We start from the raw sequence: 72,089 nt of genomic DNA on the forward strand, positions 1-72,089 counted from the left end.
GCATGGATGGTGTGGATGCTGACGTCCACACACACAGCTATAAAGCTGGTGGAAACATACACCAATCCAAGCATCCAGCAGGTGGGTCCCACATGGGGACCACCACATACATATCATGTGTATAAAAGTATAAATTATATTATTTATATTATTATTACTATTTTAATCAAGTAAAGCCCGCGTCCAAACCCTGGACACTGGACAGTGTGGATATTAATACATACATCAAGGTGTACCCTACCGTCCCACCCACTGGACGGTGGTGGAGACACAACACATACATCAATGTGGGTCCCATGGTGCATCCAGCACATGTCAGACCTGTCCAAATGGACAGTCAGGTAGGCCGTCTAGACGGTCTAGATGAAACACATAAAGTCAAGGTGGGTCCACATTCCATGTCCAGCACCATCCAAACATTGGCCATGTAAATCAACACCGTCCATCAAGGTGGACCATTAGACAAGGAAAAAGAGAGAGAGAGAGAGAGAGAGAGAGATGGAGAGATCAGAGAGAGAGAGAGGGACCCCACCACTATGGGCCCTCCCTATACGATGCATACATCAAGTGGGTCCCAAATCATGTGGACCCTACATCAAAATCAAATGAAATAAACACCCACCGTTAGATCTTACTCTTCTTTCCCCCGCCAATGCATGCTAGAGCTCCAATGGATGGACTTCAACGGTTGAGATCGATCATGGAGGGTGGGATTAGATAGTAGGGAGGTGGGCCACACAAGCTCTCTCCCACGGAGCTAACTTGGACGTTAGATTGCTCTCATAGAGCTTGGGAGAAAATGAGAGAGATGAGAGAGAGAGAGGTGATGTGAGTGATAAGGGATGGATGAAATGGTTATTGTAAGGAAGGGAATGGAAAGGTATGGGTTTAGTTGAATTTTGGGTAAAAGAGGAATGGGTGGGGAGAGAGAGAGTTGACTTCTGTGGGGTGAAGTGGCATGGGGCATGGGTAGTGTACTTGACTTGTGAAATGATGTGTACTTGATTGATTGATGTGAGGGGTCGTAGAGATTCTCTTGAAATTCACAACGCGCGGCGTTTCTTCGGAATGAATGCCGGCCCACATCTCTTGGTCCGAATATCAGATCGATGTGTGAGTTGCGGCAACGACGCGATCGTTAGGGTACAAGTTTCGAGTTGAGTCGACTTTGATATGCAGGACTCGTCTTATGATCACGCGCAAATGGCGGATACAGGTCGAGGGTCATCGGAATTCAACTAGGAGGACCGCGGAAGCCTACGGAATGGTACGGTCTAGGATACGAGCCTTACAGCTCTCCCCACCTAATAAAAATTTCATCCTCAAAATTTACAGAACAGACAAGAAAAGAGAAAACATCATCAAGTATATATAACAAGGCACAATTAATCTGCAAAAGGATAAAGATAGAGCTCTCTAATCTCAACCTCGCCCTCCCAAGATGCATCATCAACACTACGATGATCCAACTGAACCTCAAATCCTAGATTAGAAATGATCAAAACTGGAATACTATGTAGCCTCACAATATCAATGGTAGGGAGTTATGTCAGAAAATCTCTAAGTTATTCGAACTCGGGGATCTAACCATGCTAAATTCTCAACAATCATAGAGTGTAGGGTAGCTATCAGTAGATATGTGATGTTATCTTCAGGTATTCCCAAGTTATGCTCTTATACCATCTTCTGTCACGCCCCAAACTTAGAAACCGGGCTCACAAAATTTCTGATCACCGAATCTGGTGTCGACAGCCTTCGTAGTATCCCATTCTCGACTCCTAACGTCCAACACCAGATTCTGATCTTGGGATCCTACAAGAAGGATTTTCCAATGTACATTTACTTGTAATAAGCATAACCACAAGTTTACCCAAATCACAAAGGCAACATCATCATCATATATCCATTAATATAATCATTTAAAGACAATGCTGAAAGGGAAATACATATGACAAAATTTAAGCTCCAGAGTCAGCTACATGCTCTAAGCTCCACGCTGCTGCAACCTAACATTACCTACACGCATCTATTGTGCATAAGCTTATAGAAAGCTTAGAGGGTGGTGTAAGTGTGTGCACAAGGTAAGTGCCAAGTATTCAATACAATTTCATAATCATACAATATCAGAAAATACTGGTAAGATCATGAATCATACAATATCAGAATAAGCGGAAATACTAACAAGTCCATGAGGCAATCAGTGTCAGAATACGCAATACAGATCAGCTATGTAAATGAGGAGTCAGATGCCGATGATGCAATGCAATATACAATTCCTGATGAGTTCACGAATAGCGTCAGTCGTAGATGTAATGTAATATACGGTGCGAATGGAATGAGCATGCTAGAGTGTGAAGTCGGGATGATAGTACGCAGTATCGCAGGCTATAGGGTCCATCACAAAAGACTTCTATCCAAACCAGTCTCATACCTAATTTGGAGAGTCAGACTCAATGTGGTAAACTCCTAATCTCATGTTAGTCGCATGCCCTAACTGAAATTCTGGCCATTGCAAAGGTGCACGTAACAAATAGTTATGCATCACCAGCCCGAATGGATAGTGAATGAATGAATGAATGAGTATGCAACTCCTACTCCATAAATCAATATTGTACATCTTTGGGACTATCACCGGGATCTAGTACACTCTACATGCAAATCACTGCCCACTAACGCGCGACCATGCAAGTGGAAGAGACCTCACTATCCGCCTGGCCAATAATCAGCCAATATCTACCCGGGACGTCGATAGCGGACCCATTCACGAGCTAGTCAAACTCAGCCTAGCTATGCCCCCTACTCTCAGGTGGATAAGGCCATACCCCCTCCCTACCGAACACGACACAGTGGGAAACGTGGCCTCCTGGTATTCGGCACTCGGGCGCTCATGTATCCACTCGGTCTCGACGTTAGGGCATCTCCTAGCCTCGGAAGTTTAGGAATTTTCACCCAAGGCCATCTATGGCATCCAGATGCTAATAGCAGATTTTCGGTGTCCCATCTGGCCATCCACGATATGCCTGTGGAGGCTACGACCCTGATGTCGCAGGGCATACAGTAATCACAATGCACAATGAAAGATGCATGAGTCATATAATTCAGTCATGCATCAATCCTGCGCATACCATGTGCTCATGTGACATAACCTCCGCCTATCAGGGAGTCTCATAACAACCTACCTAATGACATATGCAATGGTCAACCACACCTCATAACAAACATGCAGATAATGCATATGGGCATGTATCATGATGTTATGCTGTCACATACTCATAATCGGTATCAATAACCGGCATCGACAATCGACCTCGACAATGTGGACATTTAACAACATTGCCCCCAAGGAATGGCCCACATAGAGCCTAACCTATAGTGGACCCATGGCCTCACACAAGGGCCAAATATACAACACCATGGGCCTTACTTAAGAGCTTAATACACATTATGATGGACCACTCGCATGGGCCAAATATACATCACAATGGGCTCCATCGTCTGGCCCTCAAATGCATCACAATAGGCCTCATCACATATGCCTTATATACATCACATTGGGCCTTAAACACAGGTTGAATATACATCACAACGGGCCTCAAATACGGCTGCATATACATCACATTGGGCCTCAAACACAGGCCGAATGTACATCACAATGGGTCTCAAATATGGGCCGCATATACATCATATTGGGCCTCGATAATCGGCCTCGATAATTGGAATCAGCAATCGGCCACAACAATCGGAATTGATCAATCATCGGCCTCAATGATCGGAATCAGCAATCGGCCACAACAATCGGAATTGATCGATAATTGGCCTCGATGATTAGAATCGATCGATAATCGTAATCGGCAATCGGTCACGATAATCGGCCTCGATTACTAATCAGCAATCGGCCCAATAATCAGAATTGATCGAAAATCGGAATCGGCAAATCGGTCACGATAATCAGAATCGGCAATCGGTCGCAACAATCAGAATTGGCGATCGGTCACGACAATCGGAATCGGCAAATCGGTCACGTCAATCGAAATCGGCCTTGATAATCAAAATTAGCCTTGGCAATTGGAATCAGAATCGGCCTCAATAATCGGCCTTGATAATTGGAATCGGCCTCAACAATCAGAATCAGCCTCGATAATCAACCTCAACAATCAGAATTGGAGTCGTCCTCCACAAATGGCATCAACAATCAGAATTGGAATCGGCCTCAACAATCGGCCTCGACAATCGAAATCAGCCTCAACAATCGGTATCGGCCTTGATAATCAAAATCGGCCTCAACAATCAGAATCGGCCTCGACAATCGGAATCGGCCTCGACAATCGAAATTGACCTCAACAATCGAAATCGGTATCGACAATCAGAATCGGAATCGGAATCGGCCTCAATAATCGGCCTCGACTGTCACGCGCCGAACTCGGAAATCGGGCTCACAAAATTTCCGATTGTCGAATCCGGCACCAACAGCCTCCTTAAAACCCCATTCTCGGCTCTCGGCACCCATTTACCAGGTTCCGATCCTGGGATACTATAAGGAGGATTTATAATCATCAGTTTGATTCATAATGAGCATAACCAAAAGCATAACCCATGAATAATAGCCACAAGAACACCACCATAAAATCCACTATGATAAAAAAAACTTTTTAGTACAAGGCGTATGTAAGGGAAATACAATATACTGAAAGTAACAAAAACTCCAGAAGCTTGACTGCACACTCCAACGGCGGCGAAGCTACTGCTGCATCCTGGTGCCACCTGCACGCATCAATCATGCATAAGCTTATAGAAAGCTTAGAGGGTGGTGTAAGTGTGTGCACAATATAAGCGTGCTCAGGATGCAAGGTCAGAGAAATGCGGAATCATGCTGATGAACACATGTATGTAATCAACCGTACCAAGGCCATACGGTGCAAAACATGAATGCGATCGGCCACATCAAGGCCATGCGATGCAGAATGCAAGTCAAGCATGTCAATCCTCATCCACATATCAATGCAGCTCCTCACTAGAGCATCAAATCAGTGCGGTTCTCAGTCTGGATAATCACCAGGGTCAAGTACACTCTACGCCAGCTTGCCGCCCCTATCCGGACGCACAACTGGGAGGGTGGAAGAGACCTCACTATCTGCCTGCCAATATCGGGTCTGGCTCGTCGATAGCGGACCAATTCCTCAAGCTGGTCAAACTCAACCTAGAAATTGCCCCCTCACTCAGGCGGGTAAGGTCACACCCCTTTCCAACCGACCATGACACAGTGGGAGACGCGGCCTACTGGTATACGGCCCTCGCGCGCTCGTGTATCCACTCGGTCTCGACGTTGGAGTCATCCTCTGGTACCATCGGGTTTAGAAATTTTCACCCAGGGACATTTATGGCGCCCGTATGCTAGAACCAAATATTTTCGGTATCTAATTCTACCATCCACGATGTGTCTGTGGAGGCTATGGCCCTGATGTCACTAGGGCATACAGTAACTACAATCACACAAATGCAAGTGCATGAGTCACACTACCAGTCATGCAACAGTCCTGCGTGTACCATGCACTTATATGGGGCAACTCCGCCTATCAGGGAGCCCATAAACAGTCTGCCCGAAGGCATATGCTATGATCGGTCACTCCTCATATCAGGCATACATATGATGCGTATGATCATGGATCTATACTAAACATGTATAAAGAGATGGGCTCTGTGTATAACGGAGATGGGCCTAGACGGCCTACTTACTACAAGTATGGGCCTATCAGTGGGCCTTAGGGAGAGTGATGATGCGGACATCTAACCAACATCATCCTTACAATGTGGACGTCAAACCAACATTGTTCCCAAGGCATAGCCCACTACAATAGTCAACACACGAACCATGGTAGAATCATGTTGTAATGGGCCTCATTTACATCCCATTGGGCCTCAACCCATGGGCCTTCAATACATCAAATGGGCCTCAAACCATGGTCTCATATATATCAAAATGGGCCTTAGTGAGCGACCATGAACACATTAAGATGGGCCTCAACTAATGGCTTTATACAAATCAAAGTGGGCCTTAATGGACGGCCCATAAATACACCAAAATAGGCCTAGTCCCATGGGCCTCATATGGTAGCCCATGATTGGCAAAATTAGAAGGACAGAGGGTCCGACACACTCATCACGGTGGGCTTGCCTAGGGTGGCCCATATTTAGGGCACATAAATAGGGTGGACTCCACAAAATAAATGAACAGTGTGGATACAAAACATACATTAGTGGGTCCCGTGTGGGCCCACCATAAACGTTTATTTTTCCATCCAATATGTCGATAAGGTCATACAGACCCTGGGGCCACTGTAATGTTTATTCCCATTCAACCAGTTGATAAGGTCACATGGACCGGGGCCCACTGGAACGTTTATTGCCATCCACACGGCTCATAAGGTCACATGGTTAGGGAGGGGCCCACCATAACATTTATTTTTTACCCAATTTGTTGACTGGGTCACGTGGCCAGGGAGCCCACCGTGATATTTATCTGCCGTCCAACCTGTTTATAAGGTCACTTGGACCTAGGGGTGGGCGTGGGGCCCACCAAAATGTGGTTCACAAATCCAGTCCACCCATTATGTGTGTCCCACTTGGCTGACGGTCCAGACCAAGTTTCAGCAACATCCAAAACTCAGGTAGGCCCCACCAAATGATTTTATATGTTTAGGCATGTCTTCACATGATTTTAGATGGTATGGCCCACCTGAGTTCCGTTTACGGCTGATTTTTGGGGACGTCCCATGGACAAAGGGGACCCATCAAATGCAAGGTGTTGATGTTCGAAACGCATCACGTGGGGCCCACAGCTGGAGCCGTGAGGCCCAGCCGGTCCGTCCGTCAGGCAGCCAGCGCAGGCGCTGCCTGCGCCTTCTGTCAGCGGCAGCAGTTGCTGCGTTTCACTGGTAACACCGCTATTTCCCATGGTATGGCCCGCCAAAATCAATCGCTTCATTTTTCAGCTCAACGCCTAAAATGAGCTGAAGAATGGAATGGACGGCGTGGATCGACCCCATACATCAAGGTGGAGCCTACATAGATAGCCTATCCCAAAAGCAACTCTTTTTTTTTTAGCTTTATTAGTACCCACCCATGTCAGTACATACACTCCATGTTAGCCAACCCATGTCCAGCGTCCAGGGACGCTGGATGGTGCAAACACAGGCGTCATGGTGGGGCTCCACATGCATGTGGCCCGCCTACACCTATATACATATATAATATTTATATATCTTATATTATATATAATATATTATATTATATATCATATACATATTATATAAAATATAACATATAACAAGAAGGGCATTAGATCCATTTCAACAGTGGATGGTGTGGATCTTCACCTATAATAGGGTGGGCCACACTGTCTGATGTTGATGGATGGAGTAGATATAACACATTTTGGTGGGATTCACACCATCATAATGGAAAGAGAGAGAGAAGGAGAGAGGAAGAGACAAGAGAGACAGTGATAGAGAGGAGGGACCCCGCCACTATGGGCCCTCCATTGATACAACACATACATAAAGTAGGTCCCACAACAAGAGGACCCTAAAATTTAAAATTAACGATGGATCACCCACCTCTAGGCCTCCTCCTTGCTCCCTTAGCCTCCTAAGCTCCTTGCCTTCGCCTTGGACGGTGGATGATGGGGTTTGGATGGTGGAGATGAGAGATGAGAGGGGTGGAGAAGTGGGCCACACTTGGCTTGGGAGAGAGAAGCTTGGACGTATGGAATTGTTGCTTGGGAGAGTGTTTGAGTAAATGAGGGAAAGAGAATATTAAGAGTGATGGATGAAGTGGTGGGTGTAATTAATGAAGTATGGGTTGGTTTGAAAAATGGGTAAAAGAGGGATAGTGAGGGAGAGAAAGGTTTGACTTATGGGAAAAGGAGGAGTGGGGTGGTTGTACTTGGATAAGGGATACATTTATGGTTGATTGATGAAACTTATTGTAGAGATTCCCTCGAGATTCGCAACACGTGGCATGTTGAGGGTCAAATATTGCATATCAGACCTAGTTATTGCCTGGATTTATGAACATGGTACAGTTTAATAGCCCATTTTAATCATGTTTGTGTTGCAAGATGGAATTGTAAGCTGGGACTGGATTGGGATGCTAAAAGCACAGATTTAACGTTCAGAATACACCAAAGCAAGGGACGGACTCCAGGGGACCAAGATCGATGGAATTACACACCAGGGATCCGCAAAAATCGAGAAACTGAAGCTCAAGCGGCCTGAAAGTCAGCCAGAATGCAAGATCACTAGGTTTCCATCATCTGTTTAGCTCGAAACTTTATACATGGCTTGAGGACTAAAAACTAACCGTACACATCAAATTTCAGCCATTGGATCCCTCTAGAAATGGCCCAACGGACAGATCAGCCCATAAATCAGTGATTTGGGGCCCGCCTGGTATTTGAAAATGCTTCAATTTTGTTCTCAACGCCTTAAATGAAGTGACACAGCAAATGGATGGAGCAGATATCTCACGAACATCACAGTGGACCCTACATGTATAGTGCGTGTACATAGTGTACACGCACCGGCAGTGCACCGGATGGTCAGCCCGGTCAAAAACGGGCTGACCCATCTTCTTCTTCCGCAACAACAGCGGACGGGCGCTGTCCATCCATTTTTCATCATTGGGCCCCACTCGCTCTCCAGATGATAAATCCGGACCATCCATCAGATTCCCACGGTCCATGTTACCAGGGCCTAGGTGACAGATTTCAAGAAGGAAGCGAGGAACGATTTCCAATCGTCCAAACAGAGGTTGGACGGTCGTATGATCAATCACGTGGGCCACACCGAATACAGACAAAAACTAGTCATTTCCTACTGATTTTTCGTCATGAATTCAATGGACGGAATGGATTTCTCAAACGATAAGGGAAGTGAGCCCCACCGAGAGTCCAGCGCCAGCCGTTTCGGGCTCTGTTTACGCAGTCCGCGCGCGCCCTGCCAATCCAGGCCATTCTGCGATCATAGCAATGGTCGGTCTGTCCATCTGGACCATCCAAAATGTTCTTAAGGTGGGACCGTCCATATCCAAGATGACTGAACGCCTCAGATCTCGTATGTGCAGTCGTGATGTTCATTCCAAAACGTAAGTCGATGCTGCGATTCTATTGCTGCGTATCACTCTGCGGAAGCCCACCAACAGCAGCAACGTCAGGCTCCTCCAGCCAACCCTATCAGCTATAAAATTGAGAAAGAGTGAGAGGGAAGAGGAAAAGAAAGGAAATTTTGTAGGGAGACGGCTGGACGTGAGCAGAGAGAGGGATTGGAGTTTTTTTGGGTTTTTCTTTTTCTTTTCTCCTTCCTTGTTGTTTATTTTTTATTTAGCCAATCATGGTCAGCTAAACCTCTTAGCTAGGGCTAAGAGGTGAAGCTTGTAGTCTGATGGGAGAGACTTTGCTTGTGCCTCTTATTTAGACTGACTGATGTTGATTTAGTTCAATTACAAGAAATACTTTCAGTTTTTTTTATGGTTTGTTGTGACTGAAATTACAATAGATCTGCGATGGCTTTGAGTATTTCTACCTCCTTTTGATGTTTATGATGTCAAGAAGCCCTATTGTTCACCATCATCTCATGGGCATGGTCAGATGACGGTACCCTTCCTAACCTTCATGCTTTGTTGATTGGTTGGTAATTAGTTTAATTCTGTTCTTTGCTTTGTCTCCTAGGCATAGTTTGGTGATGGAATCCATTCTAATTCATATACCTTTCATCTCGTGAAAACTAGATCAAGTAAGTTCAGTTTAATTTCCATGATTCTTGATGCAGGTTTAAGATCTTCCTGATCTCTACAAGTGGATCCTCTGAATCCCTAGTTTCCTTCTTCTGAATTCCTTAAGTTTTAGATTAGTATTTCATCATTATTCTTCAAATTCAATCAATTTAGATTTCATCTTGGTCTAGTTCTATTTAGTTTCAGATTACGTATAGGTTTCAGTCCTTTGGGATTCGACCTCGGTCTCACCGAGTTTATTACTACATCACAAACCTATACTTGGGGAGTGAACATGGCATTTCTTCAGAATAAACGCAGACCGACATCTTCTATCCTGGGAATCGAGTTGGTGCGTGAGTCACGGCGTAGGAACCGCGGCGACAACGCGGTCGCTAAGATACAGGTTTCGGTTTGAACCGACTTCGGTAAACGGGACCTGGTTTAGAATCACGCGCAAACGTCAAATACGGTGCGAAGGTTGCCGGAATTTGACCAGAAGAACCACGGAAGCTAACGGAACGGTACGGACTAGGACACGGGTCTTACATCGATAATCAGAATCGATATCGACAATCAGAATCGGCTTCGATAATCAGCCTCAACAATCGAAATCGGAATCAGAATCAGAATCGGCCTCAACAAACGGCCTCAACAATTGGAATCGACCTTGATAATCGGTGAGAATGGGCCTAATAAGGCCTAAGGGAAGGTCACAATGTGGACATCCAACCATCATTGCCCATTAATGTGGACATTCAACCAACATTGCTCCCAAGGAGTGGCCCACATAGGATCAAACATATAGTGGGCCTATGACCTCACACAAGGGTCTCATACATCAAGTGGGCTGCATCACATGGGCCTTATACACATCGCTATGGGCTGCATCACATGGGCCGAAAGTACATCTCAATGGGCCTCATCATATGTGCCATAATTAAATTACATCGGGCCTCGAATACATCACAATGGGCCACCACCCATGGGCTTCAAATACACAATAGGTGGGCCCTACACATGGGCCTAATATACATCACAGGTGGGCCCTGCACATGGGCCTCAAACACATCAAGTGGGTTGCATCAATGGGCCACACTAATGGGCCTCATTCACATCAAGTGGGCTACATCAATGGGCCGCACTAATGGGCTTCATAGATGGGCTACAATATATCAAGGCAGGCCTCACAGATGAGCCACAAGTATATCAAAGTGGGCCACATCCAATGGGCCACAAAATATATCAAAGTGAGTCTGACGAATGGGCCATAAAAATACATCAAGATGGTCCTCATAGATGGGAGCTTGGATTACATCTAAAATCATTTCAATAGTTGTAGGTGCAACATATGTATCACCATACACTATCATTCCATGAGGCACATGGCCCACTAATGATGATCAGCACTGTCCAAACATCGTCCAGGTGAATCAGCACCATCCAAACATTATCCATGCAAATCAGCATCATCCAAGTGTTGTCTCGCACCTTCTAAACATTGTGGATATGGAACATACATCGAGGTGGGGTCCACAGCACCATCCAAAACATGGTCCAGCACCGTCCAAATATTCTGGACGGTGTGGATATAATGCAAACATCAAAATGGGTCTCACACAAGTGGCCCACCAGAAATTTGGATCTGCTTCATTGCAGTCTCAAGCCTCAGGATGATCACACCAAATGAATGGATGGTTGGATACAATACATGCATCATCAGCCCCATAAAACTTGCCAACAACGGTACAACAGCTGAGCTGCTCGTGGGGGGTTTCTAGGTCATATCCAAATGATGGATGGTGGAATGCAATGCATGCATCATGTTGGGGTCCACATGCATGGCCCACCAAGTGCATGGACAATGTGGATGCTGACGTCCACGCACACAGCTATAAAGCTGGTGGAAATGTACACCAATCCAAGCATCCAGCATGTGGGTCCCACATGGGGCCCACCACATACATATCATGTGTATAAAAGTATAAATTATATTATTTATATTTATATTATTATTATTATTATTATTATTACTTTAATCAAGTAAAGCCAGCGTCCAGGGATCCAGCGTCCAGACCCTAGCTGATGGTCGGTGTGGATATTAATACATACATCAAGGTATACCCCACCGTCCCACCTGTTGGACGGTGGTGGGGACACAACACGTACATCAATGTGGGTCCCACGGTGCATCCAGCATGTGCCAGACCTATCCAAATGGACAATCAGGTGGGCCGTCTGGACGGTCTGGATGACACAATAAAGTGAAGGTGGGTCCACATTCCACGTCCAGCACCATCCAAACATCAGCCATGTAAATCAACACCGTCCATCAAGGTGGACCATCACACAAGGAGAGAGAGAGAGAGAGAGAGAGAGAGAGAGCTGGAGAGATCAAAGAGATAGAGGGAGGGACCCCGCCATTATGGGCCCTCCCTATACGATGCATACATCAAGTGGGTCCCAAATCATGTGGACCCTACATCAAAATCAAATGAAATGAACACCCACCGTTAGATCTTGGACTCTTCTTTCCCCCGCCAATGCATGCTAGAGCTCCAATGAATGGACTTCAATGGTTGAGATCGATCATGGAGGGTGGGATTAGATGGTGGGAAGGTGGGCCACACAAGCTCTCTCCCATGGAGCTAGCTTGGATTGCTCGGAGAAAATGAGAGAGATGAGAGAGAGAGATGATGTGAGTGATAAGGGATGGATGAAATGGTTGTTGTAAGGAAGGGAATGGAAAGGTATAGGTTTAGTTGAATTTTGGGTAAAAGAGGAATGGGTGAGAGAGAGAGTTGACTTGTGAGGGGTGAGGTGGCATGGGGCATGGGTGGTGTACTTGACTTGTGAAAAGATGTGTACTTGATTGATTGATTGATGTGACGGGTCGTAGAGATTCTCTCAAAATTTGCAACGTGCGACGTTTCTTCGGAATGAACGCAGGCCCACATCTCTTGGCCCAGGTAGCGGATCAATGCGTGAATCACGGCGTTGGAACCGCGGCGACGGCGTGGTCACTAGGGTTCAAGTTTCAAGTCGAGTCAACTCTGATATGTAGGATTCATCTTAGGATCGCAGGCAAACACCGGATACAGGTCGAGGGTCACCGAAATTCGACCGGGAGGACCGTGGAAGCCTACGGAATTGTGCGGTCTAGGATATGGGTCTTACATATGCTCAAGCCTTAAAGTTAAATAGCACAAGACTAGTAAGCTAAGGAGGAGAGTAGTAATGGCTAACTCACAAAGGAGAGAGTGGCAATGGCCAACTCAACAAGAAGAGAGTAGTAATGACTAATTCAACAAATAAGAGAGTGGTAATGACCAACACAATAATGAGAGCGGCAATGGCCAATTCAATAAAGAGAAGAGTAGTAAGGGCTAACTTAATAAAATTGGTAAAGGCAAAGGCAAGGCTTGTATCCATTACTCCATATAAATTCATAAAGATCACGCATAATTAAAGTTATAATATAATTCTTAAAGGATAAATAATTGATGGTAATAAATTATACAATTATAGGAAGAGAATCGTAGTAACATAAAAACATGTAAAAAGGCAATTAAATCATACCAACTTAAATTAAGGTAAGCCTAAAGGAAAAACCCTCGCCTTAAAATTTGATCACCTTCTCTTATCCTTAGAATTTTGTGTGCGCACTTTAGGATTGAATTCTAAACATGATTACATGGATTGTATAGTTCGATCGCAACCCTATATAGGATATATGATTAAGACCAAACTTAGGCTAGAGTTATTATAAGATCTAATCTTACTATTATCCTTACTTAAGAAGTCTTAAATTTAGATGGAGCACAGACAACGGCTTACCTTATTCAGTGATTGTTCTTGGCTCAACCAATCCTCTGTTTCATAAATTCTCTTTCTAATTCAGCATGGTTTGATTCGTTCAAGAAAGAAGTAGTGTTGGACGATTTAATTCAAATGGATAGAATTTAACCTTACAGAGGACTGCAAAGTACAACATGATAGTTTGATTCATCTTGACCTAGCGGGACTCGAGATGTAGTGTTGCGACCCAAATGCCGAATTTAGCAGTTACACGTACAACAGATTGGCTTGGCAGTAAGGAAGCTCTCCTTCTCTCCCTCGTTTCTCTTTCTTTCTCCCTCGTCTCTCTTTCTTGCTGGTACATCCTCCAGCCTGATTGCATGCCTCTTTGATGTCAGGAAAAATAGGATTTATAAGTTGGAAGTCTGCTGCCTGCACGTTGAAGGTGCCCTGCGAGGTGGTACTTACGCAGACGTTGTTTGCATCCTACTCGGTTTCCCTAACTCCTCTAGGATTCTAGATTTGAGTCGGAACTCCTTATGATGGGGATTAAACGATCCAGATCTGATGGATCTGTCGTGGCCAAAAACCTTGGATGGAAGAAACTTCCTGCGCGAACTTCTTTCGGTTGCTGTAACAACATTCATCTTTGCATGTTCTGGGGGTGGAGTGCGGAATGACAACGCACCTGCTGCGTTCTTTCGGTTTCGATTCTCTTCATTTCTCTTAATTATCTTAAAGTTCTTTCTTTCCTTTTATGGTCTTATGATGGCCCATCAGGCAGTGATTTTGATCGGATCATCAGATGGTGTTTTATCTTGATCGTTAGGATACTGCCCACCATCCAGGCCTGCTCGGTAAAATGGTCTTTGTTTTAATGGCAACTCCCGCTGCAGCCATTCTCTGTTCCGATCGATCTTTTAGACATTCCGGATTTGTTATCCGGTGACCTCTGGCCCTTGGAATCAAATGTATAATGGGTTTTATTGGGAGACTTCGAGCACCATCTTTCCACAAGCAGGAGTGTTGGAGAGAAAGGCGGAAACACCTGTTCTTACACAACAAAGAAAATGGAACGTATATTTCCTTTCTTGCTTTCTTAGTGTTTTAGGTTGGAAACGAATTCCCTCGTGGTGTAGATTTAATGGTGTAAATGGGCTTCATCCAGAGTGTGGATGGCCAGTGAGAACAATCGGGTCGTTCTTTGTTTTCTGGTTAATCTTCTATGCACAGTCCAGCTATGACCAGACTTGTGTCTTCGCGTGATCTCGCCTCTATGGGAAACAAGCTAGGGTTCGTTCAATTTTGACCCAGCTTGAAGGTGGGTGGTTTGGATTGAATAGATGGACGGTCCTGAAGGACCATAACGTTCCTAAATGGACGCTAACCTTTCGTCTGGTGCAGGCGGGAGATGAATTTGAAAGAAGGTCGGGTCAAACACGGTTCGACCGTGTGGCAATTTCAGTGCACCTTGGTTGTGCACAGTATGTACACATGCATCGCCTCAAGTGGGATCCACCGTGATGAGTCTAATAAATCCATTCCATTCAGCTATTTTGTCAGCTTGAATTAACACCTAACTTAAAAGATGAGGTAGATCCTAAACTTAGGTGGCTAGTCAAATATCTTTAATTATCAGTGGATAGTTGGCTGGACGGTTGGTTATGATAGACAAGGAAAATACTTGGGTGTAAGCTGATCCTATTTTGGAATAAATGGTCAGATGGTTTGATCTATGAATGGAGATCATTCTCAATGGTTAGATTCGTATCAAGGAATAGATGTAAGGTTATGATAGTTAGATTGGTATCATACACATGTATATATTTTGTTAAATTTCATGGTAACACTCGAGAACTTTTAATACTCGGGTATTGAAAAGTTGGGGGTATTACAACTGTGGAATTAGAATTTGCATTTCTGTATATGCAGCGCATAATATAACGTATGCTTAGTTGCCTATTGAAAAAGATTGGATCAAAGTAAAAGAAGTTCACAAGTTTTTAAAAGTTTTTTAATGACTGCACAAAGATATTTTCTGAAAATAAGTTTCCCACAACAAATATGTTTCTTCCAATTGTGTGGAAGATCAAGAAAGCCTTAAGGAAAAGTGTTGATGAAGGTCCAGATTTTGTGCAACTTATGACACTTGGTATGCAAATGAAGTTCGATAAGTATTGGGATAAATGACATTTGTTAATGTCCTTAGCGGTTGTTCTTGATCCTTGGTGCAAGATGAATATGTTAAATTCAACTTTATGAAGATTTATTCTAATGAAAAGACAGTAATTGAAACCTTGAAAGTTCGTGACGCAATCGAAGCATTGTATAATACATAGACAACCACAGGATCCACACGAAGTGTTAAAGAAGTTAGATCGCATGCCGTTACAAGCTCTGACACTATTCTCAGCAATGAATACATGTCTTTCTTAGCAAAAGAAAATACAAACACTACAATGAAATAATCAGAGTTAGACTTGTATCTCAAAGAGTCAGTCGTAATGTGGGAAGATTCGGACTTCGATGTTTTGGAGTGGTGAAAAATGAGAGTTAGTGAAGGAAAATACTTTACACTATCGGCGGTAGCACGAGATATATTGTTAATTCTTATTTTAACGGTGGCATTAGAATCTTCTTTTAGCACAGGGAGTAGGGTCGTGAGCAAGACTCAAAGCTCCCTTGCACCAAATATAGTTGAAGCATTAATTTGTACACAAGATTGGTTGCGTCCGAATTGGGGAGGTAATAGTTTTGATATTGATGAAGAAGATGAGGAGGAGAATGAGTTTCAAGACGCAGCACATGCAATAACAACAACATGAATGGAGTTAGGTTAACATTTCTTGTTAATTTATTGAAACATGAAAATGATGTAATGTACACTCTTTTATTTTATGTTATATTGATGGATGCTATAAGTGTAATGCATCAATGACTTTTTTTTTCATCCATATAATGCTTTTTTTATGTCGTATTTCATTAATGCTAAAATATTAATTTTTCCAACACAATATGTATATATGTCTTCAAGTGAACCATCGACCGATATTTGGGACTATGGTTCCTTATTCCATTCTCCAAAGTCTGAAAAATAGAAGCTTTGTGTCATTTGTGTGGGGCCAAGTTTGTTAATAAAACTAATCGGCTTAGGTTACAATTATCGTGTCAGGGTGAATATGAAAAACCATGTCCTAAAGCCATAATGGAAATCCAACTTTTTTAAGAATTATTGATTCGAACAAAAAACCTTCAACTCTCCTATCCAAACTTTCTAAGGTAGCAGAGGAAGCTAAATTATTAGTATTGGAAGAAGAATAATTCCAACTTGCCTTAAAGCGTAGTATGGAAGAGACTTCTACACATCAACAATGTCCTTCACGACAACATGATGTCGAAGTAGGTTCAAGTTGTACAACTAAAAGGGAGAAGAGTAAGAATTCATTTAAGTTTCTCTCCAGTCTTGGTACGTTTTATAGGGCGTTGGGAACTACATATAAATTTGCTCACAAAGAAAGTTTGAAAATTCTAATTCAAACTACACAAGAAGACGATAAAAAGATATCTCTGCCTTCTAATTTGGGGGAGGTTAATGAGTACGTAAATGAAGAATTGGATAACAGCTTGACCTCAGCAAATAAATCTCCTCTACAGTAGTAATTAGTCTTTAATTTATATTTTATATTTTATTTTCTGCTTTATTGTGTTATTAAATGTTATATAGTACAATTATAATTTTAACTCGATACTTCCGAGTTCCGACATTGTACTTGATCTCATATCGAAAACTAAACTCGAACTCAAATTTGAAAACTTGAAAACTAAACTCGAACTGAAACTTGAAAACTCGAAAACTATAACTCGAACTCGGCTCGAAAAATCGAGCTCGAACTCGACTCAAAAAGTCGAACTCAAACTCGACTCGAAAGCTCAAACTCAGCTCAAACTGGTCCGATCTACTGACCGAACCAAGTCGAGCTGGAGATGATGGCTTGGTCACCGAGCTGAGCCAAGCCGGGTTCAAGCTGGGTGTGCCTGCGGACCGAGCCAACTCGACTCGGTTTAACTCAATGTACACCCCTAGGTACGTGTCATGCGAAGATGAGCGCTAACGCTCCTCAAGCTCCGAGTTGTACGAAAGGTTCAAAGGAGATCAAAGTTAAATGAGCCCCAAAATGATGTATTTATTATATCCACACCATTCATCCATTTTTTGAGATCATTTTAGAGCATGATCCAAAAAATGAATCATATCCAAAGCTCAACTGGACCACACCACAAATAGTAGCGGGATAATAATTTTCACCATTAAAACATTTGTAGGGCCCACCATAACGTTTATTTTCCATCCAATATGTTCATAAGGTCACAAAGACCTGGGTGAAGAGGAAAAATAAATATCATATTGATCCAAAACTCATGTGACCCCAAAAGGGTTTCAATGGTAGACGTTGAATCTCCCACTGCTATTTGAAGTGTGGTCCACTTGATCTTTAAATTTGTTTTATTTTTACGCTCAAGCCTTACAACAAGCTCACAAAATGGATGGATGGTTTGGATATAACACATACCTCATGGGAACCACGGAATTTGCTGACGTCAATCCATCGGCTAGATACCTGGTGTCTAGTACACCAGCCAATCCGCTTTCGCTCCTAGTGAGCTTTGGATCGGATGTGGATTAGATACAGACAGGTTGAGTAGCCAGACTCACTACTGAAGTGACGTCACCAAGTTCTGTGGGACCCACTATGATGTATGTGTTGTATTGACATCGTCCATCCATTTGGAGAGATCATTTTAAGGCATGAGATAAAGAATGAGTCAGATCCAAATTTGGAGTAGACCCACCACAGAAAACAGTGGGGAGAGGGACACCCACCATTAAAAATTTCTAAGGGCCACAAAAGTCTTCGATCATGCTGAAATATGAATTTTCCCTTCTTTCATGTCCATCTTAACTTATAAACAGGTTGCATCTCAGATAAACATTATAGTGGACCTTAGGAAGGTTTTGATGGTGGGCGTCCCTCTCTCCACTGTTTTCTATGGTGGGGTCCACTCCAGATTTGAATCTGACTCATTCTTTGTGTTGTGCCTTCAAATGATCTCTCCATATGGATGGACAGTGTAGATACAACAGATACATCATGGTGGGGCCCACAGAACTCAGTGACGTCACTTCCGTTACGAGTCTGGCCATTAGTATCTAATCCGCATCCCTTTGGATCCAGGGCCATTAGAGCTGGGCAATTCTGACCCGATCCGATGGATCCGACTCGATCCTACCCGATCCGATCCGAACCGACGGCCTAGATCGGTGCGAGTTGGGCCTTTCAGATCCGAATGTTTTTCAGATCGAGTTCGGATTAAGGTCAATCCGGACCGATTCGATCCGAAACCCGATCCGAATGAACCCGATCCGGTCCGACCAGACCTGATCCGGGGTTTACTCAGTACACACCAACTATATAGTTGTTATAAGTCGCCTGCTGCGGAAGGCTTTCTCAGGAAGACACGGAGAGAGGACGCCTGTTGCGGAAGGCTTTCTTAGGAAGATGGAGAGAGGACACCTACTGCGAAGGATTTCGCATGAAGTTGTTGTGCTGGGATGCAAGGTGGGGTCCACCGTGATGTTTATGAGAAATCCAACCCGTCCATCCATTTTTTGAGCTCATTTTAGGATATGTGACCAAAAATTAGGAGGATCCAAAACTCGACTAGGCCATACAAGATGAAATAGTGGGAAAAGGAATTCCTACCGTTGAAACCTTCTTAGGATCTGTCTTGATGTTTATATGCCATCCAAACTGCTTATAAGGTCATTTTTACTGAGATGAAGTGAAAACACCGAAAACCAAGAACTTAGATCGATAGAAAACTTTGATGGCCATATAAATATTTTAATTGTGAAAAAATAAATCCCCACTTTTTCATCTCTTGTGGGCCATTTGAGTTTTAGATCCACCTTATTTTTTCTCACGTATCCTAAAATGAGATAAAAAAACAGATGGACGGGTTTGATTTCTCACGAACATCGCAATGGGCCCCACCCAGAATACTTGCACAGGAGCTTCCTGCGAAAGCCTTTCATAGGAAATTCGCGTCCTGCGATGCGAAGACGTGACGTCTAACGCTCCTCAAACTCCGGGTTGTACGAACAGTTCAAAGGAGATCAAAGTTATATGGGACCCACAGTGACGTATTTATTATATCTACACTGTTTATATATTTTTAAATATCATTATAGAGCATTATCCAAAAAATGAATAATATCCAAAAATCATCTAGACCACGCCACAAATAGCGGCAGAGATAATGATTTTCACCTTAAACAATTCGTGTGTGTCAGACCCGTGTCCTAGTCTGTACCATTCCGTTGGCTTCCGCGGTCCTTTCAGTCAAATTCCGGCAACCTTCGCACCGTATCCGGCGTTTGCGCAACATCCTAAGCCAGGTCCCGCGCACCGACGTCAACTCGATCCGAAAGTTGTATCATAACGACCGCATCGTCGCCGCGGTTCCAACGTCGTGACTTGCGCACCGAACCGATACCCAGGCTAGAAGATGTCGATCTGCGTTTATTCCGAAGAAACGCCGCATGTTGCAAATATCGAGGGAATCTCTACGATATGTCCAATCAATCAATCAATCAATCAAGGTCAAGTACAAGTCAAGTCACACCATACCTCAAGTACTACAACTCATCCCTCTTTCTCCACAAAGTCAACTCTCTCTCTTCACCCATCCCTCTTTTACCCATTTTTCAAACCAACCCATGCTTCATTAATTACACTCATCATTCCATCACCTCATATCACTCCCATCCTCTCATTTTCTCTCTCATTTTCTCAAAATCTCCCAAGCAACTCAAGCATCCAACGTCCAACCCTTCTCTCCCAAACCACAAGTGTGGTCCACCTTCTCATCTTCCATCTACACCCTCTCATCTCTCATCCACACCATCCAAACCCCATCATCCACCATCCAAGGCAAAGGCAAGGAGCATTTGATGCCAAGGGAGCAAGGAGGAGGCTTAAAGGTGGGTGATCCACCGTTGAAATCTTGATCTTTAGGGCCCACTTGTTGTGGGACCCATTTTGATGTATGTATTGTATCGATGGAAGGCCCATAGTGGCGGGGTCCTTCCTCTCTATCTCACCGTATCTTCTCTCTCTCTCTCTCTCTCTCTCTCTCTTTCGTTGTGATGGTGTGAATCCCACCAATGTGTTATATCTACCCCGTCCATCTACATCAGACGGTGTGGCCCACCCTATTGTAGGTGATGATTCACACCATCCACTGTTTGGATGGGCCCAATGCAACTTTTTATATATAAGTATATATATATATATATATATATGTTATATTTTATATAATATATATATATATAATATATATAATATAATATGTATTTATATATATATATATATAATATAAGATATATATTATGTGTATATGTACATATATTGGTGGGCCACGTCGACGTGGGACCCACCACAATGATGTGAATATGTAAGTCGTCCAGCGTCCCTGGACGCTGGACGTTGGCAGACAGACAGTGAAGTGTTAACTGGCATGGGAGTGAGCTAAAAAAAAAAGAGAGAAAGAAGTGGTGGGCCTCTTATGCAAGCCCTACTTTGATGTATAAGTCAAATCCAAGCCGTCCATCCTCTTCCTCAGATCATTTTAGGCGTTGAGCCGAAAGTTGAGATCAATCTGACAATCATACGGGCCATACCATAGAGAATAGTAGTATATACCATTAAAACACACCTTGAAGTTTCTATTCGCCCAAAACGGGGCGCATATTAGACTCTTTTGGTCGGTCTTGGACCAAGGAATCCAATGGCTGGTGTGGATCTTGCTGATGCGGGCCCCGTCTGTGAAAAACCGCAGAAAAATGATGTTTTTCAAAAAAAAACGCAAGGGAGGCAGCAGCGCTGGCAGCGCCTGCGCTGGCTGCTGACGGACGGACGGGCTAGGGCTCACGTCCCCAGCTGTGGGCCCCACCTTGATGCATTTCGACGATCAACACCATGCATTTGATGGTTCCCTTCGGACCAGCCGTCCACCCCAAAAATCAGCTGTAAACGGAACTCAGGCGGGCCATACCATCTAAAATCATGTGAAACCATACCTAAACATATAAAAACACTTGGTGGGGCCCACCTGAAATTTGTATTAAGCTGAAACTTAGTCTGAACGGTCAGCCAAGTGGGACGCACCCAATGAGTGGGTTGGATCTGTGGACCACATCGCGATGAGCCCCTGACTGTGACCTTATGGCCAATTGGATGTTAAATAAACATTACAGTGGCACATTTGGACGGAGAATAAATATCACAGTGGGCCCTATCCAGGCCCACGTGACCTCCTCAACAGTTGGATGGCAAACAAATATCACAGTGGGCCCTACCTGATCCAAGTGACCTTATGAATGGTTGGATGGCAATTAAACATTACATTGGGCTCTGGTTAGGTGGAAAATAAATATTACTGTGGGCCCCAGGTCTGAGTGACCTTATCAATGGAATGGATGGAAAATAAACATTATGGTAGGCCCCACATGGGACCACTTATGTATGTATTGAAAACCACACCCACCATTAGAGCGGGCCCCACCATGATGCTTGTGTTTCATCCAACCCGTCCAATCATTTGGAATTTTTTTAGACCATGCTATGAGGCCCATTGTAATGTATACAAGGCTCACTGGTGTAGCCCACTTGACGAATGCAAGGCCCATGTGACTAGACCCATCTTGATGCATTTGTGGCCTGTCATTGAGGCCCACCTTGATATGTATATGCGAGACCCATGTATGAGGCCCATTTGATGTACTGGAGGCCCACGGGTCAAAGCCCAAAAGGACGTACATAAGGCCCAATGTAGTGTAATTCCACCATGGTATGTGTGTTGATTTTATAACGGGTCACGCCTTGGGAGCAATGCTGGTTTGACGTCCACATTGAATGGATAATGTTGGTTAAATGTCTGCATTATAACTCTCCCTAAGGCCCACTGATAGGCCCATACTTATGGTAAGTAGGCCGTCTAGGCCCATCTCCGTTATACACAGAGCCCATCTCTTTATACATGTTTAGTATAGATCCATGATTCATGATCATTCGCATCATATGTATGCCTGATGTGAGGAGTGACCGATCATAGCATATGCCTTCGGGCGGACTGTTTATGGGCTCCCTGATAGGCGGAGTTGCCCCATATAAGTGCATGGTACACGCAGGACTGTTGCATGACTGATAGTGTGATTCATGCACTTGCATTTGTGTGATTGTAATTACTATATGCCCTACCGACATCAGGGCCATAGCCTCCACAAACACATCGTGGATGGAAGGATTGGATACCGAAAATATTTTGTTCTAGCATACGGGCGCCATAGATGTCCTTGGGTGAAAATCCCTAAACCCGATGGTACCAGAGGATGACTTCAATATTGAGACGGAGTGGATATATGAGCGCACGAGGGCCGAATACTAGGAGGCTGCGTCTCCCACTGTGTCGTGGTCGGTTGGAAAGGAGTGTGGCCTTACTCGCCCGAGGGTAGGGGGCAATACTAGGCTGAGTTTGACCAGCTCGCGAATGGGTCCGCTATCGACGTGCCGGATAGGTATTGGCAGACTATTGGCCAGGCGGATAGTGAGGTTTCTTACGCTCACTTGGACTATGCTGCTAGGAGAGCGACAGTGCCATTTGGAGTGTATTGAACCCCGGTGATTATCCAGAATGAGAACTGTACTGATACATGATGAGGATTGGCATGCTTGAGTTGCATCTCGCATCGCATGGCCGTGTTATGGCCGATAGCATTCATATCTTGCACCGCATAGCCTTGGTACGGCTGATTGCATTCATGTACTTATCACCATGATTCCGCATTACTCTGACCTTGCATTCTGAGCACGCTTATATTACGCACATACTTACACCACCCTCTAAGCTTTCTATAAGCTTATGCACGATTGATGCGTGCAGGTGACGCCAGGACGCAGTCGCAGCCATAGTCTCGCCGTAGTTGGAGCGTGCAGCCGAGCTTCTGGAGTTTTGTTTCTTTTGTTACATTGTATTTTCCCTTTTAGACGCATTGTACTCAAAAGTTTTTAATCATAGTGAATTTTGTGGTGGTGTTCTTGTGGTTATTGTTCGTGGGTTATGCTTTTGGTTATGCTCGTTATGAATCAGACTGATGATTATAAATCCTCCTTGTAGTATCCCAGGATCGGAACCTGGTGAATGGGTGCCGGGATCCGAGAATGGGGTTCTACGGAGGCTGTCGGCGCCGGATTCGGCGATCGAAAATTTTGTGAGCCCGGTTTCCGAGTTCGGGGCGTGACAGCGTGGTTCACTTGATAGTTAGATCTGTCTTATTTTTCGTCTCAAGCCTTAAGACGAGCTCGCCAAATGCATGAACGGTTTGGATATAACACATACCCCATGATCAAGTCCACAGAACTTGCTAATGGGAATACAGTGCAATGCACTGTGCACACAGTGTGCTTTCTTGCTAAGCAAGCCACCGTCCCTGTGCTTTCATACACAGCACGTCTGCACCACGTGTCATGCAAAGGTAAGCAGAGTGTGCGCCTCGAGCTCCGAATTGTACGAACAGCTCAAATGAGATGAAAATTACATGGGCCCCACAATGATGTATTTATTATATCCATACCGTTTATCCAATCTTGGTGATCATTTTAGAGCATTTGAAAAAAAGTTGACTCATATCTAAGGCTCAAATGGACCACACCGAAAATAGCAGCGAGGATAATGATTTTCACCATTAAAATTTTTTATCCGATTCATGCCCAACCCGATCCGACTCGGTTTCCCTGACTGAGTCGGACTCAGTTCGGGTCAGGCCAACCGCGAAACGAATCGGATCGAGTCAGATCTCCTAAACTCGGTCCCAGATCGGATTGAGTTCGGATTAGCCTGCTTACATTTCGGATCGAATTAGGTTGGACCCAATCCGATCCGACTCGGTCCGATGCCCAGCTCTAGGGGCCATGCGGTCAAATGACCTCACGAAATGGGAAGCGGATTGGCCGGTGTAACACACCACCAATCGTGTTGACATCACCAAGTTATGTGGGTCCCATCATGAGGTATGAGTTATATCCAAACCATCCGTCCACTTGGTGAGCTAGTTGTAAGGCTTGAGCTGAAAAACAAAACAGATCCAAAAATCAAGTGGACTATACTCTAAAAAGCAGGGGGATTAAACGGCTACCATTGAAACCCTCCTGGGGTCACATAAATTTTGGATCAATACGATATTTGGTTTTTCTATTCATCCGCCTCTGTGTGACCTTATGAACAGATTGGATGGAAGTAAACATGAAAGTGGGCTCTACAAATGTTTCAACTATGAGAATCATTGTCGCACTGCTATTTGTAGTGTGGTCCACTTGAGACCCAGAAATTATTTATTCTTGGGAGAAAGATATAAAATGATATCTACAAATGAATGAACGGTGTAGATATGATAAATACATCATTTTAAGGCCCACATAACTTTGATATTTACTGAACTGTTTGTATAACTCAGAACTCAAGGAGCGTTAGCACTCGACAGACGCGGATTTCCCGCAAAAGCCTTTCGCAGGGAGTTCCTGTGCAAGGATGCTGGGTGGGGCCCACCACCATGTTTGTGGGAAATATACTCCATTCATCCATTTTGTGAGCTCATTTTAGGATAAGCGACAAAAATTGAGGTGGATTAAAGACTCAAGTGGGCCACACGAGAGGAAACAGTGGGGATTCAGTGAGAACTGTTGAAATATTCTTATGACCATAAAAGCTTTCATTCAGGCTAATTTTTTTGTATTTTCACTTCATCTCTGTGGTAATGACCTTATAAACGGTTTGGATGGCAGATAAACATCAAGGTGGAGCCCAAGATGGTTTCAACGGTAGGTATTTCTTTTCCCAATTTTCCTTCTCGAGTGGCCCACTTTAGTTTTGGATCCACCTCATTTTTGGATGCTTGTCCTAAAATGAACTCTCTAAACGAATGAACAAAGTATATATCTCACAAACATGGTAGTGCGTAGTACACATGCTAATCCGCTTCCCTTCATTTTGTGGGAAGCAGATTAGCTGGTGTACCACACACCACCAATCTTGCTAGTGGGGGTACGTGTTGTGTCGAGTGCAGACATGGATTAGTAGGTGTACCACACACTATTGATCTGGTTGGTGAATTCACATCACTAAGTTTTGCCAATCCCATCACGAGGTATGTGTTATATTCAAACTGTCCGTCAATTTGGAGATCTCATTGTAAGGCTTGAGACTAAAAGTAAGAGATCCACATGTCAAGTGGACCACATCATAAAAAAAATTTACACCAGGGGATTGATCGTCTACCATTGAAACCCTTTTGGGGGTTGTGGTAGTTTTAGATCAATATGATATTTTATTTTTCCTCTTCATCAACATTTGTGTGACCTAACGAACAGATGATAAGAAAAGTAAACATTATAGTGGGCCCTACAAATGTTTAAATGGTGAGAATCATTGTTCCCACTTCTATTGCTGGTGTGATCCACATGTGCTTTGAATATGACTCATTTTTGAGATCATGCTCTAAAATGATTTGTAAAATGGTTGAACGGTGGATATAATAAATACATCAGGCCATGTTACTTTTATCTCTTTGTACCGTTCGTACAATTCAGATATCAAGGACGGTAAGCGCTTATCTTTGCATGACACGTACCCACACCAGCCAAATCGGTGGTATGTGGTACACCAGCCAATCCGCTCTCAAAATGAAGGAAAAGTGACTATATAACATATGCATCACCGTCGGACCCACATTACATAATTAGGTGACGTCAACATACTATCAGGTGACGTCAATGCATATGTTATGGTGGGCCCACGGAACTTAGTGGCGTCAGTACATATCATGGGGAGCCACGTGACTTGGTAACGTCAGCACAGCACAACACACCACGCAGTCGGCTGCTCGTGTGCCACAGTGGTGTGTTAACATCACCTAGTTCGGAGGCCCGACCATGATGCATGTGTTATATCAACACCGTCCATTTATTTTGTAAGATTATTTCAAGGCATGAAATAAAATATGAGACAATCCAAATCTTAGGTAGAACGCACTACCGAAAGTAGGGACAACAATGCTAAAACCTTCATATGCCCCCGACATAAAGATGTTTAGGGTCGTTCGGCACCATGATTTTTGGGGGATTGAGGGGATTTTAAATCTCTTGATTATTTGGCACCATAATGTAAGTAGGGTTTCAAATAGAGAGGGATAGGTCTGATTACATCTAAAATCCTCTCAGGAGTTGCATGTGTAAGATATATGTCACGGGACTATACTTCAATTGGGCACATGGCCCACTAGTAATGTCCCAAAACAATAAATTATTAATTACATCACTATAATTACTTTAATATGATGATCAGCACCACCTAAACATTGTCCATGTAAATGAATGGTTAAAAATCATTGGCTAGTCACTTGGACATGATTTTGTGCTTGTGGCTCATTTAGACTTGTAATATCATCATTTTCAGGGAAAGTATATGTTTCAACAAGCTTATTACAACTATTGTGTTAAATATTATATATGTTTCACCAATTAGAAATATTAAAATTGATTTAGTAATTAAATTCAGGCCCTCAGGGTTAAGCCATGCATGGTTACTTTCGTATTAAAGTTGACTCCCAATTTAGGGTGCCAAACACAATGGAAAGATTTCAAATCAAGGTATTCCAAATCCAAGCTTAATCCAAAACTCTCATATCCTATCCTATCCTCATAGAGCTTTTAATTGTAAGCGTTAAATTCACACTTGTTTATATGGTGTGGTCCAGATGAGTTTTGGATTTATCTTATTTCTTTTCTGGTAGTTAAAATGACATGGAAAATAGATGAGCTGTATAGATAAAACACATACATCAAGGTAAAACCCACCGAACTCGGTGATCTCATCACACGATCTGTTGCCACGTGCCACATGAGTTTTCCTTTAGTCGTTCACGACAGTGGCGTGTCTTGTCACGCTGAGCCAAAATTAGATTGAAAAATAATGGTATTGCGAAGACTTAGGATGGGCGGCGGCCGAGTGAGACCGCAGTCGTATCATCCATGATGTGAAAAAGCATGCCAGCATTGGCAGACGGGCTGGGCTTTGGTATTGACCATGCCAGTACCGACCTCCGGGCTCATGCGGGTTGGATATACTCTGTTGGACTTACCATATGTATGTGTTTTATTCCCACTGTCCATCCATGTTTTCCTATCATCTTTGCACATGTGCCCAAAAATGTGGAGATCCAAATCTGGATCACACAATAGGAAGCAGGTGCCCCCAAAAAGTTTTTAATGGTGGTATTTTAATCACCTATGTTTATTATGGTGTGGTCCACCTTAGACTTGGATATTTCTCAATTTTGGTTCATGCCTTCGAAATAAAACGGAAAATTGAAATGATGGTGTGGATAAAACATATACATAACGGTAACGGTAGGGCTACCTAGCTTTTCCAACACCAAAGTAGGTACTGGAGGGTCAGATAAGGAACACTTGTTGCAACCAGGGCTGTCAATGGGCTCGGCTTGCTGTCGGTTTCGGCCATGATTATTAACTGTTCAGACCAGATTTAAAGATGAGGATCATAAATGAAACATGATTATAAGATTATAGCTTCTCAACGGTGATATTAAGAATAAAATGGTTGAGTGGGGTATGGCAACCAGCCACCGTACCCTGTGCGTGGCAATGGGTTGGGTAGCCCACATGAGACAATGAGCTGGACCAAAGCTTAGCCTAACAACATGACATGAGATGTAGCAATCCTCAAAATTTTTTAGACTTAAAACCAAAATAATAGGGTCTTTACCCTTACCCTGGTGGTAGACTCTCGGGAGTTTCAACACCCGGTTGAGGGTTCGAGTGCCCATGGGTGGTGAAATTCCACTAAGGCGTAAGTGTAGAGGAGGGATTGACGACTCTTGTCACCCTGACCCTTTATTTCAGGTGAGGTTGTAGAATCGATTTTTGGAATAGTAATAATAAACTTTTTATCTAATAGCAGCTTGATAAGGTAAGTTTCAACTCTTAGATCTTTTTAATTTTTTATTATGTTGTTAATTTCTTCCTAATCTTTAGGATAGATTGTGTGGATCATCTACACGATCATTGTATAGGTGTGTATAAAAAAATTTAACAAAGTTATAATTTATGATTTTAGATATGGTTAGTAATATTTTAGGAATAAATTTAATGGATGACATCTGATTGTATTAAGATAAATCTGAATGAGTCATTTGATCCTAAGCACCAAAAGATAATAGTACCTTGAATTTCAGATCGATCTGATCAGTGGATGAGTCATTTTATCATATTTAACCATGAGAATTATTTACACCTTAGATCTAAAATGGTGATCGGACAATTCAGATCATATTCCTATTATGTATACTCATTCTAGAACAAATATAAATTGTGGTCCAGAAAATATGGGTAGATCTGACTGTTTGATGGGTCACAAGGATGAAAGGTTAGGATTGTACTTATGATACTTTGAATTATTTTTTATTTGAGAAATATAAATGGTTTGGATTTAAGCGATCTATTGACTTATTATCAATATGAAATTTTGTGATATTGATGGATGGCTTAGATCTGTTCCATATGATCAGTGGATCATCGGATGTATCAAATCCGATCCATACCGTCCATCTGATTAATGAGGTTGAATTATGTTAGAACCACAAATATTAAGTCAATCTGACCATCGGTGGACCGTGTCGATTAAATGGTATTTGTAGAGAAGTATAAAAAATGTCGTGTGGGTTATTAAGGTTTCAGATCAAATTGATTATTTGGCCCTATTTAAACCATTCCTTAATAGGGTCATTAATCGGTTAGGATCTGACTGATGAATTTAAAGTGTATTTTAGATCTTGAATAAGAAAAATCTCAAAACTTTTATTCATTTCTAAAACACAGAGTAGAATTACAGAGTTTGTCAATTTGACACGTAGGATCATCGATCAAAACCGACAGAGAAATCTTAACCGTTTTTGACAGATTATACACTTTGTCGATTCAACTCGGTTCTACCGACGGAGGGTAAAAACATTCTACTTATACTCCGAATTTAAGAACTTTGATGAATTGAGTTATTTGATTTATTATTAACTATAATTATTATGTTATTTGAAATATAATTAAAAATGCTAGAGACCACTTTAATTAATTAAGTGAGCTGCATGAAATGGTTGTGATTACATACCTTATATCGAGGGTTGGATCTGAAGAGATCTAGATATGAGAATATTGTGGACCCTGTCATGTCCTCGATCAATTAAAGGTAGACTCTATCATATGAATTCATATAAATTAGAATAATGATTGTATGTACATTTATGTTTTAGAAAATTCTAAACTATCATATTTTAATTATTCGGAAAACAATTCATCCTCGTCAAACCATTATGTGAGTAATCCCGACATGTTTTCTATCCATTGTTATTAAAATAGACATCCAATTGTTTTGATGATTGTGATCTTTAGTATTGAATGCTTATTGAATTTGTTGAAAATTGGAATGTCATATGTTATTATGTGTATATATTTATCAATTGTTAATGTCATGCACCAGTCATTCTCATCCTACATCCATGCCATGCATTGCATAACTGTGTTGAATACTTGGGAGCAATCCCTGAGTGACCTATAGGTACTTAAGTACCAGGTGACCTAGGGGACCATCTTTGGATACTCACATTATGTGAAAGCCTACTAAGATGGTGAAAGCCTACTCAATAAGGGAGAGATGCGGGTTAATGGGATCGAACTCAAGCAAATGGACATCTAATGTCATTTATACACTCTATTTTAATTATGATGTGAATAAATCATAATGGATTCATTCACTGGGTTGGCCAGCTGACGTTTTATCGATTGCAAAACCATACAAATTTAGTGGACGATGAAACCATTGATCAAGTTTCAAGATATGAAGGTGAACCAGTGGATGATTCACAAGGGCTATGGCCCTATCTTGACGAAGACGAGTTGAACATGTTAAATCATTATCATATCTAGTTGAACTTATGTTATTCCTTTAATTATATTTTTGAATAAATTTTAAGTTGAGTGACTAAAAGTTATGAATTGTTAACTCTTTTAGTGAATGGTTTAATAAAGCCTCAAATGGGTAAGCGGTAGTACTATGATTAACTTTTGTGAATGTTATTAATATGTGAATTGAATGCCCATAAATAACCATGATGGTGGATATATGTGTGTATGATTGAATTAAATGAGTGTGAGATGTTTTGTTTAAGTTTTGAGTTTGAAAAGCTAGTATACATTTTAATTAAGCCTCTGGAAAACGGTATGAATGAATGGTTTTAGTACACATGGTGTACAAGTCATGTGTCATAACTCGGGTCTGAGGGTACACACTCTGTATCCGAATTTCGAGGCGTGACATGCGAGCTAGGCTTGGGCCTCACATGAATGATCTGATCAAATTTTGCTCTGGGCTTGGGCTTAAGTCATTTTATCTCTATACAAGCTTACTCTGACCTAACCCATATATATATAATTCTTAATCATTTATATGGGCCCACTGATATGTGGTTCACAAATCCAGCCCATCCATTATGTGTGTCCCACTTGGATGAGGGGACGTGGGACTTAGTTTCAAGTGCAACCAAAACTCAAGTGGGCCCACCAAGTATTTTTATATGTTTTAGACATATTTTCACATGGTTTTATATGTATGGCCCACCTGAGTTTTATATACGACTGATTTTTGGGATATCCCGTGACCTAAAGGGGACCCATCAAATGCACGGTGTTGATGTTTTACACACATTACGGTGGGGTCCACACAGCTTGACCTCATGGGAAGTTCCCATGACGTCAACCTCATAGTACCATTTCCCACACACACACACACACACACACACACACACACACACACATATATATATATATATATATAGAGAGAGAGAGAGAGAGAGAGAGAGAGAGAGAGAGAGAGAGAGAGAGAGAGAGAGAGAGCCATCTTATTCCTTTGGTTCTTAATAGCAATGAGATGATCTTCTTAGGGTTAGAATTTTAAGATTGAAAATGCTGTGTTGAGTATTTCTTAATGAAAACAACTTAAGGAAATGTGCCAATTTTTAAATGATGACCAGCATTTTGGTACAGATAAAAATAAATATATCCAATTCAAATTCAAATTGTTTCGTTGGCCCAATTATATCCTTGTGCATGTGTGGTCCACTTAATTAGTAGATGGATTAAGAAAATTAAAGCAGCAGGGATTTCATCAGTTTTCGGGCTGGACTTTGTTGGCTCTGGGCTCAATTAACTTGGGCTTGGGCTTGGGCCTGCTATGCGAGAGCCATTCCTAGTGTCTTAAATGTTGGGCTGGGCATAAAAGAAGCCCATTGACAGCCTACCCTACCGAGGCAGACCCCTCTTACAGTACACCCCATCCATTTGAATGGTCAGAATTGACCGAAATGCTTCGTTCTTTGATGGTGGCAGGCGACTTGGCTGGAGTCACAACAAGTTGTGTTGAGCAAACCAGGTGAGCAAGCTAGATCAAGGAGTCTGTCGAATTGGGACGGAGTCACTCTGAAGAGAGTTTTCCTGCCGAGTCAATTTCACTCAGCCAAGTTTTGGGTCGATTCGCCAAGCTTGAGAACCATGATTTGGATGAATTGATAATTGTCCAAGTGATGGTGGGGCCAGTTTTGGCAGAAGTCCTGCCAAAAGTACTTGCAATATTTGTTTGGTAGAAACATGTATGGCACTGTGGCTGGTTTCCACCCCGAGTGCATCTTAAATGAAACCCAGGCCATCATAAGAAACATTTGTTCAATGGCGATTGTGCATGGAGATGAGTATTTAATGGATCATAGTCAAATCCAAGATTCAAAGGTTATAGCTTCTATACTGTAGTATAATTAGTCTTCAAAGTGAGACTCAGGCAAAACCTGCAGCCCTATATTATGGGACCGACCTTGACCCTTACAGTAACTTAGTATTCAGAGTATCGGTATCATTACATATATCAATAACAAGGGATGTGGAACATGTATCAGTATTGCTGGGTGAGGAAAATATTAAAGAATTGTTGGGAAAAAAAATGATTTTTTTAGTGAAAATTTACCAGTTGTTGGAAAACACATGTTTACACACAATATTTTAAGAAACAAGTACACATAATATGTTTCTTTTTTATAGGGCCTTAACAATGTATTGTCAAAAAGATAAGTACAAAAATAATTATAGCCAATTAGTAAATTGGCCAACACTTATTAATATATTAAATTTCTACATTAGTTAACAATGAAGAACGCATTTTAAATATAAAAATGATAAATTATGATTATATATATATATATATGGAAAAAGGTACTATGCGCTCGAGCTGATGGGACTGTCCCATGACGTCGAGCTGTGTGGGCCGCACGTGATGCGTTTCAAACATCTACCCCATCAGTCAGATGCACCATTCCATCGTGGGCCTAGATCTCAAAAATCAAGTCAATCCATGACTTGTGTGGGCCACACCATATACAGAAGTGGGGAGGGGCCGTGCACCATTAAAACATTCATAATCATTTTTTGGGCCCACCGAGATGTGGTTTGCAAATCCAGCCCATCCATTATGTGTGTCCCACTTGGATGAGGGTTCAGACCAAGTTTCAGCAGCATTCAAAACTCAGGTGGGCCCCAGCAAGTGCTTTTATATGTTTTTGGCATGTCTTCACATGATTTTAGATGGTATGGCTCACCTGAGTTCTGTATACGGCTGATTTTTGGGATATCCCATAATTTAGAGGGGACCCATCAAATGCACGGTGTTGATGGTCGACACGCATCACGGTGGGGCCCACACAACTCGACCTCATGGGGGCTTATCGCGAGGTCGAGCGCATAGTACCTTTTCCCTATATATATTTTCTCCCATTTCACTTAAATATTAATCTTTTGGTTATGTCAATGGATGAACATCCTTCATAGACATGGATTTTCATTACAATCCAGGCTAACATTTGAAAAAAGAAACAAAGTTTATATAAAAATTTTCATCACTATTGAGTTTTGGTCCATCTTTGTTTGGAGTCGAGATTTATTTCCAAATCCAAACTTTTATTCTATAGAAAACAAAAGTGATCCAAAACACCTAAGGAGCACCATTCTAAAATAAATTCAAAAGATAGAGATTTGTGTTAAAAATTTTCTGTTAATTTTTCCATATTTACAAATATTTCCCTGGCATCTGGGATATTATCGCTAATGTTGGGGATATTATCTTTTGTTAAACGGTTTGATTAGGTTAAATTTTGAAAACGAGCATCCCAATTAAGCTAAAATTGAAGATGAACAGTTCAATTAGAATTTGTATAGTTTTTTGTACGTACAAAACTGGTATACGATTTGGCCTCTTATAAGAAATGTTTAGGCATTTAGATTCACAAGTATCAAACTGAAAGAGGAGATTCGTGCCAACATTGCACAACTGTACAATATTCAAGTCATTTATCAGGCGGGACCCACCATGGCATGCCCTGCCAGAAAACCAAGCTAATTCTCTAACCATGTTGGCTGCAAATGTCCTAGTAAAAAGGATAAATTATAAAATAACAGATAAATAGTTTGTACTCTACATACACAAGGTCCCTTAGTGTTAATCACTGAGGACAAAAATCAGCCCCAACTACAACCCAGGTGGACCACACCACAGGCTACAATGGGAGAAAATGCCTTTTATAGGTTTGTGTGGGGTCCATATGTTGTCTAGATGACATCAAACCCGTTAATCCAGTGACCCTCATTGCAATGAACAGACGCTCCTAAAGTCAGCCTCATTCGAATCTCAGGCAGGCCTCACAACATGAAATTAAAAGGTTTTAGATGTGATTTTAAATATTCCACGTGGTATGGCTTAGGTGACTTTTGGATCAGGCCAAATTTCAGGCTGTACAATGAACTTGTGAAACCTCATATTAAATTTCACACTCGAGAAAATATTATTTTGTCAACTCCTGAGAAATTGTTATTGACAAACAAACATGGGAAATAGTATTTCCATTCGCATGCTTTCTCGTAATAAGGTTCTCAGGAAATAATCTCTCTTTAATTTTTATGCTTTCCACAAATCCAAACAGGCCTGTAGATTATACAGATTAAACAAATGTGAAATGTTTTCACATACAGTTACATGCATAACGAGATAGTATTGTCTTACAAGCTCTTACAAGGGCCATCATGTCTCTCACATATGGTTACACAATTCCGTTGGAAGGTTAGAAATAACCCAAAAAAATAATAATAATAATAATAATAAATAAACAAATAAAAATGAATGACTTATGTTCTCCATTCCTCAAGTTCCTTGTAATAGTTATCCAATTGCACCATCCCAATTCCAATGCCAAAAGCCATGAAACAAATGAATGAAAATCTCAAATTTTCAGGTCCAATCGGCATGCACCCAAACATACTAGGAAGTTGAAATGAGTTGCTAGTCCCCAATACTTGAGAGCAGCTAAGTCATAAGCTCTTGCAATTGCCTTCCATATCATAACTACCTAAAATAAAAACAAATTGGAGTGTTAGGAGAAAACAGGATTCTGGTTAGAATAATTGAAGAAAACTCTCATGAATTCAAGCCTACCAAGATAAACTGTAGAAAAAAAAAATGAAATCCATGGGGCTTGGACATGATCAAGCTTAAGACACTTTCTGATAGGACGACAAAAACCTGTAGAAAAAAATTAATTAATTAATTACTAGCATTACATAAAACAATGTAGGATTACAGTTCCCATTATAACAACTGTTATGGTGCTTTTTAAGACCCTGGTTATAGGAACAAAAGCATCTAATCGGAGTAGTACCTGTTCGTAGCTGAAGTAATCCTTTGATTTTCTTCAGCATCTAATCGAAGCATAATCAATTACTTCACCACAAAAAAGTTACCGTTCTAGAAGTATGCATCCATATAGCAAATTACCTATTATACAACCTGCAAGGCAACAATATAAAGTGCAGTACAAATTGCACATGGTGACCCAGACTATTCTGTGGACCCAATAATGGATACACCATAGCGCCCAAATCACACTGATTGGACAACTACGATGATTTGACAAATGCATGTAGCATATCATAGAATCATGTCTCGTGTATATTTACAGATTTGAAGTAATATTAATTAAACAAGATCTAAAAATACAAGCACATTTCCAACACATGGGCCTCAACGCTCAGTCCAAACACAACTAAAAACAGGATGCACTCGAGATGAGCCATCTTTCATTACTACCGCTGCCAACGCACCATTAAAAAGAAAAGGAATACGACTTGTCACTCATTCAATGTGCCCAAATGCATTTAATGCTGAAATCATCATCATTGCGACCACTTCCTTATACAGTGTTATTCTACAGCCTCAAGTTTCAGAATTAAGGTCCATATAAAATATAATATAACCAAATGTAAGCTGAATTTCTTTTAGAGAAGTCATGTTTCAACCATACTTAGAAAATCTTATATCTCACATACAAACATGATAAATACCTGAGTCGGCATCTATAAACAGCAAGCAGGTGCAAGCTCCTCCAAGGATTTTTCAATCTATAAACGAGGCAAAACAAAATTCATTTGTAATATATAAATGGTTCAAAAAGGTTTATGATCAATCCACGATCTGAATGTAAAAACTTGCCTGCTTCAGTGGCACAAAATTTATCTTTGAAGGTGACAAAAGCTGGAAATATACAAATGAGGCGTAAGTATTGATGTATAAAATTAGTCCTTGATGCAGATTTTGACATTAAAACGCATGCTAAGCAATATTAGGAATAACAGCAATTGCCAACTCACTGCAGCAGTTAAGAGGTCATACACATCAAACTACCAAATAAAGACATAACTGTATTACCAAAAGAACCGGAAATTAATAGATTAGAATATGAAATACCAAAAAAATGCAGAATCAGAACTCCAAGTGAATCAATCCTAATGGGTAAAACTTGCATAAGTCTGACATTTCAAAAAAAAATAAAAAATGAAAAAATCTTTCAATTGATCAGAGACCGGTCAATTCTTCATCTTTCAATTGATTTGCTAGGCTCTGCCATAGATGGAAGATGCTAAAAAAAAAATCTTACAGATCAAAGCTCCTAATATGCTGATCAATGCCCTAAAAAAGACAGTAATGAAAATAATACATTAATTGCCCGGAAAAAGATGGCCGGAGATTGGATGTCATGAAACTCCCAATTAGATTTAGGTCATAATTCATAACAAATAGAGAAGTTTTAAAATTATAGGAACATTACTAACACGAACAAGTTAACTTTCAAAAAAAAAAAAAAAAGTAACACAAACAAGTTTCAAGCTCATGATGTGAATATGGACTTAAGATCATGGAATGAATGCAAACAAATCTAAAAGCATTGGCTTCTCAATGAGTTCTCTATATGCAATAAAAACTACACTACTGCAACCGAACATTATACATGCTGTAGTGCCAACTATCATATGGGACCAAACAAGTGAAAAACCAAATGAAGTAAACATAAAACAGAGGTTAAGCCCACACTTGTGTGGATTCATGACCATCCACATGCAATCACACATACCAATATGGAAAATGTGTGTGAGAAACCAGCTTGCCCTTAGATGAGCCATGTGCAAATTCAGGCTTTTGTTCCTGAAGTTGGGCACAATATATAAAGGAAATGGATGGCTAATACAGCTCTTTCTGACATCCATTTGTTTGTATACAGTGGTCCATCAAAGGAGTGAAACACTTAATTTTTAAGCCAGAAGTTCTAAAAATAAAAAGTGTAACCCACTTGATCATAGAAAGCTTTGATCTCACATCCTTATGCTGCATTGGTGCATGTGGCTACATTTGGTTGAGCAATGCTTCGAACACTCATGGGCTTAGGAAACGTCACCCACAACTTCTGCCTGAGTCCAAGAATCAGGTTGGATGAAAATCAGGTGAGCTAATCTTATGTGAATGAAATACATGCATGTATGGCACCATTCTAGATAAGAGCATTTTCTGCCAGTGGAGTCATTGAGATTCTTTGCTTGGCTTATTCATGGATGACAGTTTGCTAAATCATCCTCAGACATATTTGATTCATCCAAGCAATCGTCTTAGCAAGCTTATTGTGAATGGCAACTATTCGAAAATCAAACTGAAAAGATGATGCTGATCATATGAACAATGTCCTTCAAACAAAAAATGGCCTACAGTCCACATATAACAAGGAATAGTCATTGATCTAACAAATAAAGTTGTCAAATCATTGTGAATTTATACAATGGTCCATCAAAGAAGAGTCAGGTGAACTAGATGGTTGATACAGAGATTTCTTCCTACCGTACGATGACCTATGTGTGTTAAACTGGAGGAGGACCTCTAGCATGGTTTCATCCTAAAAGGGTCTTGGTTGAGTCATTTCTTCAAAGGATTAGTGCGCAAATTTCTATATAAAAAAATAATTGAATACTTTACAAAACTACAAATTACTGTCTTCTTTACAATTCATAGATACAAAGCAGTATGGTTGAGAAGCTTACTGATGAAGATTGTTAATATCCTCTTCCAATATGTACCCTCCATGGACATTCGAGAATGATTACTGTGTGAACAACTGCAACAAGCTAAAATGAAAGACGTGGCTGCTATTAAGTACATTTAGGAAGCCCCACTGACTACAATCAGGCAATATATCCAATTGCCACCTAAAATGATGCAGAGGTTGCCATTAGAAGCTCCGTGCTAGGAAAATGAAAGATGTGGCTGCTATTTTCTGAAGCGTTATTATTAAGTCCCAATCACCAGAAATGTACACAGAATGACCTGTATTGAACTCAATGGAAAACAAAAAAATAAAAATAAAAATCCAAGACAAAGTTTAAATATCCATGGCTCCTACCACTGAACTTATGCAGGTTAAGAACCAACCCATGTTCTGTGACAATCAAAGAATAAAGGTGACATGCTAATGCTTATAGTTTGAATTTCTATAATGCTGCTAAGCATATTGATATCAGATTGATACTATGGCTAACACCTGAAGACTTTTTTTTAATTAGCAAATATCAGATTACATATATGTCCAAACAGAGGTAGTTAGCTAGCTGTAGTCACAAAACTCTCTACGTTTTAGGGGTGATCATATCAGAACAAGAGATGTTGTTTCTCAAGTTGAGAGCTTGTTTGAAACAAGTTTCATTGAACAATTAAGTTTCAACTGAGATGCCCAAACCGAAGCCCAAACTGAGATGCCCAAACTGAAGCCAATGCAAAATCCTCTGTACTGAACCAACTTGACCCAAATACACATGATTATTCCAAATCCAACCTTTTCCTGAAACAAACCTGATTTCAAGTTGGGTCTGCGTTTTCTAACCCGAATGTGAGCCAAGGGCCTTGGCACCCGTCCTAAACTCGATTTGGGTCAATCAGTTTTCGGGTTGACCAAACCCAAGTAACAGCCACAATAGGGATGATTGATATACGATTACAATAACCACAACATGATGTATTAACTAGAGAAGCTAAGATATGAAAGAAAAGATAACATCCATTTCCAGGGAACCTGTAGTTGCTTACCTCTGAAATTGTTCACTGTCTACAAACTTGCTGCTGACACTCGAATCGCCCCCATCGATGGAATCACCGTCAACACCGATGCTTTCCCTCTTGCATAGAAGAGAGAGGGAGAAAAGATCGGAACTGGGAAATAAAAATCCTAACCCTAGAATAAGAAAAGGGGATGATCAGAAATTTAGAAGGAGAGAAGAGGGAAAGAAATGGGAATGAGAGAGGAAACTAGAAAGGAGCAAAATCGGAAAAATCAGAGAGAGAGGGAGCAAAATCGGAAAAATAGAGAGAGAGAGAGAGAGAGAGGGAGATACAAAAGGACCCGCGTTAATGAAATACCGCGCGAGATTTCATTTCACGGATTTAGCTACGGTTAAATGACTTTTCGCTACAAATGAAACCCGTATTAATATGATACAGCTTTAAACCGTAGCTGAAAGCTACCATAGTCTGTATCCTTTGCCCCATTTTTTGGTAGTGTATATTTGATTTTGATTCCAAGAAAAAGGAATACAACAATTCCTCTTTTCAATTCAAATTGGAATTTAGAAACAAAATCAAATTAATAAAGCTAACAAAAGAGAATATTAAATAAGCACAATATAGCTTAAAAATGAATACAAACTTATCTCAAAGTAATGTCTTGATTTTACTTGAATTAGATTATCAAACTCTGAAATTCATCGTCTATTTATAGTTGCAGAAATCGTGTCTACGACTAGTCCTATCTAGTCCACGACTGGTCGTAGATGAAACAAATTTTTAAAATTTTAAGCAGGATTGGATCAGACCGTTCCACGACTGGTTGAAGGTAGTCCACGACTGGTCGTGTGCCTCCCACGACTGGTCGTGAATACCCTACGACTGATCGTGAGAAACAAAAAATGGTTGTTGTACTTTGAGTTGTAGCTCCACGACTGGTCCAGGTTCGAGTCGACACTATTCCTACGACTGGTCGAACAGTCTCTAAGACTAGTCATAGCACAACCAAAAAATTTTTGAAAAATTGCAACAACTTAGGACTGATCCTGAAATTTCTTGGACTGGTCGAACCAGTGCTAGGACTTGTCGAACAAGGTCCAGGACTAATCTTAGAATAGACCAATTACATGTAGATAGATTCAATTTGAATTATGTATCCAGAATGACCTACCCTAAGGTTAATCAAACCTTGGAAGTGAGGTATGAACATCGAGACTTTAGTTCTTCAGATGATAGTTGACCTTTGAGGATTGTGAAGCTTGATATCTCTGTGCTTGATGTAGCATTAAACTTGAGATCTTCTACAGCTTAAAATTAAACTTCATCTTGAGTTGCACTTGAGTCTTGAACAAGATCGCTTCTTTTGATGTAGCTTATACTTGCATGGAGTAGTATTTCGTTCTTGACTTGAAGCAAAGTGATGCAGTGTCTTGAACATATAATACAACATGCTATACAAGATATAGATTGTGTTTTTGGCACCACAAAATTTGACAACCAAAGGAGGATACAAACCATGGCACTTACAGTCCGCATGTGCGCCACAAACTCCTCACGTGGTGCTGGCCCCGCGGTACATGGTGCTATTATGCGTCGTGGCTTCGGGGCCGATGCGCATGTCCAGAGCGGATTGATTCACATGGATGCTGAATTGGGTTCCTTCGGCCCCGCCCGACTGCTCTTTTTGGAGATCGCCCATCTGGATTTGGTGACCCAGATAGCGATGGTGGGTGCCTGTGCAGGATCTGGGGATATTGAATTCACAAGGGAGTTGTTTGATGAAATGCCGCACAGAGACCCCATAGCGTGGAACGCAATGATCATGGGGTATGCTCACCTCGGGAAGTCGAGGGAGGCCCTGCATTTGTTCAATTTGATGCAATTGGAGGGCGTGACGGTCAACGAGGCAACGTTAGTTTCGGTCCTTTCGGTGTGCGCACACTTGGGGGCTTTGGATCAGGGCAGGTGGGCTCACATCTACATAGAGAGAAATAGACTCCAAATGACAGTGACTCTGGGTACTGCACTCATAGACATGTACTCAAAAGTGTGGCCACATGACCAGAGCTAAGGAAGTCTTTTGGGGGATGAGAGAGAGGAATGTCTATACGTGGAGCAGTGTCATGAGTGGATTAGCCATGAATGGTGCTGGCGAGAGATGTCTCGAGATATTCTCTCTAATGCAAGAAGAAGGAATTTTGCCGAATGAAATCACTTTCATCTATATTCTTCATGGCTGCAGTGTGGCTGGACGCGTTGACAAGGGCTGTGAACACTTTGACTCGATGAGCCGCGTGTACAGATTCGAACCCAGGCTTGAGCACTACGGGTGCATGGTTGACTTGTACGGTCGAGCTGGACGGTTAACTGAAGCGGTCGACTTCATCAACAACATGCCTGTCAAGCCTCATGTGGGTGCATGGGGGGATTTGCTCAATGCTTGTAGAATTCATAGGAATCTTGAATTGGGTGAATTTGCATTGAGTAAGATTGTTGAGTTAGAGCGCGGAAATGACAGAGCGTATGTACTTCTTTCAAATTCGTATGCTGATACTAGGAATTGGGATGGAGTCAGCAATGTGAGGAAGCTGATGAAGGTGAATGGAGTGAGGAAAGAGCCTGAGTGTAGTGTTATAGAGGTTGGCGGTGAGATTCATGAGTTCTTGGTGGGGAATAAAACACACCTAAGATATGGAGAGATTGAGATGATGTTGGGAGAGATGTATAGGAAGTTGAGGTTGGCTGGGTATGTGGCCAATACAGAGCAAGTCCTGTTTGATATAGAAGAAGAGGAGAAGGAGGATGCTTTGTATAGGCATAGTGAGAAGGTAGCCATTGCATTTGGGTTGGTTAGTTTGGATGAAGGTGTGGCCATAAGGATTGTGAAGAACCTTAGGGTGTGCAGGGATTGCCATGATGCTACAAAGATGATTTCAAAGGTTTTCAATAGGGAGATTGTTGTGAGGGATAGGAATAGGTTTCACCATTTTAAGGATGGGGAGTGTTTTTGTATAGATTATTGGTGATAGGGTGTTCAATTTTATTATAATACCATTTTTTACCATTTATTCTTTGAAGGGAAGTTTGCATCCGATGCATCGTCAATGGTATTGCTGCATGTGACTTTGTCGGCATCATATTACAATGCCAGTCATTAGTACCAAGGCCAACCTCCGCAGGCTGATCTAGGCGGAATGCATTGTCAGGTGGGGAGTTTGGTTGGGGTGGCACGTCTATTAAAAGATAGGTGTCTTAAGGATGGGGAGTTTGGCTGGGGCAGCACCATTTAATAATTCATGACTTAATCTGCAGATTGTTGAATAATCTGTTCTGGAAATATGGACGCGTTTTAATACATGAGTTTGGAATGTTTTCTTGTGATTGTTGAATAATCTGAAATGAGGATGGATGATGAACACACTACTGCTGCACAACAGCAGTTTGAATCCACACATTCTCCATTAGCACTTGCTTTGAGGGTACAATGCGAGATGCCAGCGGAATGATTGGCTAGTCAGGGGCTAGGGCTGCTTCCTTCCCACTACGTCCTTTCTTGTGAGTCGGAGATGCAAAGCGAGTGCACCGAAAAAGAACGGGGGTCGATCTATTCTGGTTGCACCAACTTTTATGTAAATCATGAAATTTTCACCAATTAGACTGATTAATTGTCAAGTTTCATGATAATTGGTGCAACCAAATGCACCTGAAACAAATTATTGCAATTCAATTCGATAGTGAGTCCACACTCCCTTTTATGCTGTATCTGTAGTACATCATAGATACATTCAGTGCTTAAAATACCTCAACATGCCATTTTCATGTTCAAATCTGAAAATGGTTGTAGATTATGTATGAGGAAGCAAGTCAAGTTGCTAGTGATGCAGTTGGGAGTATAAGAACAGTTGCTTCTTTTTGTGCGGAAGAGAAGGTCATGGAGCTCTACAAGGAGAAATGTGCAGGCCCTATGAAGACACAGGGCGAAAATATGAAGCTGATCCAAAGCTCAAGTGGAACACACCACAGGAAACAACTTTGACTGAATGCCATCCATTATAAAAATTCTTGTGGGCCACAGAAGTTTTGGATCAAGTTGATATTTTGTGTTTTCCCTTTTTCCCAGTTCTACAACACAAAAATCTAAGTGGGCCTGTGGTTTTGTGACCAGGACGGTGTATGTTCATATGTTTTTTGCTTGTTATATGATCCTAGCCATTGATCTAAGAACTTGTGTCCATTTTACTTATGTCCATGCAGCCCTTTGAACAAGTGATTTTCCTTTTTAATTGATATTTATTCAAATTTCACTTTTTCAATTTACTTTTTTCCCATGCCCCAAATGCTGTGAATGAAATGGAATGGATGGTTTATGTTGGTTCTCTGTTTTATTCTCCAAGCATATGCCAGTTCATCTGTAGGAGGAAATAGATACTATTTTCTAAATAGTGCGTGATCTGTTGACTGTTGGCGACAAGAAATGAAGAATAGAATTTTTTTTTTTGTTTTTATTTTATTTATTTTTATATAGAAAAGTCTTCATGGGTGGTGAGTTTTGTTGAAGTGTTGTGAAATTTGATGCTTTTGCACTGCATCCCACTGTTCTGAAAATGCTTGCTGATTTTATCAATAGTAGCGTATACTTCCATATTATTGCCAACAATTGAAAGGTTAATTTTTTCTTATTGAGGTGATTTTTTGGGGATTTGTACATCCATGGTCAAATGCAGCAGACCAGCGGCCTGGATTGCCAGAAACTGGATCCACTTGTCAGAAAACTGATAACCTAACTTTACTGTTGATAGCTTCTGGTCGTGTAGATCATTTGGATGTCTGGAAGTGGATTGCCTTCGAGATGTTCAGGTTTTCTGAGACCTTTTCCTGGCAGTTCAATCTGGCAAGGTAATTCTAGAAAAATCAGTCTAAATACCCGTAACTCATTTCAGGAACTGGCTATTTGATTAATTCAATATTGCATCTTTTGAAATGTTTTACACTAAGATGAATAGCTGTTTATCAGGAGGTGAGCTTATTAATGAGGACTTGTACCGGACCGGCTTTATACATCCACACACTATAAGAAAGGGTAACATTCCTGGTGCATTTTTCCTGGCGGCCAACATCTATCGCCAGCGTATATAAGGATCACCATGTCCATACACTATGGCGCACCAAATGAACAATCAGGCATACACTATGGCCCACCAAACGAACAATCTGGATTGGTTAAAAGTGGACCCTACATGTACAGAATGCTATCAGGAGCAAAAACGGGCCCCTAGTTCAAGCCGGCATTATATGTTACCTTTTTAAAGTTAGGCTTACTTTCTACCATGAGTTCCATGAGGCTATAACAAAGCTTTAAATTTATTTTTGCAAATTTGAGTGGTGAATGCCTTACCTTGTTAATACCTTGGCTCTTTGGGACCTTAGAATTCTTAGCAACTATCCACCAAAAACATTATTCAGTCACTGCAGTTTTTGTTAGGATGGATATATTTGGCTTTTTTTATTTTTTATTTTTATTTTTTTTAAAGAAAGGGAATTTTTGGAAGGGAAAAAAAAAAAAAAAAAAAAACCCTTCCCCAGGTTATCTCCTTTTCTTCCTCTTACTTGGTTCTTCCCTCTCAATTACTGCATGGTTGCCATATATGGCAGAAAATAGGAGCAAATAAGTCCTAACTCTCGCTTGCGACTCTAATTTAAAGGTTACAATGCTGGGTTAAGTAGTGATCATTTTGTATTTTTTCCTTGGTGTTCCCTTTTCTCTTCCAGGAAAAAAGAGTTCCTTTCTCAAATGTTCACGAGGGGGGATAATTATTTATTTATTTTTTTGTTCTTCTAATTAATCCGAGATGCACATCTCCAGCCATCCAGTAACTTCCATTGATTTTGAAACTGAAGATTTTCTCATCTAATTGGGCATCATGGCCCACTTAAAAATCATGTTGATCAAATGCATTGAAATTGTGTGAAACTCTCGGTTATGAAGGCTGATGCTTGAGGTTGGCTGTTGTTGGTAATTTACAGGTTCTAGTATTGACTTGCGATTGAAACTTAGTAGAGCTGTTTTTATTCTAGTTTGGTGGTTGACTTGATTGTTTAGAATTTTTTATTTTATTTTTACTGCGTCTCAATTATATTATGATGTTTCTACCTCAATTTGAAGTTGAATCCTATTGGTTTAAACTTGAAATTTGTGATATATTTGTAACAGTGGAAGTTCCTTGTATGGGAGGATTTTGAATTCAGCAATTCTTGTAGTGGGCTAAAAAAGAATGTGCTTGATGCAGGGATCAATTCTTGATTGGAGGACAACTAGAAGCAAAGATCAAATGGAAATTTAAGGTTTCCTAGTTTGAATTCTGGAGAGGTATTTTAGGCACTTTAAAAATCCTACAAGACTTGAAGATTTCATTAGTTAGGGACTTTCTAAGCTCTTCTAAATTGGGGATTGTTTATGAAACTTTTAGTTGTTTAACATACTTTTCATGAAAGATTTAGGGGGTCATTAATTTCAATTAGTGGGGCCATTTTTGGGGTAGTTTCCAAAACCTGCTATTTTATGACATTGCAGGGATTATTTAGAAGCTAGAAGGTCAGTTGTGTTATAAAATTACTAAGAATAAGTCTGAGATCTTTTGGTATCATTGGCTGATATCTGTAGGAAATTTGAGAATATAGAGATGGATTGAAGGTTGACTTTTCTTCTGGGATTTTACACTTCGTGCTGTTGAATCAGTATTAGAACTTTGTAGGAGCTGTTTTTTTGCTCCAACTTTTTGTGCTCTGACTGGTGAGTGATCTGCCACTTTTGATTTGTTGTTTCTTCTCCTTGATTATCTTAGGTGTTTCAGTACCAAAATTCGGTTGGCTTCCTGGTGGCCTTGATTAAAATTTGCATTGATATATTTGAAGGATGAAAAGGGTGAAGAAGGCTGAAATAGTCCTAAACTTGCTGACCCACTCATTCAAGAAGCCATTTTCTTGCATGGGATTCGCCACCAAGTTGAATGGCTCGAGGAAGAATTTAAGCAGATGCAATGCTTCCTGAAAGATGCAGATGCCAAACAAGAAGCATATTGGACGTCATTAACTTTTTTAAATTCTTAGTTTGGGTAGCTGCGACCAAATTTCTCTTTTCCTAATTGTCTATTTGTTGGCGAGGAAACAGAGATAAACTTGCCTATAAACTGCACCAAATCTGGAACTATCTCTTTTTTGATTGGGTAGTACACTATCAATGTGGAACATTAAGATTGCTGTTATTAATGTTACCAGTTTGAAAGGACTTTCAGGGTTTGTTGGGACAGTAGCAAAATTGCAGTTTAATTGTGGTTATGTAGTTTTACAAATTTCGAATTTAGGATTGGGAAAAGGGCTGTTCGGACACAACAAAATTACAATTTAATTGATGTTTTGTAATTTTACAATTTTCAGATTTAGTATTAGGAAATAGAGTTGTTTGGACATCATGGTTAGAATTTTGAAATTTTGGAATTCCTTTACCTGTCTCTCGATACATTTGCATTTGATTGATGATTACAAATTACTTGTTTGTCCCATGAACAATCCTCGTCAAGATTTGAACCATCTCGATATGCTTCTTTTGCTCGATTGTGGTGGTTTGAGTTTGGAATTTATTTATTTTTGATATCATTTCATTGATGGGTCTTTTCTTACTTGAGTTTGTTTAGAGTTGGGATTGGAAGTCCTACATTGAGGGCTCTTATCATTTTCTCAAAATAATATCCATTTTTTGTTTGTTTGTTTTTCCTGAGCTCTTGATGAATGAACAGATCACCCAACCAGATTCAACTGCAACGACTGTAGCCCTTCAGTTCATCAGCAATGGAGACAACATATTTCTCACCACAAGAAAATAGGCTTTTATCCACAATTTTTTAGCCTCAGTTGAAAGAATGGAGGCTAAATATGTCTTTTAGCCTTAGTTGCTAAGGAACTGAGGCTAGAAGTTCATTTTTCGCCTCAGTTATTATGAAACTGAGACTAAAAGTCTACTTTTTAGCCTTAGTTGCATAGGAACAAAGCGAAAGTCTACTTCTTAGCCTCAATTGCATAGGAACCAAGGCCAAAAATCTACCTTTTAGCCTCAGGAACGAAGGCCAAAAGTCTACCACTTAACCTCAGTTGTACAGGAGCCGAGGCCAAAACTCTACTTTTTTACCTCAGTTGCATAAGAACCGAGGCTAAAAGTCTAATATTTTTCCTTAGTTACACGGGACCAAGTCTAAAAGTCTACTTTATAACCTCAATTGCATAGTTCTCTTTGATGTGGCTCGTATCACATCCAGATTTGTCCATTTGGGCCTAAATGAGGTGGCTCATATAAAGGACGGTGGAGATGGGAACAGATTGGCTACTCAAACATCTGAGTTACAATATCGGTGAAATTTTCTTTTTTCTATCCAGAGTCGGGGAAGGAACACGATGGACGGAGTAGATTTTACATACTCAACATGGTGGACCACACAGAGCTTCTGCATTTTACGCCTGCATAGAACGGGTTTTGCGGAGAATTCCGGTCCAAACCACAGACATGCATTGAATTGAGTCCTAATATCCTGATGCACCCAATCCCCATAAGTGTGGCTATCGTTTGCGAATCTAGAAAGTTGATTTTATGGGACACCTCAGATGGGATATGCTTCCAAACCCTTTATCCAAGTTTAGATCTATCAGATCAACGGTCTGGATCACCGAAATTTAGTGCTCACTTTCTTAGACTGGTGCATCAGGAAAATTTAACGTTGTAACACTTGACGACCATACAAATCCTTCCGCACGGTGTCGGTATGTTCCAAACTTCCAGAGCAACGCGTTTTCGAATTATTACATACAACTACGTCGTATGTAACTTAGCATACAACGTTTTCATTTTGGGCCGATTCAGCTATCCCATATAAAATCCGGACCGTATAAATAGTGGGTACCATCTTAGATATCACCTAAAATTAAAATTAGGACGGTTCATTTATCCAGGTGGGCTAATACGTTGAAATCAACGTAGAGTGGACGATCTGAATCTACAAATGAAATTGGCCCACCTGATGATTAGGTTGCTCGTATTTTCTCCTCAGGTGATCATCATCTATGGTCCACCGTCTTTCCACGGTTCGGATTTTTTGAAAAGAGAAACTTTAATGTTGAGTTAGCATACAACTTTTTTTATGTCCGTGATTAATACAGAGGTGTTATTCAATCCGCGTCTGTTTCCAACTCCACCCAAACCCTCATCTCTTCTCCCCCTGTCTGCGCCCCAAAGCCCCAAACCCTCATGTCTCTCTCTCTCTCTCTCAATGGCTTTCGCTGTAAGCTCTTGCCAATCCCTCCTCCCTTCCTATCTCTACTCATCTCCTTCATCCCAAGCCATAGATTTGCAGAAATTCCTCCACAGAAACCCTAGCTTCACGCCGTCTCCATCTCCATCTCCCTCAAATGGAGTTTCCAAGGGCTTCATCGTTCCAGCGCGTAGCGAGCTCGGCAAGATCGAGATGTATTGATCGGCTTTCTACGCAGCCTGTGCCTTCGGTAGCATCCTGAGCTACGGCCTTACTCACATGGACATCGCGCCTTTCCTTTTCCATTTATTATTTTCCGTACTATTGCCGCTGTAGCAATTCTCCATGTATTGATCTTAAGCTTGAAAGCAAAGAAAGATCTGACATCATAATATGTGTAAAATTAGCTGAAGATTCAAAACAGTTGAAGTCTAGAACTTGCAAAGATCCAAAGTTGTGGAGTGTCCATTATTCAAAGGTGAGCTTTTATGCATGTATTGAATTTGGATTCTTGGCATAAAAAAATGAGTGAGTATTTTGAGAAAAATATGAGATTTTCACTTACTATCCTAATAAGAAATCAAAACTGGAATCCATGTTTAAATAATTCTCAGGCCTTCATGTCGATTTGACAAAAAATCAGTGTTTGGATGGTCTGTCGGACTTTGTTGTGGATCTCAGCAGCGCCTGTTTATATGCTTGTAGATTCGAAATTATTATATGTAGTTTATCTTGGGTTTGGAATTTTGTTTCTGTACTTGGTTATTTCATTGCTTCATGTATGTTTAACAAGTTAATAATTTCAACAGTTAAATAACTGATTTGAGTTTTTTGTCCGAACTGATGGTTCTTTCATTTTCAGCTGACTGAGAGGATCACTATTCTGTCTACCTACTATTACAGTGAGGATCAAACCACCCAAGATCCCATAAGTTTATGATGTGCTCCATATTTTTCTTTTCTTTTCATTCATTTCTATGAATAAAGTCTCGGAATTCACCATATCTTCCTGCCAATGGTGTTTTGGGATTTGAGTGTATTCTAAATCCCCATTTTGCAGGGTTTTTGAAATGCAATTTTGAGACGAAGACTCTTTTTTGCAATTATTTCCTTTTTTGATTTAGGTTGCAGTTGAACAGGACATTGAGCGTGCAACAAGAAAATAGACTGAAGCAGATGGGTGCGATGATGAGGAACGTTTGTTCGTATCTAGAGGGAAATGTTAGCAAAGACTGATGTGGGGAAATCAGAAAATGTCTATAGGGCAGTTATCTGATCTGCTCTCAAGATCTGTAGTACAAGGCAGCTCTCAAACTTGCGTAGAAACCAACAGGAAGCAGAACTTGATGCTAAGTGTGATTTGTAAATAGACGGTTAACTATTTTGTTGGTATTGTATTTTTATTCTTAGTGTTATTTGTCCCTGTAGTATTTTGAAAACCTTAAATACTGCTCTATTGGTATTGTGTTTTTATGATTGTTTTTAAACAAATATTTAAAAAAATAAACATTTTTAACCACAGTTTATAACTGAACTAAATAAAAAATTTAGCCTCGGTTTTGCTTCAGTTATCCAAACTGAGGCCACAACCCTTGTGGCTAAAGGCTTTAGCCTCGGTTGTTAAGAACCGAGGTTAAAAATAGATTTAGCTTCGGTTAAAGGCAACTGAGGTTAAAATTTTGATTTAGCCTCATTTTGAGAAAACTGATGCTAAAAAGGTTCTTTTAGCCTCACTTGAATAACCGAGGCTATAAAAGTAAAACTGTGAGGCTAAAGCCTTTAGCCACGGCGGTTCCGACCTTGGTTTGGATAACTAAGGCGAAAGGCTTTAGCCTCAGTTTTTAACCCTGGCCACGGTTTTGAATTGAGGCTAAAGCCCCCCTTTCTTGTAGTACTTTTTTGGAGCTGCAAACAGCACTGTTACAGGAAATACGGTTGGCCCTTCTAACTCCAAACCATCCACTCAATACCATATGTATTTTTTTTAAAAATTACAATAGAAAGTAGAAAAAGAAGAAGCTATGTTGGTTTTTCACTTGTAAACCAAAGTTTGATCAAGAAATAAACTTTGGGTAGTTTGCATTAAATAATCTGGAATGATTAATGTATATAAATCCTAAGCTTCGAAACCAACCAGCAGACCCCTTAGTTTTCAAGGAATTACTTGAAATAAGATTTGAATTCTCCAAAAAAATCAAAGACAAGCTGAGGAAAGATTCGAGTAGGTTACTGACTTGCCCGTGAAGGTTGACTGAGATCGAGCTTCCATTCTGAGTAGAATATAAGCGAAATCGGAGATGACCATCCTCGCAAGTCTTTGAGCAGGGCGCGCTTGATCTGGAATCTTGCTTTGGAGGTTTCTTTAGGAGACCTGGACAGTAACTCGGACATGGATGGGACCATGAAGAGCTCCGCCCTTGTCCTCTTCCAAAAGAAGCAGAATTGCTTCATCTCCACTTTGCAAAAATGCAGTGGGAATATAAAATACTTTGCATGAATTAACAATCTCTGCATAACTGGACGCTCTGATCATCTCTACAAAAGTTTGAAGCAATAAAAGTATTAATAACACAACCAGTCTTACGAAAGCAGCCTATAAAAATCTAAAATGGGTACTGATATTCCACCGCTCCTTTCATTTGCAAGTTCGCCTCCTGCGTACATTTCAGCCGCTCATCTCATCATGTCAGAAACGGTTAAACAGCCTCCCCCACGCCCAAGGAACTCCCACCTAAATCCTATTCAGGCGCCTTCTCCGTCATGTCCATATTAGCTATCTGTTTTCTAACTGTGAATACAGCCATCTCAGCCGTTCAATCATTGGATGATCCTTGGACATTTGCATTCGTCATCTCGGTGTATGTCCTACTCATGCTTTTATTTTTCTTCCTCCAGTGTCGTCGTCCAGTTGATCTTTGGATTTGCCTTATTTTTCGTCTAAAACTCTAAAATGATATGGAAAAACAGATGGACGGTTTGGATCAAATAAATATGTCACGGTTGCCCCTCGAAGCCTCCATCTGTCCCGACCTCTGAATAGGCAGGGGTATACACCTAATCCTCACCCGCATCTTAAACGTGTGATATACAGAACAACAACTGAGGTACTATTTACATGTGTATCAAGATTAATATCATTACTAACAACAACAAAAACAAGAACCACAGGAACAACAACAACGCCGACGACGACAACAGCAACAAATCTCTCTCTCTCCTGACATGAATATCCTATTTAATGATACAAATATTAAGCCTATAGTTATAAAAACAAAGCTATGTGAATTAATCAAAATAAAACGAAGGATAATCGAACGAGGCCATGCGTTGGAAAATTCCATGATGCGTCGTTGGACCTGTCCATCCCAGCAACCCGTGACTTTCACATCATCGGCTGCAACCACAACCATATCATAAAGCCTACGAAAGTAATTCCATAACAAACAAAAATAACAACAACGAAGAAATAATATTATTTCGAAAAAAATAATCACCACCACGAGGGAAAGTCATTCTAGACTTTGTCATCAAGGACAGACTGCCCATCGCAAGATTTGCACGCGCCATAAAAATTGTTGGAGTTCTCGGGGAAGACAAGAAAAAAAAAAAAAAAAGTAAAACCCAGAAACGGAGCTGAAGGCGGCCATTCCCCATGCGATACATTTCATCTCAACATTCATTATAGTTGCAACATGATATGCGAAAACGAAAACAAAACAATATTGAGTGCGGAAGCGACGGTCCAGATAGGAATCTTCAATTTCTCTCTCTTGTCTGAGTTTTCAGGTGCTCTATCATAGAGATGGAGGAACAAAACTAAAAGCATGAGTAGGACATACACAGAGACGACGAATGCAAGTGTCCAAGGATTATCCAATGATCAAACGGCTGAGATGGTTGTATTCACAGTTAGAAAACAGATAGCTAATATGGACATCACGGAGAAGGCCCCCGAATAGGGTTTGGGTGGAGGTTCTTTGGTCGCCGAGGGGAACTGCTTTACCATCTCTCCCATGATGAGCGGCTGCAATGTCTGCAAGACGCAAATTTGCTAATGAGCCGTGGAAGAAAAAGATGAAATGTATAGTAGGCTTTATAGAAATGATCAGAGCGTCCAGTTATGCGAATATTGTCAATCATGCAAAGTACGGTTTCGCAAGAGTAGTCTTTTTTAATATTTTGTTGCTTGAACTTTTGTAGAGAGGATCAGAGCGTCCGGTTATGCAGATATTGTCAATCATGCAAAGTATTTTACGGCCTGTTTGATTTTCAACACTTAAATCCATAAATTTACAACATCAATGTGGGGCTCATCGTGATGTATGTTACTTATCTACACTGTTCATTTGTTATGCCAGTCGAAATTATGACATGAGCAAAAAAATGAGGCAAATCCAAAGGTCAAGTGGACCACACCACAGGAAACAACGAGAATTGAATGCTTACCATTAAAAACTTAATGGAGCGTATAGCAGTTTTGGATCAAGCTGATATTTGTGTTTTCCCCTTATCCATGCCTATGTGACCCTAAGAACGGGTTAGATGAAGAAAAAACCTTAATGTGGGCCCAGTGAAGAAAATAACTATCAATGGTGGACGAATTAAGGCCACCGTTTCCTTTTGTTTGGGCCATTTGAGTGTTGGATCTGCCTTATTTTTTGGTTCATGTTCTAAAATGTTCTAATAAAATAGATAGACGGTGTGGATATATCATATACATTACGGTGGGGTCCACATATTTAAGTCAACACTTTTGTTTCGATTTTGAGGCGGAGTTACTCTCTTATTTTCAAACAAGGCAAAAAAGTAATAATTACTTATTTACCATGATTTACATGTATAATGTAAAACTAAACAGGCCCTTAGATTCTTATCCCACTTTTGGATATGAGTCTTGCGAACGTTTTTGGCAGACTGAGCGTTATATATATATATATATATATATATATATATATATATATATATATATATAAGTGGGGGGATTCCTTCCCGAAGGAAGCTAGATGGGGCCCTCCATCATCACATATATTGAAATGATGGACGGGGCGTGTTTCCGCGCTGGTCCGTATGAAATGGGCAAACACTGTTGCAGATACAGGCTAGCACGGTTCTTTAAAAAAACAATCTCCTTTGCAAAAGTGAACTGCGTTTCGATGAGATTTTTGCAGGAGAGGGTGTTCCTTGACAGCGACCCTCTTTTTATATTGTTGAGATTTTGCCTTAAAAAATGTACGTTGACATGGACCTTGCTTGGAGTGCATGTCATGAGATTTTATATGTGAAGCCGGTTTTTTGACAGAGCCTATCGTCTTAGGGATCATAACGTGTTATGACGCGTTTGCAAATCCCCAACGCGTTTTGGCAATAGGTGTATGCCTTAGACATAGATCCCAATTCACTCACCCTACTTTTGCCCAGCTAGGAGGTTTTTTGCACATGACATTGGGCAGGATTAGGTGGGATACGATTGAAAAAACATTATTATTACACATGGCAAGGATTGTCCCCTTACTGTGGGATAAGCTTAATTCCATGCTTTGTTTGTAATACGGTGGTACATTGAATGGATATACGGACCATCATTTGAAACTATTGAGAATAACATATATGTGTTATATCTAAGCCGTTCATTTGTTTTATAACCTTATTTTATGGCATGGGCCTACAAATGAGGCAGATACAAAACTTATGTGGCCCCAAAGAAGTTTTCAATGGTAGGTATTCAATCCCCACTACTTTCTATGGTGGGGTTCACTTGAGCTTTAGATTACCTGATTTTTTGGCCCATGTTCTAAAATGATTTCAAAAAATAGGACACTATGGATATAGCCCATACATCAAGGTGGGACCTACGCAACTTGTTAACATTGAGTAGAATTATCACGTGACCTGATGCAATTCCATCTAATCTAGCTTTTCATTCTTCCCCAAACATGGAGTGGAATTGGCACGGGACGAAATGCAATTCCATCCCACCTAATCTCATTTACTGCCATGCACCAAACGCCCCCCTTAGAATCTCTATTTTGCCTCAGGAATTCGGTTCCTTAGAAATAGTCAGCATTGCTTCAATAGATGCAGCTTAGTCCGTAACAACTTACAATGTGGTCTAATCATATTGCAACAAATAAATTCTGATGGTAGCAATGTAGAGGATTCGGATTCTACTGTAACCTTATTAGCTGGTGTACCATCGTATTAGTGATTTAGGTAGCATGTTGATGTCAGCAAGTGGGTCACATCATAAGCTATGTGTTATATCTAAGCCATCTATCCATTTGGCGAGCTTATAGTAATGCTTGAACCGAAAAATAATACAAATCTAAGGGCTTGTTTGGGCGGTGGGATTAGAAGGGATTAGGTGTGATGGGATTCAAAAAACATAATTATTACCCATTGTAGGGATTGTCCCCCGTTGCCATGGGATAAGATTAATGCCATGCTTTGTTGATAATATGGTGGTACATTGATTGGATATACCCACCATCATTTGAAATTATTGAGAATAACACACATGTGTTATATCTAAACTGCTCATTTGTTTTGTAACCTCATTTTATGGCATAGGCCATGAGGTAGATCCATAACTTATGTGGCCCCAAAGAAGTTTTCAACGATAAGTATTCAATCCTCGTTGCTTTCTATAGTGGGGTCCACTCGAGCTTTAGATTTAATTGATTTTTTGCCCATGCTCTAAAATAATCTCGATAAATGGGTGGACGGTGTGAATATAGCCCACACATCATGGTGGGACCTACACAACTTGCTAATATTGAGTGAAATTGGCACAAGACCCAATGCAATTCCATTTAATGTAAGTCCCAGCTTTTCCATTCTTCCCAAACATGAAATGTTCCATGTTTGGGAAGAATGGAAAAGCTGGGACTTACATTAAATGGAGAGTAATTTTCAATTGTACGACTCATATATGGCCCATCAACCTTTTAAAGCCCACTTGCTTTTTATCTCCCAAGAATAAGCCCTAGCCGTACAGCCCTATTTCCCAAGTCGAAAATGTCTTTATTTTTTCAGGGTTACCTTTGGCTACAGATTATAGCCCTAGCTATTGCCGTACCCATAACTTGCCGATTGCAAAAGGGTGGATAGCGAGTTGGGGTCGACCGGGTTTGGACCCGGTCGACCCCGAGTCACTGTCCCACTGACTCGGTCGACCCCAACTCGCTGTTCCACCTTTGTACATTTTTATTTTTTCAAGGAGAACTTTTTCTCTCCTACATTTTTCTCTAATACATATTTATATAAATATGTATATATAAGCATATAAAAAAAATTTTCTATCTTTTTATTCATTTCATTCTTTATTCATTTAATAAACATATCTCATAAACCAGAATGAGTTACTTGACGTACCATATAGGATTTGGGGGTAGGAGATGCTACTTTAGCTAACCAACCTACTTATTTTCCAAGATTCCATCAGGTCGATGGTCGAAAATTTATTTCATTCACTTCGTGGCCAATTCCAATCAGTTTGTGATCAATTTCATTCATTTCATTTCACGAGCAATTCCATGCATTTCACGGTCAATTCCCTTCACTTTCACGGTCAATTCGCTTCACTTCATGATCAATTCCATTCATTTCACAGTCAATTCGCTTCACTTCACGGTCAATTCCATGCATTTCACAGTCAATTCCCTTCACCTCACGGTTAATTCGCTTCACTTCACGGTCATTTCCATGCATTTTACGGTCATTCTCGGCGATTCTGTGTTGATTCACGACCATTTCCATGCATTTCACGGTCAATTCCGTTCACTTCACGGTCATTTCCACGCATTTCAAGGTCAATTCGCTTCACTTCACGGTCATTTCCATGCATTTCACGGTCATTCTCGGCGATTCCGTGTTGATTCACGGTCATTTCCACGCATTTCACGGTCATTTCCATTCACTTCACGGTCATTTCCATGCATTTCACGGTCATTCCCGGCGATTCCGTGTTGATTCACGGTCATTTCCACGCATTTCACCGTCAATTCCCTTTACTTCACGGTCATTTCCACGCATTTCACTGTCAATTCACTTCACTTCACGGTCATTTCCATGCATTTCACGGTCGTTCCCGGTGATTCCGTGTTGATTCACGGTCATTTCCATGTATTTCACGATCAATTCCCTTCACTTCACGGGCAATTCGCTTCACTTCATTGTCATTTCCATGGATTTCACGGTCATTCCCGGTGATTCCGTGTTGATTTACGGTCATTTCCACGCATTTCACGGTCAATTCCCTTCACTTCACGGTCATTTTCACGCATTTCACGGTCAATTTGCTTCACTTCACGGTCATTTCCATGCATTTCACGGTCATTCCCGACGATTCCGTGTTGATTCGCGGTCATTTCCATGCATTTCATGGTCAATTCCCTTCGCTTCACGGTCATTTCCATGCATTTCACGGTCATTCCTGGTGATGCGTGGAAATGACTGTGAAGTGAAGGGAATTAACCATGAAATGCGTGGAAATGACCGTGAAGTGAAGCGAATTGACCGTGAAATGCGTGGAAATGACCGTGAATCAACACGGAATCGTCGGGAATGACCGTGAAATGCATGAAATTGACCGTGAAGTGAAGGGAATTGACCGTGAAGTGAAGGGAATTGACCATGAAATGCTTGGAAATGGCCGTGAATTAACACAGAATCGTCGGGAATGACCGTGAAATGCATGGAAATGACCGTGAAGTGAAGCGATTGACCGTGAAATGCATGGAAATTACCGTGAAGTGAAGGGAATTGACCGTGAAATGTGTGGAAATGACCGTGAATCAACATGGAATCGTCGGAAATGATCGTGAAATGCATGGAAATGACCGTGAAGTGAAGCGAATTGACCGTGAAATGCTTGGGAATGACCGTGAATCAACACGGAATCGCGGGGAATGACCATGAAATGCATGGAAATGACCCTGAAGTGAAGTAAATTGACCGTGAAGTGAAGGGAATTGACCATGAAATGCATGGAAATGACCGTGAAGTGAAGCGAATTGACCGTGAAATGCATGGAAATGACCGTGAAGTGAAGGGAATTAACCGTGAAATGCTTGGAAATGACTGTAAATCAACACGGAATCGCCAGGAATGACCGTGAAATGCATGGAAATGACTGTGAAGTGAAGCGAATTGACCATGAAATGTGTGGAAATGACCGTGAAGTGAAGGGAATTGACCGTGAAATGTGTGGAAATGACAGTGAATCAACATGGAATCATCGTGAATGACCGTGAAATGCATAGAAATGACCGTGAAGTGAAGCAAATTGACCGTGAAGTGAAAGGGAATTGATCGTGAAGTGAATTGAATTGACAGTGAAATGCATGTAAATGACCATGAATCAACACGGAATCGCCGGGAATGACCGTGAAATGCATGGAAATGATTGTGAAGTGGAGCGCATTGACCGTGAAATGCGTGGAAATGACCGTGAAGTGAAGGGAATTGACCGTGAAATGCGTGGAAATGACCGTGAATCAACACGGAATCGCCGGGAATGATCGTAAAATGCATGGAAATGACCGTGAAGTGAAGCGAATTGACCATGAAATGCGTGGAAATGATCGTGAAGTGAAGCGAATTGACTGTGAAATGCGTGGAAATGACAGTGAATCAATACAGAATCGCCGAGAATGACCGTGAAATGCGTGGAAATGACCGTGAAGTGAAGGGAATGACCGTGAAATGCGTGGAAATGACCGTGAAGTGAAGGAAATTGACCGTGAAATGCGTGGAAATGACCGAGAATTAACACGGAATCGCCGGGAATGACCATGAAATGCATGGAAATGATCGTGAAGTGAAGTAAATTGATCGTGAAGTGAAGGGAATTGACCGTGAAATGCATGGAAATGACCGTGAAGTGAAGCGAATTGACCGTGAAATGCGTGGAAATGACCGTGAAGTGAAGGGAATTGACCGTGAAATGCGTGGAAATGACCGTGAAGTAAAGTGAATTGACCATGAAATGCGTGGAAATGACCATGAAGTGAAGGGATTTGACTGTGAAATGCGTGGAAATGACCGTGAAATGCATGGAAATGACCGTGAAGTGAAGCGAATTGACCGTGAAATGCATGAAAATGACCATGGAGTGAAGGGAATTGACCGTGAAATGCGTGGAAATGACTGTGAATCAACACGAAATCGTCGGGAATGACCGTGAAATGCATGGAAATGACCGTGAAGTGAAGCGAATTGACCGTGAAGTGAAGGGAATTGACCGTGAAATGCATGGAAATGACCGTGAATCAACACGGAATCGCCGGGAATGACCATGAAATGCATGGAAATGACCGTGAAGTGAAGCGAATTGACCGTGAAATGCATGAAAATGACCATGAAGTGAAGGGAATTGACCGTGAAATGCATGGAAATGACCGTGAATCAACACAGAATCGACGGGAATGACCGTGAAATGCATGGAAATGATCGTGAAGTGAAGCGAATTGACTGTAAAATGCATGGAAATGACTGTGAAGTGAAGGGAATTGGCCGTGAAATGCATGGAAATGACTGTGAATCAACACGGAATCGACGGGAATGACCGTGAAATGCATGGAAATGACCGTGAAGTGAAGCGAATTGATTGTGAAGTGAAGGGAATTGACTGTGAAATGTATGAAATTGACCGTGAAGTAAAGCAAATTGACCATGAAATGAATGGAATTGATCGTGTGAAGTGAAGCGAATTGACTGTGAAAGTGAAGGGAATTGACCGTGAAATGCATGGAATTGAATGTAAAATGAAATGAATGAAATTGGTCACAAATTAATTGAAATTGACCACGAAGTGAATGAAATGAATTTTCAACCATCAACCTGATGGAATCTTGGAAAATAAGTAGGTTGGTTAGCTAAAGTAGCATCTCCCCAAATCCTATATAGTAGGATTAAGTAAAGAGATATGTTTATTAAATGAATAAAGAACAAAATATATAAAAAGAGAGAAATTTCTTTTTATATGCTTATATATACATATTTATATAAATGCCTATTAGAGAAAAATGTAGGGGAGAAAAACTTCTCCTCATAAAAAAAAATAAAAAATACAAAGGTGGAACAGCGAGTTGGGGACGACGGGTTTGGACCTAGTCGACCAGGTCAATGGGACAGCGAGTCGGAGTCGACCGGGTCACGCTAGTTTTTTTTTTTTTTTTTTTTCCCCTGTTGTAATTGTGATCTATCACTGTTTATGGGTCCCATGTATGTGTTATATCCAAACCTTCCATCTATTTGGCGAATTTGTAATAAGGGTTGAGACAAAAATTAAGTCAGATCTAGCTATCAAGTGGACCACACCGTAAAGGCAGTGGAGGATTGTACGTCTACCAATGAAATCCTTTCATGGGTTATAGAAGTTTTGGATCATTATGAAATTTGTTTTTCCTCTTCATCCAGGTCTTTGTGACCTTATCAATAGATTGGATGGAAAATAAATGTTATGGTGGGCCCTACAAAATTTTTAACGGTGAAAATCAATTTTCCCGCTACTCGTTGCGGTGTGGTTCAGTTGATCTTTGGGTATGATTTTTTTTTTTGATAATACTCCGAAATGATCTCGAAATATGGATGAACGTTGTGGATATAATAAATACATAACTGTGGGTCCACGTAACTTTGATATCTTTTGAACCGTTGGTACAACTCGGAGTTCGAGGAGCGTAAGCGCTCGTCTTCGAGCACCAGGCGATCCGCTTCAGGAAGGAAAGCAGGGGCATTTTCGACATGAGAAATGGGGCGTACAGCTGGGGATTAGTTTTGGAAGGTAAAAAGCAAGTGGGCTTAAAAAGGTTGCGGGCCATATACTGGCTGTTGGGTCCGTGCCAATTTCACTCAATGTTTAGGAAGTTGTGTAGGTCCCACCATGATGTGTGGGCTATATCACCATCCACCCATTTATCAAGATTATTTTAGAGCATGGGCTAAAAAATTAGGTAAATCTAAAGCTCAAGTGGACCCCACCATAGAAAGCAACAAGGATTGAATACTTACCGTTGAAAACTTCTTTGGAGCTACATAAGTTTTGGATCTACCTCATTTTTAAGCCCATGCCATAAAATGAGGTTACAAAACAAATGAACGGTTTAGATATAAACATGTATGTTATTCTCAGCCATTTCAAATGATGATGGATATATCTGTTTAATGTACCACCGTATCATCAACCATGCATGGCATTAATTTTATCTCATCACAACTGGGGACAATCCTGCCATGGGTAATAATTATGTTTTTTAAATCCCATCCCACCTAATCTCTTCTAATCCCACCGCCCAAACCGACCCTAAAGATCATGCAGACCACAACGCAAAAGGCAACAGGGGATTCAACGTCTATCATTGAAATTCTTATGGGGATTACAGAAGTTTTAGATTAATATGATATTTGTTTTAACTCTTCATACAAGTCTTTGTGAGGTGACCTTATGAAAATATTGGATGGAAAATAAATATTATAGTGGACTGTACGAATGTTTTAGAGGTGAAAATCATTATCACTGCTGTTATTTGTAACGTGGTTCAGTTGAGTTTTGAATACGATTCATTTTTGGGCTTATACTTTAAAATAAATATGAAAAATAGATATATGGGGTAGATATAATAAATACATTGTTTTGGGACATGTAACTTTGATTTCCTTTGAACCGCTCTTTACGAGAGCTTGAGGAGCGTCAACGCTCGTCTTCGCAGGACACGTAACACCGGCCAATCCGCTTCCAATTCTACTTCAACGCTCTTGCGCGTGGATCAAGTACTACCCCGCCTGCTTGGAACTCGGGACAGGGAAAGGCCACTGGGGGGCTACTGTGTTGTATTAATTTTATCCATACCATTTATCTATTTTTCATATCATTTTAGATTTTTAATCCTAAAAAATGATGAAGATCCAAAGGTTCAAATGGACCACACGATGGGGATTAAATTTCTACAGTTGAAAAGATTTTATGAATAATAGAAGCTTTGAATCAAAATGATATTTGTTTTTTTCACTTCATCCATGTGTATATGCCCATATCAACAGGTTGGATGGAAAATCAAGGACATCGGTGGACTCTGAGAAGGTTTCAATGGTGGGCGTCCTTAGCACCGCTGCTTCCTGTGCTGTGGTCCACATTTGAGCACTGGATTTTCCTTCCTCTTTTTTTTGTTCGATACTCTAAAATATTATGGAAAATTGGATGTGTGTGGACTCCGATTTCCTTCGAGAAGGAAGCTAGATGGGTCCCTCCATCATCACATATATTGAAATGTTGATGGACGGGGCGTGTTTCCGCGGTGGTCCGTTTGAAATGGGCAAACACTGATGCACATACAGGCTAGCACGGTTCTGAGACTTGTGAAAAGTGACTTGACTCGTGAAATCCTTTCAGGAAAGTGATTTAGAATAAAAGACGGCGTTCTCCGCCGCGGCTGAATTCTGCAGACGAGGGATGTGATAACGTCTCATACTTAAGAGATGTAATGACGTCTCCTCTTACACCGTGCTACGTTCGTGACAAATACGAACTTGTAATTAGAAACAGGGTTACTGTTACCCTTCTTGGGACCACCTTGATTCATGTATTCTGTATCCACACCGTCCATCCGTTTTTTCATATCATGTCAGGGCAGTACTCCAAAAATGAAGCACGGTGTGGGGCCTAACTTTAATGTGAATCATTTAACAATGTAGGGCCCACCTTCAATGTGGACCATCCACTGTACCAAGGTCCGCCTTGTATTCGTGACATCCATCAAGTGAGACCTTGGATGTGGATCATGCATTAGGTGACGCCCACCTTTAATGTGGATCATCTATCATGCAAGCCCACCTTGAATGTGGGCTATCCATTATATGAAAGATTGGATGTGGATTGTCCATCAGGTGGGGCCCATCTTTAATGTGGACCATTCATCATGTGGGCCCCACCATCCATGAATGTTATTCATCATGTAGATCCAACCATCGATGTGTGTCATCCTTCATGCTAGGCCCACCTTGATATGGAGTGTTCACTACCTGTAGACCCACCTTTGATACAAACCATCCATCATGTCAGGACCACCTTTGATGTCCACCGCAGGTGCAACTTCAATGGATCCCTGAATGTCAGGGCCATTATGATGTATGTGCCTTACATCCACGTGCAATCCATCCATTTTGAAAGCTAACTTTAGGGCATGATTCCAAAAGTAAATTATCCAAATCTCAAGCGAACCACACCGCAAGAAATAGTTGTGATTGAATACCTACCGTTAAAAGTTATAAGGGCCAATAAAATGTTTATTTTTCATCTAATTTGTTAATAAGGTCACGAAGACTTAGTTGAAGGGACCACAAAAATACCATCTTAATACAAAACTTTTTGGCCTACAAAAAGTTTTTAGCGGTCAATGAACATTATGTTCTTGTAGCGTGGTCTGCTAAAGATTTTGATTTGCTTCATTTTTAGAATAATGCCCTCAAATGAGCTGTCAAAATGGATGGACATGCTTGCATGTAAGGCATATATATCATAGTGGACCCCACATTGAAGGATCCACCGACATCGGTGGATATGGGGATCCACGGAAGCCGCATCAGTCTACTGTCCATCATGTGTGCCCTATCTTTGATGTAGATTGTCCCTTGTGTGGGCCTCACCTTCAATGTTGGTCGTCCATCTTATGGGCCACCATCGATGTGAGCCACCTATCATGTTGGGCCCACCTTGGATGTGGACCGTCCATCATGTGAGGCTCACCTTTGATGTCCACCATCCATCATGAGGCTTGACTGTAACCATGCAGTTCTCACCGGTGATGTGGTACCTGCCTTTGATGTGAGCCATCCATAGTGTAGTAGGCTCCTTTGAAGTCCTATTAAAAAATTTCCTGGAAAATAGTTTGTTTCTTACTTCTTTTTTATCTTTACTAAATGTTGATCTACTTGGGGATTGTTTGGCATTTCTTTTCTAATCAAGCAAGAGTTTTTAAATAGAGGTATTTTGATAAGCTCATTTTGTTGTAGTTCTTCTTGCAAATAAACCGTAAAATCACATTTTTCTAGATTGTTATTGATCAAACTGTATGTTTACAATTCAATTTGACAGTGCATCCAAATGTAGCTTACACTCTTTCAGGAAGTTTGGTCTTCATGCAGGAATAGGTAAGTCATGTTTTCAATAAGCTTTATGGGGAGCTTGGAAGTGTAAATTTACCTGGAATAGGAAAGTCATCCAAATACAGCTTATTCTCTTTACATTTGTTATCGATTAAGCTGTATCTTTCATTATTGTTTTCTTTTTTGCAAGGTTTAATTCTTTCTAGTTTAGTATCTAGTGTAGTCATAACACACATAGAGAACTAAATGTATTATCAGGTGCACCCCGGTGGTAACTAATGTAAGCTTACAACTAGTTTTCTTTTACCTGCAAGAAAATTAGTGATGACTCGTAATTATTGAACATTAAAAACGACTTCTGACTGCCACTAATTTCCTAATGAAGAAGCCGTCGCTAAATGGGACTGGTTTTATAAAAACATTGGCTATAACGACATTTGTAGACACATCTTAACCATTGATACCAAGCGACATTTCTCAACCGCCAATTAAGTTTAGCCACATGGTGAAATACAACAGCCTATGAGATGGTTGAAAATTGTTGCTAATTTCAATTAATGACATTTTTGGGCCATTATTCTAGTGTTTTGGCATAGTACCGATTGCTGATTGGACTTTTGTATAAATGATCTTGATCATCCGTATTAAAGGTCACTGATCAAATGGTTTATATTGTTGTCTTTTGTATGAATGGTCTTGATCATCCATATTAAATGTCACTGATCAAATATTGTTGTCTTTTTATCAAATTAATGTAATGTTTACATTGTAGCCCATGATTAATGGGTTGAACTTAATAAACAATCTAGTTAACAATGAATTGGACTAATTATCCCAAAAGCTTTTAGTTCTTGTTGCAAATGAAATGAGTCGTGTCTCAAAAGTGGAATTAGAGACCAGGGCTCCATTTTTGGGGCATGAAAATAGCCTAACCAACCAAAGCAAAAGAAAAAGAAAAGTAAAGCAATAATAGAATGCAAATAAAAGAATGTAGAACAGAAAATGCAAGCTTGAACAAGATGTGAGAAGGAAAGGGAGAGACCAGACACTATTCGAGCAAAGAGACGATCGAGTATCCCCAATCTCAACCCTATTTGTAAACTTTAGCGAACTTATTTCTCTCTTTTTATCTCTTCCCATTTCAAACTTTCAGCCTTCCGACCTAGTGAAGGGATCTCTCTTCTCCGTTAGAGACCACCTAGAAAAGCCTCAAAGTGCCTCTCTTATCACCATGAAACTGCCTTCTCTCCTCTTTAAAGCCCTTCCCAACTCTTAGAATCCTCTCCTAAATGAGAGAAATGAGCTGGATTTTATAAATTGCACTAGTGGAAATTGGATTCCCACTGATGGCCTACACTGCCTGTTTTGAGTTTTGTCAAGAAGATTTAGTTGATACGAGCTGACTAGCTGATAAGTGGACTTTTTGGCACCATGGGAATCGGATTTCTGTTGGTCTTTTTTTTGCACAGTGCAAGAACGCATGCCCTGTTTCAGCTAGGAATTCTAAGGCACAGGCCCTCTGGCGTCACGTGGACGACTTGTTCCACATCCAAATCATGCCTACTCAGTCTTTCTCCATTTGGATTGTGCAGTGGAAGAACGCAAGCCCTGCTTCAGCTAGGAATTCTAAGGCGTAGAGACTCACCCCGTTCTTAATCTGCTGGGTGGTGTGGAAAGCTCATAATGCTGCAAGGTTTGCCAGCGGAATGGCGTCCATTCCCGCCCTGGTTGCTAAGGTTGATTGGTGGTTGAGGTATGCTTCATATCGAAGTGGAGTCATGTCGGCCCAGAAGAACTCGGGGTCGGTCTCTTCTTCTAAGTTGCATTCTCAGTCGAATGTCGTGCGCTGGATCAAACCTCACTACGATTGGGTCAAGATTAATGTCGATGGGTCTTGTCGGGGCAACCCAGGCCTCTCAGGCGGTGGAGGAATTTGCAAAGATGAAAAAGGTGAGCTGATTTTTGCCTTCCCCGCTGCATATGGGCACGGTACAAACATGTGTGCGGAGATTCGCGCCATTTTCGACGGCCTTTCCCTTTGCCTTCAACGGGGATTTTATAAGGTAGAGATTGAATCTGACTCCTAGCTTATAGTGGACATTCTAAATGGTAACTCTAGCTTGAGTTGGAAATGGAGCTACTGGCTCATGAGGATAAAAAATTTCAGGTCGTTGGGGCAAACGCGCATTGCTCACATCATCAGGGAAGCCAATTTCCCGGCCGACGCTTTGGCGAGGATTGGGAGCAATACCCAACGAGCTTATGTCTTCTCATCTGCTGTGGAGTTGCCGCAACATGTTAGGGGTCTGATCTTCTTAGACAAGGTGGGCCTGGGGGCGACTAGAGGTCGTGAGGATAGGGCTTCACCTTTGTAATTAGCGTCTCTTCTGCTCTTTTTGCTTTTCTGATTTTTGTGATCACGATGGGCTCGCCTGGGTCTTTTTTCCGGGCATGCCCGAATGTAACCTGGTTCTTTTTGTGAATGAATACAATCATCTTTTTCCAAAAAAAAAACACCATTGGAGCTAGGAATGTTGTGGCCCACCCCAGTTACCAACAATACCATGATCTACTATCTTTACTGTTCACCTAGAAGGTCACACGTTTAGGGTCACATGGTAAAGGACTCCATTGATCAAAAGATTGGTGTTGTCTGTATGAAGGTGAGATAGGAACTGTTTTTCTCAACCATTGCTTTTGTATTCCGGTTATAGGGCGTACCTGAGGTCTACACCATCCCACTTGTTCTAGATTTTTTTTTATTAAGTTCAACGCATTAATCAAGCGATATTTCTTTCCCCAATTTTCCCTCTTGTGTGGCCCACTTTAGTTTTGGATGCACCTCGTTTTTGATCGATTTTCCTAAAATGAGCTCGACAAACAGATGAACAGAGTATATTTCCCAAAAATATGGTGGTGGCCCCACCCAACATCCTTATGCAGGAACTTCCTGCAAAGGGCTTTCACAGGAAATCAAATCCACCCCTAATGATGCACACAATTTGCAAAGTTCATTGAAAATCTAGGTGGGGCCCACCATGATGTTTTTGAGAAATCTATCATGTCAATCCATTTTTCCTTAACATTTCAGTGCATTATCTCAAAACTGAGGAAGATCCAAATCTAGAGTGGACCACGCCACAGGAAGCAGCGGTGATAATGATTCTCACCGTTAAATAATTTTTAGGGCCCACTGTGATATTTATTTGACATCCAACTTGTAAATTAGGTAGTATAGACCTAGATGATGGAAAAAAAAAAAGAGCAAATATCAGCTTGATCCAAAATTTTGGTAGCCGCAGGAAGTTTTTTGATGTAGAGCGGGTCGCAGACAATTACATGGCCAAGATGGATCAGAAAAGGCCCGGTCGACGACAGAAGTGATCCAGACCATCGAACCTTAAATCAGGCGTATCTTGCAATCCGGAATGAGTTATCTGACGTAAAATATATGATTTTGGGGTAGAACGAGCTACTGAAGCCAACCAACCCGCTATGCCGGGTTGCGCAGCCCGGAATTGCGAAAAACCCCTGGATTAACGGTCGTTTCCCTGTTTTATCTTCGTTTTTACTATAAATAGTAAGTTTTAGTTTGATTATAACTCTTCATCCGTCGGGCTTTAGGAGTTGTGCCCAACGTGAAAAGAGCTTAGAATAATTAGGAGAATGGTTTGGTGAAGCCAAATAGGACACTTACTATTTTTGGCCGAAAACCTTGCGCACTAGTAGACATCACGACCGTCTATAAATAGTAAGTTTACTATTTATAGTAAGTCGCGGATTCTAAGAGTTTGAGTTGTAGTTTGCTTCTAATTTCTTTCCCATTGCTTGGTACCCCTATTTAAAGGGTTGTGAACTCGTTTTTGTTCATGAATTAATCAATTTTAAATTTATTAGAATTTATTTCTATTTTCTGCTTTCTTTCCTCGTAGATTCGAGAAGTCTCTGTCAGGAGTCCAGAGAAGCTCCGTGGATCACGTTCATCCCTGCGTCAATTGGTATCAAAGCGACGATTCCCCTCGGGCCGATGGCAAACAATGAAGGTATGAATCAAAATCCTGTGGACGGTGATCCAGGGATTCGTTATCTTTCAGAAAGAATGGAAGCTTTCCACCGGGAGAGTCAGTTGACCATGCAAGGGTTGCAAGCAACTCTCGACCGTCTTGCGGATGCGCTACTTCCGCCCCGAGCCCTAGGCGGTGCTCCACCACCTATGGTTGCTGTACGACATAATCCCGATTTTCGTAGAGCACTACCAGTGGCAAACCGTAGGGCTACACCAGATGATTCAAGTTCTAGCGACGAGGACCCTAATGAGGGTTTTGCTCGACGACCAATCCATGGAGGTGATCATCTAGATCGTGCTGAAAGAGACTATCGAGGTAAGGCTGAACTTCCTAGTTTTAATGGTTTATTACGTATAGAAGATTTTCTCGATTGGCTAGCCGAAGTAGAGAGATATTTTGATTACATGGACGTGCCAGATCATAAAAGGGTAAAATTGGTAGCGTTTAAATTAAAATCTGGTGCTTCTGCATGGTGGGAACAATTACAACTCTCACGAGCCCGCCAGAACAAGGCGCCCATCTCATCATGGCCACGGATGAGACGTCTTCTTCGATCTCGATTTCTCCCCAGTGATTATGAGCAGATATTATTCCAGCAATATCAAAATTGCAGACAAGGAAATCGAACTGTCATAGATTACATTGAAGAATTTCAACGGTTGGCTACACGAAATGATCTGTCAGAATCTGAGTCACAGAAGGTGGCACGATTTATAGGTGGGTTGCGACCGATAATTCAAGACCGAGTTCAGATACACCCGATCGGGACCGTGGATGAAGCAATTCAATTGGCGGGTAGGCGAAACACAACTTGCAAGAGCTCCTGCTCGTCCATATCCTTCAAATCGACCCCCATGACGGGTCCCACGCAGGATCCAGTGCTGCCATGAGGAAAAGATCCAGTACCTCAACTTCCTACAACCGCAAACCGTGATACGGGGAGCGGCTCATCCAGACCTCAACGTGCAGCACCCACAACAGCAGGTCCGAGTAGGATTCCAAATCCTTATACTCGGCCAAGGTCGAACAATTGTTACCGCTGTGGCCAACCAGGCCACTTATCAAATACTTGTCCTCAACGTCCCGCAGCGCACTTGACTATAAACGAAGGGGGCACTGAAGATGAGGCCGTAGAAGAAGACCATCGCTTTGATGAACATGAACAAACTACTGAAGAAATAGCAGGTGGCGATGAAGTGACGGGCGAGGATCGTGGTGAATTTCTAGTTGTGAGGCGATTACTGTATGCCCCACGAAAGGAATTACATCCACAGCGACACAATATATTTCGTACTCGGTGCACCGTCAACGGAAAGGTCTGTGATGTGATCATAGACAGTGGTAGTAGCGAAAATATCGTCTCGAGAGTAATGGTGGACAAGTTACGGCTACCAACGATGAAGCATCCTTCCCCATACTCTATTGGCTGGATAAAAAAGGTGAATGAGACCAAGGTAACTGAACAATGCACTATCTCGTTTTCAATTGACAAAAATTATAAGGATCAAATACTTTGTGACGTGGTCGATATGGAAGCTTGTCATATGTTACTCGGTCGACCCTGGCAGTCGGACCGTGATGCGACCCATCGGGGACGAGATAATGTTTACGTATTCGTCAAGGATAGTCGAAAAATAATCCTTGCCCCTATGGCACCAGAGAACCACCCTGAAGCCTCTAAAGTGGAGGGGAGTTCCCTCTTGACCATTCAGGATTTCATGGAGGAATCTAAGGAAACTGGCGAGGTATACGCCGTAGTAGTAAAGGGAGAGGAAGAGGAACCCTCAAACATCCCTCCAAGTTTAAAACTGTTGCTAAATGAATTCAAAGAAGTCTGGCCTGAGGATTTACCTGATTGATTGCCCCCCATGAGGGGCATCCAACATCACATAGACCTCGTCCCTGGGGCTAGCCTGCCCAATCGCCCTCATTATCGGATGAGTCCGAAGGAGTGTGAGATACTTCAGGGCCAAGTGGAGGAATTGATCCGTAAGGGTCTCTTGAGAGAGAGCATGAGCCCATGTGCCGTACCAGCATTATTAACGCCAAAGAGAGATGGAAGCTGGCGCATGTGTGTCGACAGCCGAGCAATCAACAAAATTACCATCAAATATCGGTTTCCAATACCACGGTTGGACGACATGCTCGATATGTTAGAAGGGGCCAAGGTGTTCTCTAAACTAGATCTAAGGAGCGGGTACCATCAGATTCGTATTCGACCTGGTGATGAGTGGAAAACGGCATTCAAGACCAAGGAAGGGTTGTATGAGTTGCTGGTCATGCCCTTCGGCCTATCGAACGCACCAAGTACTTTTATGCGTTTAATGAATCAAGTTCTAAAACCATTCACTGGCCAATTTGTGGTAGTATATTTTGATGATATATTGATATATAGCCAGGATGAAGCGGAGCACAGGAAACATCTCAGGCAGGTGCTACAGGTCCTACAAATTAACAAGTTGTACCTCAACTTGAAGAAGTGTAGTTTTTTAACGGACAGCCTGTTGTTTTTAGGATTTGTTGTAACATCCACAGGCATTCGTGTGGACGATGAAAAGGTGCGAGCTATTAGGGAATGGCCGATCCCGACAAACATTCATGAGGTGAGGAGCTTTCATGGGTTGGCGACTTTCTATCGGCGATTTGTGCGAGATTTTAGCACTATAGTCGCGCCTATAACAGATTGCATGAAAAAAGGCCCGTTTCAGTGGACCGATAAAGCTGATAAGAGCTTTCATGAGATCAAGCATCGTTTGTCTACAACACCGGTCTTGGTGCTTCCTAATTTCGACAAATTGTTTGAGGTTGAGTGTGACGCTTCATACGTCGGAATTGGAGGAGTATTATCACAGGAAGGCAGGCCGGTAGCCTTCTACAGCGAGAAGCTCAGCGAAGCCCGAAAGAAGTGGTCGACTTATGAGCTTGAGTTGTACGCAGTTGTTCAGGCGCTGCGACATTGGCGGCATTATCTGATTCAAAGAGAGTTTGTTTTGTACACTGACCATCAAGCATTAAAGTTTATTAATAGTCAGACTAACGTGAATCGTGTGCATGCTAGATGGGTTGCGTTTTTACAGGAATTCACGTTCGTTCTGAAGCACAAGTTAGGGCAGCAGAACAAGGTGGCTGATGCACTTAGCCGTCGTGCATCACTACTAGTTACAATGAGCAACGAGGTAGTCGGCTTCGACTATCTCAAGGAGCTGTATGCCGAGGATGAGAACTTCAAAGATTCTTGGATGAAGTGTCAAGAAGGTCACCCCAGTGACCTTCATATACAGGACGATTTTCTCTTCAAAGGGAATCGATTGTGCATTCCCCAAAGTTCTCTGAGGGAGCAGATTATTCAGGAGCTACATGGAGGTGGCCTTGGTGGACACCTGGGGCGAGACAAGATGCGAGCTCTTGTGGAAGAGCGGTATTACTGGCCGCAGTTAGTACGTGATGTGGGAAAAGCCGTACAACGTTGTCATGTTTGTCAGACCTCCAAGGGGCAATCTCAGAATACGGGCCTCTACACCCCGTTACCTGTTCCTGACGGTCCTTGGGAGGATTTATCAATGGACTTCGTGCTTGGTCTCCCACGAACACAACGTGGCATGGATTCGGTGTTCGTGGTGGTAGATCGTTTCTCTAAGATGGCGCACTTTATCCCATGCAAGAAGACCCTCGATGTAACACACGTGGCGAATTTATTTTTCCGGGAGGTCGTACGGCTACACGGGGTCCCCAAGACCATTACTTCCGATCGTGACACGAAATTCATTAGCCACTTTTGGCGGACTTTATGGAATCGATTCGATACACAACTTCAATTCAGCAGTGCTTACCACCCACAGACTGATGGGCAGACCGAAGTTGTAAATCGCACGTTGGGAAACCTCCTTCGCTGTATTTCAGGAGAAAAACCGAAGCAGTGGGACTTGGCCTTGTCTCAAGCAGAGTTTGCATTCAACAACATGGTGAACCGCTCAACAGGGAGATCACCATTCCAGATTATATACGGATGAGTGCCTCGCCACACACTTGACTTGGTCCCTCTGCCCAAGCACCCAGGCACGAGCATTGCAGCAGAACATATGGCAGACAAGATCATGGGCATCCATGCAGAAGTGCAGACTAAGCTAAATGCCTCGAACGAGAAGTACAAGGAACAAGCGGACAAGCATCGGCGATAAAAAGTGTTCGAGGTGGGCGACCGCGTTATGGTCCATCTGCGCAAAGAGAGATTTCCGACCGGGATGTAAAACAAGTTGAAAAATAAGAAGATTGGACCCGTCCCAATCATCCGAAAGATTAATGATAATGCTTATATTGTTGATCTTCCAGATGACATGGCAATCTCACAGACTTTCAATGTCGCGGACCTGACCGAGTATCATGAACCAGAGCATGACGAGAACTCGAG

The 72,089-nt window shown here is 41.4% G+C and overlaps 1 protein-coding gene and 3 long non-coding RNA genes across 8 annotated transcripts; 2 read left to right on the forward strand and 2 right to left on the reverse strand.

Moving 5' to 3' along the window:
* Positions 1 to 34,731: 34,731 nt before the first annotated feature.
* On the reverse strand, positions 34,732 to 39,497 carry LOC131233225 (uncharacterized). 5 transcript variants are annotated; one of them, XR_009165137.1, is made up of 7 exons: positions 39,244 to 39,497; positions 38,205 to 38,241; positions 37,466 to 37,583; positions 36,702 to 36,807; positions 36,183 to 36,372; positions 35,278 to 35,364; positions 34,733 to 35,191 (listed from the first exon to the last, which is right to left on the reverse strand). It is a non-coding gene; the product is annotated as an uncharacterized LOC131233225 (long non-coding RNA). The 5 variants fall into 5 exon arrangements; XR_009165136.1 differs by lacking the exon at positions 39,244 to 39,497 and adding an exon at positions 38,370 to 39,229 and having other exon boundaries at positions 34,732 to 35,191; positions 36,183 to 36,807; XR_009165134.1 differs by lacking the exon at positions 37,466 to 37,583 and having other exon boundaries at positions 36,183 to 36,807.
* Positions 39,498 to 40,732: 1,235 nt separating this feature from the next.
* On the forward strand, positions 40,733 to 42,293 carry LOC131232373 (putative pentatricopeptide repeat-containing protein At5g40405). Its single transcript, XM_058228601.1, is given in 2 exon segments — positions 40,733 to 41,260; positions 41,262 to 42,293. Coding segments are annotated over 2 exon segments (1,509 nt in total). The 3' UTR covers positions 42,243 to 42,293.
* Positions 42,294 to 44,778: 2,485 nt separating this feature from the next.
* Positions 44,779 to 46,685, forward strand: LOC131233224 (uncharacterized). The gene is made up of 2 exons (XR_009165133.1): positions 44,779 to 45,583; positions 46,059 to 46,685. It is a non-coding gene; the product is annotated as an uncharacterized LOC131233224 (long non-coding RNA).
* Positions 46,686 to 51,725: 5,040 nt separating this feature from the next.
* On the reverse strand, positions 51,726 to 52,122 carry LOC131232743 (uncharacterized). Its single transcript, XR_009164927.1, has 2 exons — positions 52,007 to 52,122; positions 51,726 to 51,906 (listed from the first exon to the last, which is right to left on the reverse strand). It is a non-coding gene; the product is annotated as an uncharacterized LOC131232743 (long non-coding RNA).
* Positions 52,123 to 72,089: the final 19,967 nt, after the last annotated feature.

The sequence above is a fragment of the Magnolia sinica genome, chromosome 18 (assembly GCF_029962835.1).
Source record: "Magnolia sinica isolate HGM2019 chromosome 18, MsV1, whole genome shotgun sequence".
Lineage (NCBI taxonomy): Eukaryota > Viridiplantae > Streptophyta > Magnoliopsida > Magnoliales > Magnoliaceae > Magnolia > Magnolia sinica.